Below are 72,089 nucleotides of genomic sequence, written 5' to 3' on the forward strand. Positions count from 1 at the left end.
TTTATTCATCTTTTTATTTCTCCCCATGGTCTCTAAGTAATGACTTGTACTTTTTGCCTTTTCTACTACATATTTTTTAATCCTAACTCTGAATAAGATAATATTCCAATCATCTCTTTCTTCTGCTTAGACCCTATTTGGGGCTTTTGTTAACAGTAGAAGTTTATAGTTTATGATATAGCTCTCTCTTCCAGTTGAATCAATGGTTTCTTTAGACCACAACTAGGTCATGCCTAAATTTTTGGTAGTAAATTGACTATATGCACTTGAAATATACTTCTGACACAATTTTATCCATTAAAAAATAAGTTCCCATCAAATTCACTTTATATTTTAGCACAATTTTGCTACTTTATTTGACTATTTCATTACCTTCCTCCCACCCACCATCTGCACTTTGCCTCGTAAACGGTGGAGCTTAAACTGGTAAGTCTCACTGACAGTTTACCTCTTCCACATGCAGAACTGAAATATACCTGGTGGAAATACTTGAAGACATTCATAAGCTAAGTCATTAAACTGACTTTTTTAAAAATAATGAGAGGTATCCATTCCCAGTCCTCTTATCAACAACATTTTTCAGAGAACAAGTCAATAACAATTTAATGTAATTTTTTGATCAATTTTATGTAAGTCTTCTATTATAAGAAGAGGAAATTAGATGTAATTCTTTAAGTTCACATAATATTTGATATTATAATTTTGCCTGGAATATTAATTGCCTTTCTTTGGGACTTTCAGGGATTGTATTTGGTAATCCAAGGGTCCTAGCTGATTTCAAAAGTTAATTTTGCAAACTAAATAATTAGTAGATTCCCATTTAAATAATCAATTAAAAGACACATTGTCTTTTAATATATACAGCTCAACAGAGATCAAAAATTAAAGAAAATATTTCTGAAAAGTACTATATTGAGAAACATTAAGTATGACACAACAGAATGTGATCAACTGTAAATGTATCAAATATGGTATTAAAATAACAAAGTATGCAAGGCTATATTTCTGCAATAAAATGTCCAGTGAGTGTGAATCATAAATATCAGGAAAGAAAAAATAATGACCAATACCAAAATATAAGAAAGCAACTCTTATCTCACAAGGCCCTCCACAGGCATTCATCACACACATATTTCCATTTACTACACTTACGAACACACCAGAAAAAAAAATACAGCATCACCATGATTGCTTTGATTCCTAAATAGTAGTTTTATGATAAAAAATAAAAATCAGTTTGTTGATGATTTTTTAGTTTGAGCTTATTTTAAAAATGGATAATAACACAAAGAGATTGAAAGATATACCATGTTCTTGAATCAGAAAGAAGAATCAACATTGTTAAAATGACCATACTACCCAAGGCAATCTACAGATTCAATGCAACCCCTATCAAATTAGCAGTGGCATTTTTCACAGAACTAGAACAAAAAATTTTTAAATTTGTATGGAAACACAAAACACCCCAAATGGCCAAAACAATCTTGAGAAAAAAGAATGGAGCTAGAGGAATCACACTCCCTGACTTCAGACTATACTACAAAGCTACAGACATCAAAACAGTATGGTACTGGCATAAAAACAGACATATAGAGCAATGAAACTGGAGAGAAAGCCCAGAAATAAACCCATGCACTTATGGTCAATTAATCTATGACAAAGGAGGCAAGAATATACAATGGAGAAAAGACAGTTACTTCAATAGGTGGTGCTGGGATAACTGAACAACTACATGTAAAAGAATGAAATTAGAACATTTTCTAATGCAATATACAAAAAAAAAATACAATATACAAAAAAAAAGACTTAAATGGAAGACCAGATACTATAAAACTCCTAAAGGAAAGCATAAGAAGGACACTCTTTGACATAATAACAGCAATACTTTTTTGGATTCATCTCCTAGAGTAATGAAAATAAAAACAAAAATAAACAACTGGGACCTAATTAAACTCAAAAGCTTTGCACCACAAAGGAAACCATAAACAAAACGAAAAGACAACCTACAGACTGGAAGAAAACATTTGCAAATGATGAAACCAAGAAGGGATTAATTTCAAAAATATACAAATACCTTATATAATTTAATATCATATAAACAAACAACCCAATCAAAAAATGGGCAGAAGACCTATATAGAATTTCAACAAAGAAGACATACAGATAGCCAACAGGCACATGAAAAGATGCTCAATATTGCTAATTACTAGAGAAATGCAAATCAAAGCTACAGGGAGGTATCACCTCATACCAGTCAGAATGGCCATCATTAAAAAGTCTACAAATAATAAATGCTGGAAAGGGTGGGGATAAAAAGAAACCCTCCTATGCTACTGGTGGAAATGTAAATTGGTGCAGCCACCATGGAGAACAGTATGGAGGTTTCTTAAAAATCTAAAAATAGAGTTACCATATGATCCTGCAATCCCACTCCTGCACATATACCCAGAGAAGATACATGAACCCCAATATTCACAGTAGCACTATTTACAATAGCTAAGACATGGAAGGAACCTAAATGTCCATTGACAGGTGAATGAAGATATGGTGTATATGTATATATGTATATATTGATATATATATATATATATATATATATATATATATATATATATAATGGAATATTACTCAACCATAAGAAAGAATGGAAAGGTTTCCGGGAAGATGGCAGAAGAGTAAGAGACCACCTTCCTCCCCACAGATACACCAGAAATACATCTACACGTGGAACAACTCCTACAGAACACCTACTGAACGCTGGCAGAAGACCTCAGACCTCCCAAAAGGCAAGAAACCCCCCACATACCTGGGAAGGGCAAAAGAAAAAAGAATAAACAGAGACAAAAGGATAGGGACAGGAACTGCACCAGTCGGGGGGAGCTGTGAAGGAGGAAAGGTTTCCACACACTCGGAAGCCCCTTCACGGGTGGAGACTGCAGGTGGCGGAGGGGGAAAGTTTCAGAGCTATGGAGGAGAGCACAGCCACAGGGGTGCGGAGGGCAAAGCAGAGAGATTCCTGCACAGAGAATCAGGGCCGACCGGCACTCAACAGCCCGAGAGGCATGTCTGCTCAACCACCGAGGTGGCTGGGCTGGGAGTTGAGGTTTGGGCTTCGGTCGGAGTGCCGGGAGAGGACTGGGGTTGGTGGTGTGAACAAAGCCTGCGGGGGGTTAGTGCGCCACGGCTAGCCAGGAGAGAGTCTGGGGAAAAGTCTGGACCTGCCGAAGAGGCAAGAGACTTTTTCTTACCTCTTTGTTTCCTGGTGCGCGAGGAGAGGGGATTAAGAGCGCTGCTTAAAGGAGCTCCAGAGACCGGCGCGAGCCGCGGCTAAAAGCGTGGACCCCAGAGACGGAAATGAGACGCTAAGGCTGCTGCTGCTGCCACCAAAAAGCCTGTGTGTGAGCAGAGGTCACTATCCACACCCCCTTCCGGGGAGCCTGTGCAGCCCGCCACTGCCAGGGTCCCGGGATCCAGGGTCAACTCCTCCGGGAGAACGCACGGCACGCCTCAGGCTGGTGCAACTTCACACTGGCCTCTGCCGCCGCAGGCTCGCCCCGCACTCCATGCCCCTCCCTCCCCCCAGGCTTGAGTGAGCCAGACCCCCGAATCAGTGGCTCCTTTAACCCCGTACTGTCTGAGCGAAGAACAGATGCCCTCTGGCGACCTACACGCAGATGCAGGGCCATATCCAAAGCTGAGCCACTGAGAGCTGTGAGAACAATGAAGAAAAAGGGATATCTCTCCCAGCAGCCTCAGAAGCAGCAGATTAAAGCTCCACAATCAACTTGATGTACCTGCATCTGTGGAATACATGAATAGACAACGAAACATCCCAAATTAAGGAGATGGACTTTGAGAGCAAGATTTATTATTTTTTTCCCCTTTTCCTCTTTTTGAGAGTGTGTATGTGTATCCTTCTGTGTGAGATTTTGTCTGTACAGCTTTGCTTCCACCATTTGTCCTAGGGTTTTTTCCATCCATTTTTAAAAATTTTTTTTCTTAATACTTATTTTTTATTTTAATAATTTTATTTTACTTTATCTTCTTTCTTTCCCTTCTTCCCTCTTTAGACAATGAATCATCCCAAATTGAGGAGGTGGACTTTGGGAGCAAGATTTATGATTTTTTCCCCTTTTCCTCTTTTTGTGAGTGTGTATGCGTATGCTTCTGTATGAGAATTTGCCTGTATAGCTTTCCTTCCACCATTTGTCTTCGGGTTCTATCCGTCAGTTTTGCTTTTTGTTTTTTAATTTTTTTTCTTTTTTATCTCTTAATAATTATTTTTTTGTTTTAATAACTTTATTATATTTTATCTTACTTTATTTTATTTTACTTTATCTTTTCCTTTCCTTTCTTCCCTCCTTCCTTCCTTCCTCCCTCCCTCCCTCCTTTCTTTCTTTCTTTCTTTCTCTCACTCTACTTCTAATAAATCTTTCTTTCTATTTTTTCTCCCTTTTATTCTGAGCTGAGTGGATGAAAGGCTCTTGGTTCAGCCCCCAGGGGTCAGTGCTGTGCCTCTGAGGAGGGAGAGCCAACTTCAGGAAACTGGTCAACAAGAGACCTCCCAGCTCCACGTAATATCAAACGGTGAAAATCTCCCAGAGATCTCCATCTCAACACCAGCACCCAGCTTCACTCAACAACCAGCAAGCTACAGTGCTGGACATCCTATGCCAAACAACTAGCAAGACAGGAACACAAACCCACCCATTAGCAGAGAGACTACCTAAAATCAAAATAAGTCAAAAGACACCCCAAAACACACGACCAGATGTGGACCTGCCAACCAGAAAGACAAGATCCAGCCTCATCCACCAGAGCACAGGCACTAGTCCCCTCCACCAGGAAGCCTACACAACCAACTGAACCAACCTTAGCCACTGGGGACAGACACCAAAAACAATGGGAACTAAGAATGTGCAGGCTGTGAAAAGGAGACCCCAAACACAGTAAGATAAGCAAAATGAGAAACAGAAAAACACACAGCAGATGAAGGAGCAAGATAAAAACCGACCAGACCTAACAAATGAAGAGGAAATAGGCAGTCTACCTGAAAAAGAATTCAGAATAATGATAGTGAAGATGACACAAAATCTTGGAAATAGAATAGACAAAATGCAAGAAACATTTAACAAGGACCTAGAAGAACTAAAGATGAAACAAACAATGATGAACAACACAATAAATGAAATTAAAAATATTCTAGATGGGATCAATAGCAGAATAACTGAGGCAGAAGAATGGATAAGTGACCTGGAAGATAAAATACTGGAAATAACTACTGCAGAGCAGAATAAAGAGAAAAGAATGAAAAGAACTGAGGACAGTCTCAGAGACCTCTGGGACAACATCAAATGCACCAACATTCGAATTATAGGGGTTCCAGAAGAAGAAGAGAAAAAGAAAGGGACTGAGAAAATATTTCAAGAGATTATAGTTGAAAACTTCCCTAATATGGGAAAGGAAACAGTTAATCAAGTCCAGGAAGCACAGAGAGTCCCATACAGGATAAATCCAAGGAGAAATACACCAAGACACATATTAATCAAACTGTCAAAAACTAAATACAAAGAAAACATATTAAAATCAGCAAAGGAAAAACAACAAATAACACACAAGGGAATCCCCATAAGGGTAACAGCTGATCTTTCAGCAGAAACTCTGCAAGCCAGAAGGGACTGGCGGGACATATTTAAAGTGATGAAGGAAAAAACCTGCAACCAAGATTACTCTATCCAGCAAGGATCTCATTCACATTTGATGGAGAAAATAAAACCTTTACAGACAAGCAAAAGCTGAGAGAGTTCAGCACCACCAAACCAGCTTTACAAAAACTGCTAAAGGAACTACTCTAGGCAAGAAACACAGAGAAGGAAAAGACCTACAATAACAAACCCAAAACAATTTAGAAAATGGGAATAGGAACATACATATTGATAATTACCTTAAATTTAAATGGATTAAATGCTCCCACCAAAAGACACAGACTGGTTGAATGGATACAAAAACAAGACCCATATATTTCATGTCTACAAGAGACCCACTACAGACCTAGACACACATACAGACTGAAAGTGAGGGGATGGAAAAAGATATTTCATGCAAATGGAAACCAAAAGAAAGCTGGAGTAGCAATTCTCATATCAGACAAAATAGGCTTTAAAATAAAGACTATTAGAAGAGACAAAGTAGGACACTACATAATGATCAAGGGATTGATCCAAAAAGAAGATATAACAATTGTAAATATTAATGCACCCAACAATGGAGCACCTCAATACATAAGGCAAATACTAGCAGCCATAAAAGGGGAAATCGACAGTAACACATTCATACTAGGGAATTTAACACCCCACTTTCACCAATGGACAGATCATCCGAAATGAAAATAAATAAGGAAACACAAGCTTTAAATGATACATTAAACAAGATGGACTTAAATGATATTTATAGGACACTCCATCCAAAAACAACAGAATACACATTTTTCTCAAGTGCTCATGGAACATTCTCCAGGATAGATCAAATATCGGGTCTCAAATCAAGCCTTGGTAAATTTAAGAAAATTGAAATTGTATCAAGTATCTTTTCCGACCACAGCGTTATGAGACGAGATATCAATTACAGGAAAAATCTGTAAAAAAATACAAACACATGGAGGCTAAACAATACAATACTTAATAATGAAGTGATCACTGAAGAAATCAAAGAGAAAATAAAAAAATACATAGAAACAAATGACAAACAAATGGAGAAACGACAACCCAAAATCTATGGGAGGCAGCAAAAGCACTTCTAAGAGGGAAGTTTATAGCGATACAAGCCCACCTTAAGAAGCAGGAAACATCTCGAATAAACAACCTAACCTTGAACCTAAAGCAATTAGAGAAAGAAGAACAAAAAAAACCCAAAGTTAGCAGAAGGAAAGAAATCATAAATATCACATCAGAAATAAATGAAAAAGAAATGAAGGAAATGATAGCAAGGATCAATAAAACTAAAAGCTGGTTCTTTGAGAAGATAAACAAAATAGATAAACCATTAGCCAGACTCATCAAGAAAAAAAGGGAGAAGACTCAAATCAATAGAATTAGAAATGAAAAAGGAGAAGTAACAACTGACACTGCAGAAATACAAAAGATCATGAGAGATTACTACAAGCAACTCTATGCCAATAAAATGGACAACCTGGAAGAAATGGACAAATTCTTAGAAATGCACAACCTGCCAAGACTGAATCAGGAAGAAATAGAAAATATGAACAGACCAATCACAAGCACTGAAATTGAAACTGTGATTAAAAATCTTCCAACAAACAAAAGCCCAGGACCAGATGGCTTCACAGGCGAATTCTATCAAACATTTAGAGAAAAGCTAACACCTATCCTTCTCAAACTCTTCCAAAATATTGCAGAGGGAGGAACACTCCCAAATTCATTCTACAAGGCCACCATCACCCTGATACCAAAACCAGACAAGGATGTCACAAAGAAAGAAAACTACAGGCCAATATCACTGATGAACATACATGCAAAAATTCTTAATAAAATGCTAGCAAAAAGAATCCAACAGCACATTAAATGGATCATACACCATGATCAAGTGGGGATTATTCCAGTAATGCAAGGATTCTTCAATACATGCAAATCAATCAACGTGATACACCATATTAACAAATTGAAGGAGAAAAACCATATGATCATCTCAATAGATGCAGAGAATGCTTTTGACAAAATTCAACACCCATTTATGATAAAAACCCAGCAGAATGTAGGCATAGAGGGAACTTCCCTCAACATAATAAAGGCCATATATGACAAACCCACTGCCAACATCATCCTCAATGGTGAAAAACTGAAAGCATTTCCACTAAGATCAGGAACAAGAAAAGGTTGCCCACTCTCACCACTCTTATTCAACATAGTTTTGGAAGTTTTAGCCATAGCAATCAGAGAAGAAAAGGAAATAAAAGGAATCCAAATCAGAAAAGAAGAAGTAAAGCTGTCACTGTTTGCAGATGACATGATACTATACGTAGAGAATCCTAAACATGCTAGTAGAAAACTACTAGAGCTAATCAATGAATTTGGTAAGGTAGCAGGATACAAAATTAATGCACAGAAATCTGTGGCATTCCTATACCCTAATGATAAAAAATCTGAAAGTGAAATCAAGAAAACACTCCCATTTACCATTGCAACAAAAAGAATAAAATATCTAGGAATAAACCTACCTAAGGAGACAAAAGACCTGTATGCAGAAAATTATGAGACACTGATGTAAGAAAATAAGGATGATACAAATAGACGGAGAAATATACCATGTTCTTGGATTGGAAGAATCAACATTGTGAAAATGACTCTACTACCCAAAGCAATCTACAGATTCAGTGCAATCCCTATCAAACTACCACTGGCCTTTTTCACAGAACTAGAACAAAAACTTTCACAATTTTTATGGAAACACAAAAGCCCCCAAATTGCCAAAGCAATCTTGAGAACAAAAAACGGAGCTGGAGGAATCAGGCTCCCTGACTTCAGATTATACTACAAAGCTACAGTAATGAAGACAGTATGGCACTGGCACAAAAACAGAAAGATAGATCAATGGAACAGGACAGAAAGCACAGAGATAAACCCATACACCTATGACCACCTTACCTTTGATAAAGGAGGCAGGAATGTACAGTGGAGAAAGGACAGCCTCTTCAATAAGTGGTGCTGGGAAAACTGGACAGGTACATGTAAAAGGATGAGATTAGATCACTCCCTAATTCCATACACAAAAATCAGCTCAAAATGGATTAAAGACCTAAATGTAAGGCCAGAAACTATAAAACTCTTAGAGGAAAACATAGGGAGAACACTCGGTGACATAAATCACAGCAAGATCCTTTTTGACCTATCTCCTAGAAAAATGGAAATAAAAACAAAAATAAACAAATGGGACCTAATGAAACTTCAAAGCTTTTGCACAGCAAAGGAATCCATAAACAAGACCAAAAGATAATCCTCAGAATGGGAGAAAATATTTGCAAATGAAGCAACTGACAAAGGATTAATCTCCAAAATTTATAAGCAGCTCATGCAGCTCAATAACAAAAAACCAAACAACCCAATCCAAAAATGGGCAGAAGACCTAAATAGACATTTCTCCAAAGAAGATATACAGAGCGGCAACAAACCATGAAAGAATGCTCAACATCATTAATCATTAGAGAAATGCAAATCAAAACTATAATGAGATATCATCTCACACCAGTCAGAATGGCCATCATCAAAAAATCTAGAAACAATAAATGCTGGAGAGGGTGTGAAGAAAAGGGAACTCTCTTGCACTGTTTGTGGGAATGTAAATTGATACAGCCACTGTGGAGGACAGTATGGAGGTTCCTTTAAAAACTACAAATAGAACTACCATATGACCCAGAAATTCCACTACTGAGCATACACCCTGAGAAAACCATAATTCAAAAAGAGTCATGTACCAAAATGTTCATTGCAGCTCTATTTACAATTGCCCGGAGATGGAAACAACCTAAGTGCCCATCATCGGATGAATGGATAAAGAAGATGTGGCACATATATACAATGGAATATTAGTCAGCCATAAAAAGAAATGAAATTGAGCTATTTGCAATGAGGTGGATAGACCTAGATTCTGCCATACAGAGTGAAGTAAGTCAGAAAGAGAAAGACAAATATTGTATGCTAACACATATATATATAATTTTTAAAAAATGTCATAAAGGACCTAGGGGTAAGACAGGAATAAAGACACAGACCTACTAGAGAATGGACTTGAGGATATGGGGAGGGGGAAGGCTAAACTTGACAAAGCGAGAGAGAGGCATGGACATATATACACTACCAGTCGTAAGGTAGATTGCTAGCGGTAAGCAGCTGCATAGCACAGGGAGATCAGCTCGGTGCTTTGTGACTGTCTGGAGGGGTGGGATAGGGAGGGTGGGAGGGTGGAAGACGCAAGAGGGAAGAGATATGGGAACATATGTGTATGTATAACTGATTCACTTTGTTGTAAAGCAGAAACTAACACACCATTGTAAAGCAATTATAGTGCAACAAAGATGTAAAAAAAAAACAAGAAAAAGAATGGAATAATGCCATTTGCAGCAACATAGATGGACCTAGCGATTATCATATTAAGTGAAGTAAGTCGGACTAAAACAAATATCATATGATATCACTTACATGTGGAACCTCAAAAAAATGATATAAATGAACTTATTTTCAAAACAGAAACAGACTTACAGACATAGAAAACAAACATGGTTACCAAAGGGGATAGCAGAGGCTTGTGGGGGAGCGGTAAACTAGGAGTTTGGGATTAACATATACACATTACTATATATGAAATAAATAAACCACAAGGACCTACTGTATGACACAGGGGCCTATATTCTTTATCTTGTAATAACCTATAATGGAAAAGAATATGAAAGAGAATATATATATACATATGTATATATAAAAAACGGAATCACTTTGCTATACACTGGAAACTAACAAAAGATTGTAAAGTAACTATACTTCAACAAAAAATATTGTTAAATGACCAAAAAAAAGTGTGATGGCAACTCTTAAAAAACATGGATAAAAATATTTAACCTCCATTGAGTATTGGCTTTGTGTCAGGGACTCTTTTTAAGTACCTTGTGTGGATTATATTATTGAATTATCACAACAACCTTAAAAGGTATATAGTCAAAATATTGTGTTAATAACAGAGAATGATTATTACCATACTACAGATGTAAAAATGAAGGTCCAATTACATAACTTACACAAGGAAAAATAACTAAGAAGTAATGCAGTTGGGAATACAACACAGGTAGACAGGTTTAACTTTATGTTCTTAAGCACACAAAATACTGCTTTACATTCTTTTTATGTTTGTTAAAATGCCTTTCAAAACTCATTCTAAATTCTAGAAAAAGGTGACAAGTCTTTCTTAACTTCATTTGCTTCCCAGGAAGACATTCAACTCTTAATTTTTTCTTACTCTGTAAGAAAATGAGAAATACCATAGGCCACATATATATGTCTGAAAATATCTTCTTTCCCCCTATCTAATTGCTATTTTATCTAGGTATAGAATTCCAAGTTCAAAATTGTTTTCCTTCAAAACTTCAATGCATTGTTTCATTCTCTTCTACTTTCTAGTGTGACTAATGAGAACTCTGATGCCAAAATAATTTATATTCCTTTGTAAATGATATATTGCTTATCTTGGCATACATTTAAGATATTCTCTTCATTCCTGATGTTTGACTTTAATCCTTGCTTTGTTGTTGATTCCAACCTGCAAACTTAGGTCTTGCTTTAATTCTAAGATCAGTTCTTCCAGAAATTGTTCTTTTATTACTTATTTGATTGTTACCCCCTCTTTGTTTTAGCTGTTTTCTCTTTGTTTTAGCTGAATTCCAAGTAAATGTTGGAACACTTGCACTGATTTTCTAACTTTTTCTCTCATAGTTTCCATCTCTGACATTTTGTTCCATTTTATCTGTGCCTCAACTTTTTTTCTTCTAACTCTTTTAAATATTTTTTTTTAGTTTGCAATTATAAATTTAAATTTATAACACATCTTTTTATTTTGTATTTGCTCTTTTTCTATAGCTGCCTGCTCTTGTTTTATGGACTGTATTATTTCTCAAATATTTCTTTTTTATGAGGACAGAAATATTTGTTCTTTAGATTTTATGTGATTCCACCAAGATCAATTATTCCATTTGTTTCTTTTTTTTTTAAAGATCTTTTGATGCGGACAAAAGTCTTTATTGAATTTGTTACAATATTGCTTCTGTTTTATGTTTTGGCTTTTTGGCCCCAAGGCATGTGGGATCTTACCTTCCTGACCAGGGATTGAACCTGGACCCCCTGCACTGGAAGGTGAAATCTTAATCACTGGACTGCTAGGGAAGTCCCTCTTCCATTTGTTTCTACTGGTTCCACAGAAAAGGGAAAAATGGTCTTCCTCAAATATGTACTGATCCTTAGTTGTTTATTTATATATGTGAATGGTTGACTAGGTAGCATAGATTTCCTCTGTGTTTACATATGTCTGTTTCCCCAACAGTTTTCTCCTCCAAGCGATAGAGGTCACTAGCGGCTCTATGTGTGCAGGGAGAGTATATAATGGGCAGACTGTCTTTGCTTTACAGTTTGTGGGTGTAAAGTGAGCAAGAACTCTAACTCCCTTTTACAAAATTAGGAAAGCTTTACTGTGAGATTCCAGTATCCATGTCAAGAGAACTAGATATTTTCAGGCAGATTGATTTATTTTTTTTTATAATTTAGATCTCTGATTTTAACCCAAGATTAAATTTCACAGCTTCACATATGGAGGGCCTGACTGGTTTGAGTGTACCAAAATAATCATTTTAACAGTCACCCAACTTTCCACTCCTTGTACCTACTTTTCCTGAATTTGTAGCCTTTTTATTACCCTACCATCTGTTCTGTGTAGCATGTTTATACTGGGAAGTAGCTCTTGATGTAGTTTATCTATCAATAAGATTTATCTGTCTTCCACAATCCCAAACTTTACATACTCCAAATGTGTTCATGCCTACTGCTCTCACCCTTGGTGCTGTTATGAATTTATTCTATTTTGTACTCCTTTACTGACATTTCCAATGAGGCATCGGGAAAAAGGGAAGAAAAACACATATGCTCAGTAAAAATCAATAAACTTTATTTTTCAAAAAAATCAATTCCCAGTTATCTACCTATTTTTTTAGAAGACCTGTATTACTGTAGGGTCTGCCAAGTACTGATTATGAATGCTAGTAAGTTCATTAAAAGCTGACACATCTCAAGGATAAAGACAAAGGCAACCAAGTTGATAACTGTTTTGTTATGCTACCTTGTGCATGTATATGTAATTATATACTCCTGTAAAGAAGCCAAGAGAAATATCTCTATATTTGGACTACACATTTTATTAAATATGAGCCAAATGTAACTGTTTATCCATATTTACAGGCTAGGTACATTGCTACCACTGACAATCCTGCTTTGGAAACCATCTTGTCTCTTTTGCTCATTGTAGCTGATATCCATGCACTCATTCATTCAACAAATGCTTATTCAGTGCCTGTAATGTGCCATCATTATATTAGGTGATAAGGATACAACAGTGACAAGAGAGATCTCTGATCTTATGGAATTTGCAGACCATGATAGAGATACACAATACACATGTAAGCAAACAAATAAATAATGATAAATTTTATGAAGGTACATGAACAAAACAAGTTATACATGAAGAAAGCAAATAGGTTCCTGAGATAGAAAATACAGACTGTTATAAGAATAAAAATGACCCAATTTCTTACCACCCACGGTAGTAGAAAGTGAGGAATTGGAAAATATTACTAAAATGACCTTTCCCAGTCTAGAAGTTGTTCACCAAGCTTTATGTACCAAGCTTTGTGTACCAGGTTGCAACTCAACATATGCCTAGATGCTAATATTATATCCAGTTATTTATCTTGAAGCCAATGTTAAATCTATATATCTCTCATCAAAATAAATATATGATCAGTAGTGAATAAAACAATTTTCACTTACCAAAAATGGGCCAGAGCAAATGATAGAGAGAGAAACATTCTGCAAATATATATTAATACAGAGACACAAATGAGCTTTAAAATGACGCATTGTGAGCTTACCCTGAGAAACTGGGCATCTGCCAGTCATAGTAATAATACCCCGCATATCAAATGGCATATCTAAGGGTCAGAGAAAAGTTTCCATTAAAGCAGTCAATATTTGATTATTACTTTCGCTTTTATCCCTTAATTTTTCAAAGGTTTTCTTAAGCATGCTCTCATCAATCAGACTTAAGGTGTCTTGCTAGAATGTGTAAAGATATCAGGCTGATCATAAATTACAATTCTATAACACTGTCTCGTTTTAAAACATTCTCAGCTTAAATGCAAATTCAGCACAAATTCATTTTTCCTTCCCCCTCTTCCCCTCTCCCCTCCCCCCTCCCCATCCAAACACACATACACTCATTGGCCTTAACTCTTTAGCTCTAAAACCATGGCCATTTTATAAGAGCACACCAGGAATTTTATGTGTTCTACAACTATGAAGTAAAGAGATTTTGATCCTTTCCTTACCTATATTTTCTTTCATAATTTCTACATAAATCTTGTCTGTGAAAAAAGGGTCAATTTGTTTCTTCATAACAAGATCTACTCAGAAGAAAAATCTCTGGGAATGTAAAGCTTTTAAGTAACTTTGTGATCAGCGTTTTAAAATACTCACATTTTTTTACCATGAAAGAAGCAAGGAGAGAGGGGAAGGTGACGTAAAACTGAACTTTTCAATTTTTAAGTTTAATCTGGAGACAAATTCTTGAACTGTGCTAGAGTTCTGATGTATGTGTATATGGTTATCTTTTGAATTTCACATTATTATTAAAATGCCTTAAATGGTTGCATTAAAGTTTGACTCTTGTACATGAATTTTGTTAATGTAAACAAGCTACTTGATTTAGATCTCTTATTTTCCAGTTGGCATGACATACTAATTTGTTAAAGTGCAATATATATTTATCCTATATGTGTGCTAAATATTATCCATTGAGGGCATACTAAAAATCCTGTGATAATTATATTTTGTCTATACACATACAATTTACGTTGTTTAAATAGAAAAGATGTGTATATTCATTAGAGCATCATGCCTAATGGTGAAAATTTCTACTTGCTGTAGTTTCATTTAAACAAGCTTTAAAAAAACTTTTAATTTTTGTAATAATCACCGTAAAAACTAAAATAAAAATAAAAATTGTGTCATATAACATAAAAAAAGTTCATACTTAAAACTATGTTCGAAGTCTTTTAAAATCTCTGAGCTATTCTGCCTAGTAAATCTGCATCTGGGAATCTTTCCTTTACATAAAATTCTCATAATGCTTAGTAAATACTAAATCAATTTACATCTGAAAGAAATTTTAAGTACCAAAACTATATGTAATGTCAACATGACAGTTGAAGAAAATTGTGTTCTAGTGTATCTTAAAAATTAGAGACTATGATACCTAGGGATTACAATACAATTGTAGCTTAGTTCATTTTCGTTGTGGAAGACTTGTAAGAAATACTTATTTATAAACTGAAACCTGGTTTTCAAGACATAGTTATGAATATAAGATTACTTGATTTACCATCCTTGGTTAAATGTAATTAATTCTAGTAATACTTCTGGTGAGATGATTTCTATGAGTGACCCTATTTGTTTTACCAAGACTGGACTTGAGGGTTTTCACAGAGCTGTTCCTACAATAATTATATCATAACACAAGCTGCAGGAGTCTGACATGCCTAGACTTCCTAGAAGGTGGGATCTAGTGATGGTAGGTAATATTGATAGCTTTTCTTTCTGCCCCAGTCTTCCTCAGATACTGGTTTATTTATATTTTTAATTCCCATAAGAAAGTTTCATAGTATACATTATGCACCATTAGAAATTGCAGAAAGTCAATCAAAATACTAGAACATGAGGCAATGAATAAAACTGCTTAAAAACACTAGCTTTAGAATTAGACTGATCCGGTTTTTCATCCTATTCAAGAATTCCTTAACTCTGAGAACTTAGGCAAATTGCTTAACCTCTCTGTTTTTTCACTTGCTTCATCTCTAAAAATGGCTATTATAATTGTCATATGTTAGTTGGACAATTAGATAAAATAACAAATGTAAAATGCTTAAAATAATCCCTGCTGCATAGTAAATCCTTCATGAATAATAGATACTACTGTTATGAATTGAATATTATTAGTTAATTCATAAAAACATATCAGTCTGTAGTATGGCAATAGTTAAAAATGTGGATTATTGAATCAGAGAGACTTCTCTGCCAGTTACTAGCACTATAAACTTGGGCAACTCACTGAAAATTTCTGTGCCTCAGTTTCTGTGTATACAAAATGGAAATAATAATACTAATTATCTCGTAGGGTTGGTGTGAGAATTTAAATGAGGTAATTCATATAAACTGTTAACATAGCAGCTAGGACATAGTAAACACTCAATAATTTGTTCTTGTGTTGTTTTTTTTTTAATTCTTACTATCTTTCAGACTCTACGTAGCCAAGTAACATGGAAAAACTCTTATTGTGATGAATCAAACTGTTAACATTTTTAAGAAAAATAATTGTGTGTACCTTATAGAGATTATTTGCTATGAAAAGTCTTCCATATAAAGTATAATGAGTGGAAAAAGAATGAACAAAGAACAAGATCAAAGAGCACCAATATTTACCCTCTTTTAACATCTTTGTTAGTAGAGTCCTTGGGATAAATTTTAATAGTTCAATTTTACCTATAAGCCTAAATGATTTTAATATTACTTCCTTAAAAATGTACAAATGCATATATCCAGTTGTATCACTAAACTTTGCAACATACGCACAAAATACCATAGCATCATAGTGTCTGATAAGGTCTCACAGTTTTTCCACCAGACATGCCCTTTTTTATTTCTGGTTCAATTTTATTCTTTTTAACATCTTTATTAGAGTATAATTGCTTTACAATGTTGTGTTAGTTTTTGCTGTAAAACAAAGTGAATCAGTTAAATGTATGCATATATCCCCATATCCCCTCCCTCTTGCACCCTTTTATTTACACCTATCTAACAAAAGTTCATCCATTCTTCAAGACTCAGATCAAAAGCCGGTTACTGTAGCCTTCCCAGATTCCTTCACAAAAATGTCATTTCTATAAATTGTCATAGCTCTTTCATTATTCATATTTTAATCACTCATAATACTCTACCTCTTACCATATGTTTGCATGTATGTGTGTGTTACTCTTATTTCCCATATAAATTATAAAAATCTCAGGGAAGGCATAGACTGTACATTTTTACTTCTGCTCCACAAATCATCTAAGCCAGTCTTGGACATAATGGGCACTTAAAAATACCTCATATAATTATAAAATGTTAGACCTAGAAAATATCATAAGTAATATATAATTCAAGGAACTAAAAATCCAATTATGACACTACAGAAAATAAAGAACAAAACCATCACCTTTTTTAATGCTCATGAACACAGATACTCTATTCAACTTGAAGTCCTCCTTTTGTATCATAGAATCCATTTTCACTCTCTGTGAAAAATGGTATTTTGGTTTGAAAAATGCCTATATACTTTGTCTTCTCCGTTTTTAAATTCAGTCTTCAAAAATGCTTCCTTTCTCACTATCATTGTGGACTAAAATTATAAAAATTAGTATTTCCTACAGACATTTTTCATTTTCAGATGCTCTCATCAAGAATTATAGAAAGAAATCTTCATAAACAGGCTTGAGCTTCAGCTTCAAAAGCTGGTGTTTTTCTCCATAACAAGGTGATCCAACACAAGCCAAAAGTGTATGAAAAATATCTGGTTCTAGACGTGATGGAATAGCTAGAATCACATTTGCCCTACTAACATAAACAACTAGAAAACTAGAATATATATATATATGTATATATACACACATATATGTATATGAAACCACCATTTTTAGAAATCAGTCAAAGGGCAGCACAGGACTAGGATCCTAGAGACAAGGGAAAGAAAACAAATGATACCTCAGTTCTACACTGAGACGCATTTTTCAAACAACGGCATATAGAAAGAAAACTTAAGCAGTGTGTGGCAGAGGTTCACTGAATTGAGGAGACAGAAATCAGAGTTTGACAGATTGCTGAGGCTGGAACTTGCAGGGCCCTGTATTAGAAAGGTGGCAGATTCACAGAAAAGAGCTTCAGAAATCTGCATAGGGGTCCACTTGTGTCTATTGCTGAATATTCAGCCATACATGCATAGAGTAAAACCATGTGAGGTGAGGCAAATAATAACTGAGAAGCTGTAAACTGAGAAGCTTATACAGATTGAGGAAATTTTCAAATTTTGACCAGCAAGATTGGATAGTCCTAATTGAATAGCCAGGGCATTCAGTAGGGACCAAAGGAATGTCATGCTCTAGTAGGAGGCCTAAGCTAGCAGTAAATGCTATGTTAGAAGCACTCTAAAAAAAAGCTTAAAAGAGAAAAACTCAAAAGGATCAAGCTGTTGAACAACTAACTTAATTGCCTGCCACAAAAAGTCAAACATTTTTTAAGAGAAGATAACAAAAGCTAGCAATCAAAAAAGTGAAATTACAATGTCCAACATCCCATCCAAATTAATAGACATGGGAAGAAGATGAAGAATATGACCCATAGCAGGAGAAAGACCAGTTAATAACAACAGAACCTGAAGTTGCACACATGATGGGATAACAAATAGGAATTTTTCAATAACTATTATAAATATCATCAAGGATCAAAGAAAAACATAAACACAATTAGAGAAATGGAAAGCAGGAAAATAACCAAATGAGACTTTTAGGGGTGAAAAATATAATATCTGAAATAAAGATATGCTTTTAAATGCTTTTAAAGATATACTTTTAAATTTAAACCCATTTTTAATGGGTTTAAATCAGTTAAGACACTACAGAAGAAAAGTTCAGTAAATCTGAAGACATAGCAATAAAAGTTGTTCAAATTGAAGCATAGAAAGAAAAAAAAAACTTAAAACACTGAACTGAGCCTTAGTGACACACAGAAAAATATACAACAACCCAACTTACACGTAATTGGAATTTGCTTTGACATTTTGTAGTGAATATCTATCCTGAGGGACAAAGGTCCAAATAATGCTAGCCTATTGATTGAAATCTGCAATCCAGAAGATAGTGAATGATATCATCAAAGCACTGAATGATAGACAACTGTCAAACAAGAATTCTATATCCAGTGAAAATAGCCTTCAAATATGAAGGCAAAATACCTTTTCAGACAAAAATTCGCTGAGAGAATTTTTAGTCATCAAATGTTTACTATTGAAATGTTAAAACAAGTTCTTTAAGCAGAAGGAAATGATACCCAACAGAAACTTGTTTTCTACAGTAAGAAATGAATAAGGGCCATACAAATTGTAGATACACAGGTAAATGTAAAAGACTTTTTCTCATATTTTGATTTCTTTAGAAGATAATTGATTGTTTAAAAGTAATATCCAAATATTGTGCTGTTTGTAATAAATGCTGAGGTGAGAAGCATACTTTTATAAAGATCTCATATTATACATTAAGTGGTGTAATAGTATTTGAAGGTAAATTGTGAAAATGTAAAAGTACATATCATAAACCAGGGAGGAAAATATATGGGACATGTAGAAAAAAAGATGATGGTAGTTTTAAGCCCAACTATATTAGTAATTGCATTAAAGATGAATAGTCTAAATATTTCAATTAAAAGATGGATGTAGTAAGAATGGATTAAAAAAAGACCCAACAGGGGCTTCCCTGGTGGCGCAGTGGTTGAGAGTCCGCCTGCGGATGCAGGGGACACGGGTTCGTGCCCCGGTCCAGGAGGATCCCACATGCAGCGGAGCGGCTGGGCCCGTGAGCCATGGCCGCTGAGCCTGCGCATCCGGAGCCTGTGCTCCACAGCGGGAGAGGCCACAACAGTGAGAGGCCCGCGTACCGCAAAAAAAAAAAAAAAAAAAAAGACCCAACAATATGACCTAAGACATGCACTTTAAAGATAAAATCACAGATAGCTTCAATGTAAAAGAATAAAGAAAGATAACACCATGTAAACACTATTCATAACATAAACAGAGTGGTTTTATTAATATCAGACAAACTAGACTTTGGGACAAAAAATATTGCCAGGAGAAAGAAGGATATTTCCTAAAAATAATAAGTCAATTCCCACAGAAGATATGATAATCCTAAATGTGCACGCACCTAATTATAGAACTTTAAATATATGATAGAACAGAATGGAGAAATAGAAAAAGCCCAAATTGTGGTTGGAAATTTCAGAATTATTTTCTTTGTAATCAATAGAACAAGTACATAGAAAATCAGGATGGATATAGAAGGCTTGAACAACACAATAAACCCACTTAACCAAATGGAAATTTTATAGAATACTTACCCAATTAAGAGAAGAACACAGATTTGTTTTAAGTTCACATGAAATAGCCATAAATGGAGCCATAAAAAAAACCCTCAATTACAAAGTAGTGAAATCATAAAGACAATGTTCTCTGACCACAATAGAATTAAATTCTAAATCAATAACAGAAAGATATCCTCAGTCATGCATAGCTCCAGTGGCAGAAAACTAAAGCCTCATGGGCTTCAGGTGTCAGAGGACAGAGTTAGATGCCAGCAGAGTAGTTGGAAATTGGAAGTCAATCCCTAAAAGCAAGGAAGTCAGGGAGAGGAAGCTAAAACTCTGCCCAAATCATTAACTGACTGCAAAATTATTCATGTACGGTGGAGAACTTGGAAGAGCGAGGCTAAAAAGTGCAATCCTAGGAGGTCTTAAGAATGGAGCAGAAATATCGGCTGCTGTATACTGTAAGTGCGACAAAGTTTGCAGTTTGAGAGCAGGCAAAACCCAAACAAAGAAAAACAAATGCAATCATAAAACAACTCAATATCCATTCATGATAAAAAAAATTCTCAAGAAAATAGGAAGAGAAGGGAACTTCCTCAACCTGATGAAGGACAGCTCTGAAAAACTCTATGGCTAATACCTGACTTCTTTCCCTCTAAATAAGAAATAGGGTAAGGCTATCCACTCTCAAAACAAAATATGTACAAAACATCATTGAAAGGAATTAAAGAAAACCTAAGTAGAAAGATATGTGATGTATATGTGTTGAAAGATTCAATATTGATAAGATGTCAATTATCTAAGATTAGACATAAAGATCAATGAAACAGCTCTGAGAATCCAGAAATTGATCCATACTTAAAAGGTCAGTTGACCTTTTTTGCCAAAGGTGCCAAGGTAATTCACTGAGGAAATCCTAGTCTTTTCAACTACAGATGTCAATACAATTCAGATATACATTTAGGGAAAAAAAATGAACATCAACTTTTACCTCATACCATATATGAAAATTAACTTGAAATGGATCATAGGCCTAAACATACAAGGCACAGCTATAAATCTATAAGTCTTTGAGAACAGAAGTAGGCAAAACTACAGTGCATGGACCATATTTGATCTATACTCTTTTTTAAGCATGGCACTTGAGCTAAGGATATTTTTTACATTTTTGTATGAGAGGAAGAGAGGAGAAGGAAAATATGCAGCAGTGACCATATGTAATCTCAAAGCCTAAGATATTTGTTATCTGACCCTTTAAGGAAAAAGTTTTCTGGACACATTATAGAAGGCAACAAAGGAGGAATTCTTTGCAACTTAGAGACAGGCAAAGTGCTCTTGTATAGTATACAAAAAGCACAAATTATAAAAGAAAACATCAATAAATTGTAATTCATAAAAATTAAAATCTTCAATTCTGAAATACTGTCTAGAAAATGAAAAAGCATGCCATAGATTGGGAAAAAAGATTTACAATTCACTTATCTGTCATGGGATTTATAACTAGAATATATAAGTATTTCTTATAAATAATAAAAAGAGAGAACACAATAAATAAATTGGGAAGTTTTCAGAAGACTTCACAGTAGAAGATAGTATGTACATGAACAATAAACCCATTAGAAGGAAACTCTGTACATTGCTGTTGGGAATGTAAAATGGTATAACTTTGGATAACAGTTTAACAGGATGATATGAAGTTAAACACACACTTAACATAAGACACAGCTAAGTTAAAGGAAAGCTCATGTCAACACAAAGACTTGTAAGTGAATGTTCATAGCAGCTTCATTCCTAATAGCTAAAACCTGGAAACAATCCAAATATCCATTGACAGGTAAATGGATAAAGAAATTGTCATAGAACTACAAATCAGAATATAAGCCATTATAAAGAAGACCAAACTACTAATGTAAATGTGTATGAATCTAAAAATATGCTTAGTGAAATGAGTTAGATACAAAATAGTAAATACTGTATGATTTCATTTTTATGAAATTCTAGATAAAACAACACTAACCTACAGTTACAGAAAGAAGGTCACTGGATGCCTATGGCCAGGTTTGGAGAGACATGACTAGAAAGGGAATTTTTGAGTTATGAAAACGTTTTATATTTTGATTATTATGATGGCTACACAGGCATACACATATGTCAAACCTCATCAAACTGGCACTTAAAATGTACATTATTGTATATAAATTGTACCTCAATAAAGTTATTTTATTAGATGCATATGAGCAATACAAGTGAGGTAATATGGGTGACATAAAGACAAAATTTCAGGGCCTTGTTTTAGGCCTACTTTCAAAAGCAATATAGGAAATTCTCAAAGGAAATTCCATTAGCAAAGAATAAGTGAACAGGCTGCCAGGAATATCCTCATGGAAGTTTCTCAGGAAGAAGCCTAGGGGAGGTTGCCAGTTCCCAGAGATAGCAGACACTGTTGATCACCTACCTAATAGCTAGCATTCCCTTCTTACTTGCTGCTAGAACCATAATTTAATACCTAATAGCTAGCATTCCCTTCTTACTTGCTGCTAGAACCATAATTTAATACCCCTCCACCATGTGATTCAGGGATAAGTCTTAAGTATTTTAATCTAATTACAATGATCTCTTAACTCTGGCCAATGTTTGATTTATAGGTGAGCATGTGATCCCCTTTTGGCTGATCAGACATAAACAGAGATCTGTTGGATGCTTTTCGTAAAGAAATCTTTCTTCTTAAAAAGAGATCCAAGGAAGAAAATTATTCCATTGGACATTATCCTTTCTGGGGCAGCCATGTTGTGACAATGAGGGAAAATAGCTTGAAGACAAAGCTAGCACACTGAAGATATCAGAACCGAAAAATGGAAAGGACCAATGTCCTTGAGGCTGTCACTGAGCCAATGTAATGACCTACACAGGCTATATCTACTACGAATTTCTTTTACTGAAGGAAGTAAATTTATTGTTAGTTCACTTTTGTCTAGGTTTTCTGTTACTTAAAGCTGAAGGCACTCTGATAATTGCACTGCTATTGCAGCCTTGGGAAGGAACTCGCTAAAGAATAACTAGGTAGCTCAGTGGCTGGACATTTTCCATACAGTAAATAGCAACTCAAAACAAAATTATTGATTCACATCAATTAAGAATGGAAGGTAAACTACTAACACCTAGAGTAGATTTGAACATAAATTGGCTCCATTTGACAAAAACAGCTTAAAGGAAAAGAAAAATAATTCTTCAAATCTATGTGCACTCATGCAGTCTGAAATGGAAAATGGAGATAATTACTCAAACAATTCACTTTTGCTTGAATTACCTGGTCCAATTATGAAAAACCTGTGTTGTATATGATATGTTGTGAAAGCAAGAACATGAGTACATATGAAATGCATAAATTAATGAAATAATTTTATTATATAATACATGCAAATATGATTTTTAATTATAAAATTCTACCTTTAACTTTATGAGTTATTTAGTTGGGCTTCATTATTCACTTGATTTTGCATGTGTAGACACATGTAAAGTTTCAACTTTATAAGTAATATAAACAATATGGGCTGCTTCTAGCACTTATGAAAATTTAGCTATGCTAAATAATAGCAATCCTCACTATTTTTCATATACCCCTTAGGTACATATACAGTAACATTATTCTACCTACTTTGCAAATGGAGAAATAGAGAAGGTTACCAAAAAAAAGATCAACTCACTCACTCTGAAGTATTTGATAGAAATGACCAGATGGAATTCAAAACAGAATTAGAATTCAGGCACAGACTGATCTTTTGTCCTTTTAACAAGTATACCAAATCTCATTTCTTTCCAGAAAAGAAATAAAATGACACCATGCGATGTATTGAAAAGCAGGGTTAGTTAATCTGCAACTGTGAAAAAACACAGCAGGTTGTTTCCTAACACGTATCTCCTAAGAAAAGAAATGAGGCCAGATAAGCAAAAGGGCATTGTGCTTCTTCAGTGGTAGGAAATGAACTGGCTGAGTATCAGTCTTTGAACACTGAAGTGTCCCCTGAACAATACCTTTAAAAAGAATAAGAAGAAAGAAAAAAAAAAAGGTATTCCAAAGCAGTGGGCTACATAAGCAGCCGAGAGAAGGAAGAGTCACAATTCATAATTAAACAATTGTGTGTGACTTATTTACGTGGGACCTGAGGCAAACTAATTTCATTTGCAGAAATGGATAAAGATGTTACAAAGCCACATTACACGGTTATTTGGAGGAAGAAATAAAAGAAATGCAATGAAAAGTAATGCTTTACTAAAAGAAAATCAAAAGTGAAGAATTCAAAGCCTAAACTCTTTGTGGTAAGGATAAGACAGACAGAGAATTTAGAGCTCTACCTGAGAAGACAGCACATGTAAATTGTATAACCCCTCTAAGGTTCTAAATATAATTCCCCAAACAAAACACAATCCAAGATCCACATGCACAGTCACAGAGTACATCTTTCTAGCATGTTTATACAGAGCATAGTTGGGGTTCATCTAAATGACCTTCCTCTCACATAAAAACTTCCATAAGTCAGGGCGCGGCTCTGTCCTGGATGACAGCTAGTGAAAGTAATTCACTCTATAGATTTCTGGTACTAACGGGATACTATGTTACTTCTCCCCTCCTCTCTGTCCGCATATAGGAGTCCCATTTGAATAGATGCTTCTAGATGCATTCAACTTTTAAAGAAGCTTGGATACCATAGAAAGTGCACTTAAAATTAAACCATCAATGTTCGAGCTTCAGCTTTTTCGTGACTTACGTGCCTGCCCTCAAGTGAGTAAATTAACCTCACTAAGTATTAGTTTTCTCTAGCTACAAAAATTGTATAACAGTACCTCTAAGCTAAAGTTGTGAGAATTCAATGAGATAATGTACGTAAAAACACTTCGAAAATGGTAATATACTATATAGATGTAGGACACTATTGCCCCCCACCCCACAAGCCCGAAAGAGTAACTCCAATTAGAGGTAAGAATTCAAAGCTCTGAAAGTAGCCAGCAAGACAAAGGTTTGAGGCACTTCTTATATTATACTATGTATGGGACAACCACATATTTCATCAGGCCTAACAACCTCTGTCCTGTACCACAGATTTTTGAAGAACATGATTATATGAATTAAAAAATGACTTTTAACTCTCTATCCTATTTGTATTGAAAATAACCTAAACTAAATATATCTTACAGAGAAGTTATTCAAATGAGTTTCAGATACCCACCCTCATGCATGAAAAATGCATAGGTCTGTGTGAGTGTGTGTCTGTGTATGTATTAGCACTGGAACATTGGTGCTGCTATACTATTTCCATGATGCCTGAAGCAGTTATTAAACATATTAGAAATGTGCAAGAAACGGCATAGGACTATCTTCTATTCTTAGTTAAAATACATTTTTCCAGGAATTAACACAGCATTGTAAATTAACTATACTTCAATGAAACAAATAAAAATATTTTTCCAGATTTTATTAGTTTTATATTATTTAGTGATTAAATGTGGTTTTGTCTCTATTAGCTTTCAATTAGAATCCCATAGTCACAAATTGGCTCCATTACTGATAAACAGCCCCTGAAATCATCACAGTCTGGTTTTTACAAAGCTTTGTTAAGATGTAATTCACATACTTTTGAACTACAATTCAGTGAGTTTTAGTATATTCACAGAGTTGTGCAATCATCACTACAATTTAATTTTAGAACATTTTCATCACCCTCCCAAAAGAAACCCCGTACCTATTAGCAGACATTCTCCATTCCCTCACAGCACCCCATCCCTAAGCAGCCAACAACCTAATATTGGTTTCTATAACTCTGCCTGCTCTGGACATTTCATATAAATGGAATCCTTCAATATGTGTTCCGTTGTGATTGGCTTCTGTCACTTAGCATAATGTTTTCAGGGGTCTTTGGTGTTGTTTCGTATATCACTACTTCATTCCTTTTTATTGCCCAATAACATTCCATAAAAAGGATACACCATATTTTGTTTATCCATTTATCAGTTGAAGGTTATTTGAGTAGTTTCTACTTTGGGGCTATTATGAGTAATGCTGCAATGAACATTTGTGTGCACATTTTCGTGCGGACATATGTTTTCATTTCTCTTGGGTATATACCTAGAAAGGGAATTGCTGGATCATATGATAATTTTATGTAAATTTTTTGAGGAACTGCCAAACTGTTTCCCACAGTGACTGCACCATTTCACATTCCCACCAGCAATGTGTATGAGGGTTCCTATTTTTCCATATCCTCATGGACATTTGTTGTTGTCTTCCTTTTTTATTATAAGCATCCTAGTGGGTGTGAAGTAGTATCTTATTGTGATTTGGATTTGTGATTGACTGCATTTCCCTGATCTTTTCTTGTGCTTATTAGCCACTTGTATATCTTCAGAGAAATATCTATTCAGATCCTTTGCCCATTTTTTCAATTGGGTTATTTGTCTTTTTTACCTTTTAGTTGTAAGATTTCTTTATATATTCTGGATACGAGACTTTTTTCAAATATATGATTTACAAATATTTTCTCCCATTTTGTGGGTTTTCCTTTCATTTTCTTGATGGTGTCTTTTGCACAAAAGTATTTAATTTTGATGAAGTTCAATTTATCTATTTTTTTATGCTGTTGCTTGTGCTTAATTATCACATCTAAGAAATCAATGATTGGTGGGGGCTGGGAGCTGAGGCTCGGGCTTCAGTCGGATCGCAGGGAGAGGACTGGGTTTAGCGGCGTGAACACAGCCTGAAGGGGTTAGTTGGCCGGGAGGGACTCCGGGAAAAAGTCTCACCTGCTGAAGAGGCAAGAGACTTTTTCTTCCCTCTTTGTTTCCTGGTGCGCAAGGAGAGGGGATTAAGAGCGCTGCTTAAAGGAGCTCCAGAGATGGGCGCGAGTGGCGGCTAACAGCGCAGATCCCAGAGACGGGCATGAGACGCTAAGGCTGCTGCTGCAGCCACCAAGAAGCCTGTGTGCCAGCACAGGTCACTATCCACACCTCCCCTCCCGGGAGCCTGTACAGCCCGCCACTGCCAGGGTCCCGTGATCCAGGGACAACTTCCCAGGGAGAACGCATGGCGCGCCTCAGGCTGGTGCAACGTCATGCTGGCCTCTGCCGCCGCAGGCTCGCCCCGCATCCATACCCCTCCCTCCCCCCGGCCTGAGTGAGGCAGAGCCCCCGAATCAGCTGTTCCTTTAATCCCGTCCTGTCTGAGCGAAGAAAAGACGCCCTCAGGCGACCTACACACAGAGGCAGGGTCAAACCAAAGCTGAATCCCAGAAGCTGTGCGAACAAAGCACAGAAAGGGAAATCTCTCCCAGCAGCCTCAGGAGCAGAAGATTTAATCTCCACAATCAACTTGAGGTACCCTGCATCTGTGGAATACCTGAATAGACAGCGAATCATCCCAAATAGAGAAGGTGGACTTTGAGAGCAAGATTTATTGTTTTTTCTCCTTTTCCTCTATTTGTGAGTGTGTATGTGTATGCTTCTGTGTGATATTTTGTCTGTATAGCTTTGCTTACACCGTTTGTCCTAGGGTTCTGTCCATCCATATTTGTCTGTTTGTTTTACTTTAAAAAAAACTTTTTTCTTCATAATTATTTTTTTTTAACACCTTTATTGGGGTATAATTGCTTTACAATGGTGTGTTAGTTTCTGCTTTATAACAAAGTGAATCAGTTATACATATACATATGTTCCCATATCTCTTCCCTCTTGCGTCTCTCTCCCTCCCACCCTCCCTATCCCACCCCTCCAGGCTGTCACAAAGCAACGGGCTGATATCCCTGTGCCATGCGGCTGCTTCCCACTAGCTATCTACCTTACGTTTGTTAGTGTGTATATGTCCATGACTCTCTCTTGCCCTGTCACAGCTCACCCTTCCCCCTCCCCATATCCTCAAGTCCATTCTCCAGTAGGTCTGGGTCTTTATTCCTGTCTTACCCCTAGGTTCTTCATGACATTTTTTTCCCCTTAAATTCCATATATATGTGTTAGCATACGGTATTTGTCTTTTACTTTCTGACTTACTTCACTCTGTATGACAGACTCTAGGTCTATCCACCTCATTACAAATAGCTCAATTTCGTTTCTTTATACGGCTGAGTAATACTCCATTGTATATATGTGCCACATCTTCTTTATCCATTCATCCGATGATGGGCACTTAGGTTGTTTCCATCTCCGGGCTATTGTAAATAGAGCTGCGATGAACATTTTGGTACATGACTCTTTTTGAATTTTGGTTTTCTCACAGTATATGCCCAGTAGTGGGATTGCTGGGTCATATGGTAGTTCTATTTGTAGTTTTTTAAGGAACCTCCATACTGTTCTCCATAGTGGCTGAACCAATTCACATTCCCACCAGCAGTGCAAGAGTGTTCCCTTTTCTCCACTGCTGCTTTAAATCTCCAGAAGTTCAAATCAAGTCTTGGTAAATTTAAGAAAATTGAAATTGTATCAAGTATCTTTTCTGACCACAACGCTATGAGACTAGATATCAATTACAGGAAAAGATCTGTAAAAAATACAAACACATGGAGGCTAAACAATACACTACTTAATAAGGAAGCGATCACTGAAGAAATCAAAGAGGAAATAAAAAAATACCTAGAAACAAATGACAATGGAGACACGACGACCCAAAACCTATGGGATGCAGCAAAAGCAGTTCTAAGAGGGAAGTTTATAGCAATAAAACCCTACCTTAAGAAACAGGAAACATCTCGAATAAACAACCTAACCTTGCACCTAAAGCAATTAGAGAAAGAAGAACAAAAAAACCCCACAGTTAGCAGAAGGAAAGAAATCATAAAAATCAGATCAGAAATAAATGAAAAAGAAATGAAGGAAACAATAGCAAAGATTGATAAAACTAAAAGCTGGTTCTTTGAGAAGATAAACAAAATTGATAAACCACTAGCCAGACTCATCAGAAAAAAGAGGGAGAAGACTCAAATCAATAGAATTAGAAATGAAAAAGGAGAAGTAACAACTGACACTGCAGAAATACAAAAGATCATGAGAGATTACTACAAGCAACTCTATGCCAATAAAATGGACAACATGGAAGAAATGGACAAATTCTTAGAAATACACAACCCACCAAGACTGAATCACGAAGAAATAGAAAATATGAAGAGACCAATCACAAGCACTGAAATTGAAACTGTGATTAAAAATCTTCCAACAAACAAAAGCCCAGGACCAGATGGCTTCACATGCGAATTCTATCAGACATTTAGAGAAGAGCTAACACCTATCCTTCTCAAACTCTTCCAAAATATAGTAGAGGAAGGAACATTCCCAAATTCCTTCTACGAGGCCACCATCACCTTGATACCAAAACCAGACAAGGATGTCACAAAGAAAGAAAACTACAGGCCAATGTCACTGATGAACGTCGATGCAAAAATCCTCAACAAAATACTAGCAAACAGAATCCAGCAACACATTAAAAGGATCATACACCATGACCAAGTGGGGTTTATTCCAGGAATGCAAGGATTCTACACTCTACGCAAATCTATCAATGTGATAAACCATATTAAAAAATTGAAGGAGAAAAAACATGATCATTTCAATAGATGCAGAGAAAGCTTTTGACAAAATTCAACACCCATTTATGATAAAAACCCTGCAGAAGGTAGGCATAGAGGCAACTTTCCTCAACATAATAAAGGCCATATATGACAAGCCCACAGCCAACATCATCCTCAATGGCGAAAAACTGAAAGCATTTCCACTAAGATCAGGAAAAAGACAAGGTTGCCCACTCTCACCACTCTTATTCAACATAGCTTTGGAAGTTTTAGCCACAGCAATCAGAGAAGAAAAGGAAATAAAAGGAATCCAAATCAGTAAAGAAGAAGTAAAGCTGTCACTGTTTGCAGATGGCATGATACTCTACATAGAGAATCCTAAAGATGCTACCAGAAAACTACTAGAGCTAATCAGTGAATTTGGTAAAGGAGCAGGATACAAAATTAATGCACAGAAATCTCTGGCATTCCTACAAACTAATGATGAAAAATCTGAAAGTGAAAGTAAGGGAACACTTCCATTTACCATTGCAACAAAAAGAATAAAATATCTAGGAATAAACCTACCTATGGAGACAAAAGACCTGAATGCAGAAACTTATATGACACTGATGAAAGAAATTAAAGATGATACAAATAGATGGAGAAATATACCATGTTCTTGGACTGGAAGAGTCAACATTGTGAAAATGACTCTACTACCCAAAGCAATCTACAGATTCAATGCAATCCCTATCAAACTACCAATGGCATTTTTCACAGAACTAGAACAAAAAATTTCACAATTTGTATAGAAACACAAGACCCCAAATAGCCAAAGCAATCTTGAGAACAAAAAACGGAGCTGGAGGGATCAGGCTCCCTGACTTCAGACTACACTACAAAGCTACAGTAATCAAGACAGTATGGTACTGGCACAAAAACAGAAATATAGATCAATGGAACAGGATAGAAAGGACAGAGCTAAACCCACACACATATGGTCACCTTGACTTTGATAAGGGAGGCAAAAATATACAGTGGATAAAAGACAGCCTCTTCAATAAGTGGTGCTGGGAATACTGGACAGGTACATGTAAAAGGATGAGATTAGATCACTCCCTAATGCCATACACAAAAATAAGCTCAAAATGGGTTAAAGAACTAAATGTAAGGCCAGAAACTATAAAACTCTTAGAGGAAAACATAGGCAGAACACTCTATGACATACATCACAGCAAGATCCTTTTTGACTCACCTCCTAGAGAAATGGAAATAAAAACAAAAATAAACAAATGGGACCTAATGAAACTTCAAAGCTTTTGCACAGCAAAGGAAACCATAAACAAGACCAAAAGACAACCCTCAGAATGGGAGAAAATATTTGCAAATGAAGCAGCTGACAAAGGATTAATCTGCAAAATTTATAAGAGGCACATGCAGCTCAATAACAAAAAACAAACAACCCAATACACAAATGGGCAGAACACCTAAACAGACATTTCTCCAAAGAAGATACACAGATTGCCAACAAACACATGAAAGAATGTTCAACATCATTAATCATTAGAGAAATGCAAATCAAAACTACTATGAGATATCATCTCAAACCAGTCAGAATGGCCAGCATCTAAAAATCTAGAAACAATAAATGCTGGAGAGGGTGTGGAGAAAAGGGAACCCTCTTGCACTGTTGGTGGGAATGTAAATTGATACAGCCACTATGGAGAACAGTATGGAGGTTCCTTGAAACACTAAAAATAGAACTACCATACGACCCAGCAATCCCGCTACTGGGCATATACCCTGAGCAAACCATAATTCAAAAAGAATCATGTACCAATATGTTCATTGCAGCTGTATTTACAATAGCCAGGATATGGAAGCAACCTAAGTGTCCATCAACAGATGAATGGATAAAGAAGATGTGGCACATATATACAATGGAATATTACTCAGCCATAAAAAGAAACGAAATTGAGCTATTTGTAATGAGGTGGATAGACCTAGAGTCTGTCATACAGAGTGAAGTAAGTCAGAAATAGAAAAACAAATACCGTATGCTAACACATATATATGGAATTTAAGGAAAAAAAAAGTTCATGCAGAACGTAGGGGTAAGACGGGAATAAAGACACAGACCTACTAGAGAATGGACTTGAGGATATGGGGAGGGGGAAGCGTAAGCTGTGACAAAGTGAGAGAGTGGCATGGACATATATACACTACCAAATGTAAAATAGATAGTGGGAGCTGCCACATAACCCTGGGAGTTCTGCTCGGTGGTTTGTGACCACCTAGAGGGATGGGATAGAGAGGGTGGGAAGGAGGGAGACGCAAGAGGGAAGAGATATGGGAACTTATGTATATGTATAACTGGTTCACTTTGTTATAAAGTAGAAACTAACACACCATTGTAAAGCAATTATACTCCAATAAACATGTTAAAATAAAAAAGAAATCAATGATTAATCCAGTATCACAGCTGCCACTCATTTCTCTTTAACTTCCTTTTTTTTAATATCACGGCTTTATTGATATAATTAATATACCACAAATTAACAACATAAAGTGTACAATTCAGTTTTTTTTTAGCTTCCTTCCTTTGCCTATTTTTTAACTGGGTTGTTTGTCCTTTTGCTCTTGGGTTATGATTACTTTGTATTAATATATCCTGGCTACTAGGCCTTTATCAGATAGATGATTTATAAATATTTCTCCTATTTTGTATGTTGTCTTTTAACTTTCTTGATAAATCCTTTATTTGCCAAAGTTTTTAATTTTGATAAGTCCAAATTCTTATCTAAATAACTAAATCAATCATGGATGGACTCTGGGTATAGTCCATCCTGGGGTAATATTTTTTTCCACCTGTGGAACTGTGAAATCAGGAAATGAGCTATCTCTTCCAAAATATAATGGTAAGACAGGCATAGGATCAACACTCCCATTCCTAAAGGGATAAATAGGAATCAAATGGACCACACGTTCCAAGCAAGTCCAAAACTCAGCAGGGAAAATTCCATTAGATCTCAAGACTTGAGAATAATTCTCTGTGGCTCAAAACTCTGTCCTTTGCATCCATGGCTCTGCCCTTGGAGTAATTTTTCCTTTGTTTTGTCCCATCTCTGTCCCTTTCAGTCCAGGCCGGCAGCATTTTTGCTGGTAAAAAAAAATTTCCCCAAACTTATTTGTCCCATCAAATTTATAAGGGTCCAAGACATTAGACAAAGGGGTTCTCCACAGATACTTCCTGGATAACCACATCTCTGTTCCCAGCTTCTGATGAGATGGTTGATTGAATCTGTAAGACACATGTCTAATCTCTTAGCAAGTTGTCCAGCCACACACTTGGCCCTGATTACAGAGCATACTATCTGGACAGGCAGATATCATCAGGTGCTGGTGCCCTTGTACTTAATTTATCTTTTTTCTTTCATTTTCTATAAGCCGCAAGGAGAAACCAGACTGAACTTTCCACACTTTGCTTATAAATCTCCTTGACTAAATATCCAAGATTAGTGTTTACAAGTTCCACTTTCCTCCCAATGATAGAACATAACTCAGTCAAGCCTCTGCCACTTTATACCAAGAATCACGTCTCCACCAGTGTCCAAAAACATGTTTATCATTTACATCTAAGGCGTCACCAGAAGTATATTTAACGTTCGTATTTCTACCAACCATCAAGGCAACCTATGATTTTTCTATGAAGCATCTCAAAATTCTTCTGGTTTCTACTCATGACTCAATTCCAAAACCAACTCCACATTTTCAGGCATATTTTACAACAGCACCCCCTCTCCATGATACTATAATCTGTATTCGATTCCTAGGTCTGCCATAACTAATTAACACTAACTGGGTGGTTCAGAACAACAGAAATTAGTTCTCTCATAGTTCTGGAGTCTAAAAATCTGAAACCAAGGTGTTGGGAGGGCCATGCTCTCCCCAAAGGTTCTGTGGAAGAGTCCTTCCTTGTCTCTTCCAGCTTCTGGGAGTCCTGACAATCTTTACCATTCCTGGACTTGTAGATGTACCTCCAATCTATGTAGTAATCATCACATGGCATTCTCCTTTTTTTATCTCTATGTCTCTTTACCTCTTCTTAAAGGATACCAGTCATATTGGATTAAAAGCCAACCCTAATCTAATATGACCTCATCTTAATTAATTACATTTGCAATGGCCCTATTTCCAAACAATGTCACATTCTGAGTGAGGTACTGGGAGCACCTCAGACTTAAATGTATCTTGTTGGTGGACACAATTCAAACCATAATAAATATTGGTTGGGTTTTTTTTTTCTTTAGTAGATTCCATGGGATTTTCTACTTAGAGGATTATGTTATCTGCACATAGAAACGGTTTTACTTCTTTGCCAATTTTGAAGGCTTTTATTTCTCTTTATTGCCTAATTGCTCTAGTTAGGGAAAGGAAGGAAGGAAGGAAGGAAGGAAGGAAGGAAAAAAGGAAGGAAGGAAGGATGGAAAGAAGACAAGGAGGGAGGAAAAATTCTTTAAAAGAATAAAAAGTCTCCTACTCTTTGCAAATTGGCTCTGTTCTGTGACACTTTAGAACTTAGCCAGGCCATTTACAATTCTGCCTGTCCTTCACTTCCTGTTAACATTGAGCCTAGAGTTCAGCCAGAAGTGAAAGTTTAGAGTCTTCTCAGTTCTTTTCCAATCAAATATTTTGTCCTGGGCATGCACATGACTTTCTTAATTCCCCAGAATACACAGGTACCTTTGAATACCTGGATTTCCCAAAGAAACTCTCTCTCCAGCTTTTCCTCCCAGACTTTGAACACTTTATCTGTTGCCTCAGCTATAATCTTTTGCCCCATGTGGCTACAGGTTGTTCTTGTGGCTTACAGTATTTTTAAGAAGCCTACCATTTTGGTACCCTGAGTGAGTTCCAAGTTGGAAAAAACAAAAGCCTTGTATCAGTCCTTCAGGTAGCCCCCAGACAGGTTAGAACAAATACAATTCTTTCAGAATAATGTCTGCTCTTATCCTTCTGAAAACAGGGACCAGGTTTCCAGATTGAGAATGTGACTACTGCTGTGCAGGGAAAGAATATGGGGTAAGGGCAAATAAAATGCCACAAAACTTTTCTATCATTTTAATTTGCCTTTTTCTTAATTCAGCATTTACTTGGTTGTTTTAAACTTTGTTCTCCATAGTTCCAACAAAGTTTATTCTGACAGTTTTTGTTTAATTTTTTGATAATTCTGTGGAGGAATGGGTCTTTGGAGATACCTACTCTGCCATTTTCACTGATGTCTAAAGTAAGACATTTTGATAACAGAAAAGAGGGATATAATCTCATAATAAATTAAATTTTTGTCCTTAACATTTAACAAATGCTGGAGATAAAAGATAAGTAATTTGGGCTTCCCTGGTGACGCAGTGGTTGAGAATCTGCCTGCTAATGCAGAGGACACAGGTTCGAGCCCTGGTCTGGAAGGATCCCACATGCCGCGGAGCAACTAGGCCCGTGAGCCACAACTACCGAGCCTGTGCGTCTGGAGCCTGTGCTCAGCAACAAGAGAGGCCGCAGTAGTGAGAGGCCCAAGCACAAAGAGTGGCCCCCGCTTGCCACAACTAGAGAAAGCCCTCGCACAGAAACGAAGACCCAACACAGCAAAAATAAATTAATTAATTAAACTCCTACCCCCAACATCTTCTTTAAAAAAAAAAAGATAAGTAATTTTAATGAGTATAAATTAAGTTATTTTAAGCTTTACTTAGAGCTCAGTACATGGGCCTCATTTATCATTTATCACTGCCAACAGGAGGAAATATCATGGCCTATGAATGAGTGTCCTGCATTGGAGGTCAGTAGATAAATATTTATAATATTCTTATTTGTGCTTACATCCATCCCATATCCTTTCAAGAATTAAAAAATGCTGAAGATAAAATATAACAACTTTAAATGGAGTAAAATACTAAAAATATAGTAATCTAGGAAGAGGAATATAAGAAAACATTTTAACAGATAATCTACCAGCTGGATAATGAGCTGTACAATAATAGGTAATAAAAAAATGATACTCTAAAAAACTGAGAATTGAAATGCAGCTGATAAGAGTCAAAGAGGTCACACTAGTTGGGGGGCGGGGAAGTGATACCAAAAGAGGTTAGAACTCTTCACACATGGGATGGACATATTGATAATCTATCATTGAGGAGGCTTTTGATACAAGTCTGCCATGGATGGTGGGAATGGTCTAGGCTTGTAAAGGCAGAAGTCTTTTTTAGGTAGCAAATCTGATTCCATTGCTCTAATTGTTTATTTAAAATTAAATCAAAACATCTCTTTGAAAATATTCTTTTAAGTACATCTTACTATAACAGAGTCCAGTTTTCTAATCTCATATTAGTATAACACCCAAGGAGAATTACAAAATGGAAATACTGGGCAAAATGGGGAAAAAGTAAAAGAGACCTTTCTGGACTTCATTTCTAGAGTTTATTCTAAGGTCATTAAAAAGTTATATAAAAAAAAAGTTATATATGAAAATTTGGTTTCGGGGACTTCCCTGTGGCACAGTGGTTAAGAATCCACCTGCCAACGCAGGGAACTTGGGTTCGAGCCCTGGTCTGGGAAGATCCCACATGCCTTGGAGCAACTAAGCCCATGCACCACAACTACTGAGCCTGCGCTCTAGAGCCCACGTGCCGCAACAAATGAAGCCCGTGCGTGCCTAGAGCCCGTGCTCCGCAGCAAGAGAAGCCACCGCAATGAGAAGCCTGCACACCGCAATGAAGAGTGGTCCCCGCTCGCTGCAACCAGAGAAAGCCCACGCACAGCAACGAAGACCCAACACAGCCAAAAATAAATAAATAAGTAAATTAAAAAAAAAAAAAGAAAAAAAATTTGGTTTCATTTTTAGGTAAGTAAAGACGTGTGTATGTTGTTGATATTCATATTCTTTGCAGTTCTGTTTTATAGATAGAACAAAAGGGGTTTTTTAGTTCAGGATATATCACAATATTTAACGTAGGCTCCAAAATTCAGGACAAATTGAATGTGATCAGAAAGTTTGTTTTGTTTTGTTTTGTTTTTTACAAGTGAGAAGAGCAATATCTAAAATACACTAGAGCTTCTGTAGAAACTAAAGAGCCAAAGGGGCCTAATTGATTTTTTTTCTAAATTGTGAATAAGCTATAAAAATCCCCTTTGTGCAGAGAGAGAGTCCACACATTATATTTAAGTTCTAAATCCGACTGCAAATCAGGATATTCAAAGAATTACTGACACACCTTAAACTATCTGGGCAGCAATGTACATTGTTAATACTCATTCCTTTCATTTGCTTCACCTATAGATGACTCAGTTTCACTGCCTTCTTCCTATTACTTCTGTCTATATTATTTTCATCCTAACTTACATTTAAGCACTTTTCCCTTTTTATCAGTTTTGATAGTCATTCTTATTCAGAGAAATCTTGTTCCCTTTCCTTTTTCATTTCATAGAGCTCTGGTTTATATCAATATGATGAAATAGAGCTCAATCTTTTTGGTTTCAATTATAAAAGTAGTCATGGCTATCTTATTAAAACACTGCTTCTCTACTACAGGGTAAGAAATTTTATGAGAAAATGGTGATGAAAAGGTCAAGATCTCAGGCAAAGTAACTATACTGCATTATGCCAAATACATATCAAATTCTGGTCCTCTGACATTCTATTTTTTTACATGGCAAATGCTTTTAGCATTTCATTGGTAGTAGAGTCTATTCATGCAACATATATTACACTCAAAATATTTTGGTTTTGTTGTTTTTTGTCCTGGCCTTACATTTCTTTGTTTCTTTATTATTCATTCCAATCTATATGTATTCAGTGAAAACTTAAAACTTGGCTACTTTTTGCTTGTCTCTCCTTTTCTACTCCTCTCTAGGATAAACTGCTTTTATTATAAATTGACCAAAACCAGGATGATCACTTCTGTGACTATTTCCTTATAAAAGATTGGAGTGATTCTTTTTGACTGATATTCTACATTTTAATTCATTCACCATTGTTTACTTCTTTATACTGATGCTAAGCACTCTTTCAAACTTTTAATAGTTTTCTCCTCCATTAAGCAAGTTCTTCCTCTGATGGTATGTTTGGTACTCCATGACTTGAAGGGCAAATTTCACTTAACTTCTTTTTATTTATTTATATGTTTGCTACTCTAAAATTGGATTCCATTCACCATTTGCGTCCTTATTAATCATCTGGAGCAATAATTAAATTTTTTTTCTGTAGCATACGTACTGCATTTGCAGGCTTCAGAACCTTACATTGATTGACTTTAGGAACGTCACATCTTGAGCTAAAAATGGATGAAACCAGAAAGTATTAGTATTAGCATTAATACTAATTAGCATATGACTTTCAGCTAAATTTGTTTAGGCAGCAGCACTTACATTAAATCCTTGTCCAGAAGGAACCAAAAGGACCCTGACCTTTATGTGACCTCCACCAATGTGTGAGTGTTTGTGTGGATCCTTTGTGCCTTACCAATTATTTAGTACACACTGAACACAGTAAATAAAGGTTACTATCTGGAACATCTATTGCCCAAATTGGCATAGACTTGAAACCTAATGCCTCTGGCAATATCCATAAAAATAAGGTAATCGATATAAAAAGTATGTCAAATACCCAACTCTTTAGAGACATCCATACATTCAGAAGTGGGGTGACAAGACCCTATTAATCAACAGTATATTTCCCTTTCCATCAAAAGGCATGATGTGAAGACACAAGAAACAGTCTGAGTGTGATCAGCTTGACACACCTTTGTGTGTGCATGCAATCTGATCCTCATATTTGACTCCAAACCTTTTCTAAGAACAAAATAACTCATACATTGACTGCTACACACTTTGCCTGTCTGCTGCTATTTCTCAAACAATTGTACTCTTGCTTCACTTTGGTAAGCTGTACTTTAGTAAATCCATGCAAAAGTATGTTCTCCTAGCCTCTCTCACCTTCTGTTGCCAGTTTCAGCTGCAAGCTACCCCTCTGAAATTCATCACTGTCACGACTAGCCCTGCGGAATTTCAAGAAACCTTGTAAAGCTTCTGTGCCCATTGCAAAGCATTTTGGAAATCCTCAGCTGCAAATGAAGTCAAAGTGCAAAATTGTTTCTACAGTGAAACCTTGCAATGTGTTGAACTTGTGTACTTTTGAAGAGATCACCTTCACATACTCTTTTTTTTCCCCTTCTGTCTTCCTAAAAGATGCAGGATCCTCCTAGCTTGAGCAGATTCAGGTCACCTCTAAGCCTGATCGTTTCCTGATTATTCACAAATAAATCATCGTCAAAATAAAGGAAAAAGTCACACAATCCTCCTACAGCATTAAATTTGTAATCACACAAGACAGGTCATGAAATTCAGGATCACGGTTCCCACGGTAACCCTGCTCTTCTCCGATTGTGTATGCCTTACACCACTGTCTCTACATTGAAAATGTTTTTCTTACATTGTATTCCAACTCTTAGTATCAGCATCTTGCAAAAGCTGCCTGATTAAGTACTCACCTTACCATATGAACAAAGATTATTAAGTTTTAAAATCAAACTAAAATTAAATTAATCAATATAGCTAATGGGAATTCTAGCTAGAACAGAAAATAAGATTCATGTGATAAGCAATTCTATAAATCTAACTTGTATTTCTTAATTTAGCCACTAGTTGTCTACTCTTTGAAGAATCGTCTCCTGAGGGGGGAGCAAACTCATAACCCAATGGGAAATGAAACTGGATTATCTTTTATGCTTGAAGTATTTTGTGACATCAGAAAATAACATTAAATGTTTAGAATTTTTCCAGAACAGACAATGTGTGTGGCATTTTTCAATTTTAGTTTTGGTTGTAAACAATCACACTTTGTCCAATTGTCTTAACTAAACTGTTAAATATAAGGTACATTCTTTATTCATATAGGAGTATGACTATATAATGTCAAAAGATTAGTACTTTCTCTTTAGTATGATATTTCTGGTTGTTAGAGATTCAATAGCAAATTAACAGACTTTCAGATTTCTGGATAATTGCCTGAAATAACATTTCAGTTTTGCTTAATCTCCTAAACCTTATTCAATATCCTGGACTCAGCCTATTTTTGCTTTGATTAATTTATGCAACCTATATTTGTCCAAGAACTGAACCAAAATCCCTGGATTTCTGGCCTCACTCTTTTATAATGACTTTTCCTTTGTTACTTATAACTTCTCTATAAGACACCTTGGCTCATCAGCATGGCTCAGATAAGCAATCACCACATTTCGATTCTTCTTCCATTGTGTGTATGGATTTGTCCCTTTCTCCATAGCCACCACTCTCCTTCATACTTTTACCACCTACTAATTAAATTACTATAAGATATCCATAAGCAGAAGTTTTTTTCTGTCTAGAGACAATTAAAATCCACCCTGAGTATGATTGCCTGAAAAAGTATAAGCTGTCCAATTAAATTTGAATTTCAGATAAACAGTAAATAAGTTTTGTGTAAGTCCCAAATATCACATGGGATGTATTTATACTAAAAATTATTCATTATATGAGATTCAAATTTGCAATGGAGTCATGTATTTATATTTGCTAAACCTAGCAATTCAATGAGCCAGAATTTAATCCCAAATTGCACCACAAATAGTAAAGATTTTTCCTTTCCACAGAAATCCAGAGGGTAGTAATGAATTCAGGGTGAGTAGAGGAGGCAGGAGTCTCTGAAGTGCTGTGAAAACTATCCAATCTCTTATGACCTTTGCATCTGCCAAGGAAGTACTGATAGCACCACAAAGCCAAGCTGTCCATAAAGGTAGGGGAAGTATGTAATTATCTACCTTTTTTGCAATTTGAGGAGCTTTTAGAAATCTTACCTACTTAATATTTACCCAATCTCCTCTCCATGCATCCTCTTTGAAAATGCAAATATTTCTGGAAGAGTTAACATTTTCTATACCTGAAAGAATATATTTCTGAGAGGAATAACATAATATATATTTTTAGAGAATATATTTTATCGTGTGCTTTCCATTAGAACAAAAGTGTAGGGTAGCGGTAAAGCATGAGACACTGGGGTGGGAGGGCTGCTGTGAAAGTTAGGAAAGGGTGGAGAAAGGGATGATTGAGTTGTGCCAGACACAAACTGCACCGGCTCACAAAGATGCCTAAGCTGTGGTCTTGTAATAAGCCAAGTCAAAAAACACATAGCCTTGTTTTAGGAGCAGCTGTACCTCAAGCAATAAAGGGTGCAGACTCTCGAACCACCCTACCTAGGACTGAATCTCCAATCTGCCTCTTTTGTAAAATGAGCATATTAGTACCTAGCTCACAGAGTTTTCTGCACTCAGGCATACATGAGATGATAAATGTAAGACAGTTAGAAGAGTGCTTGGCACATAGGAAGTGCTATACGTGTTGGTAGTCGTGTTGGTATTGTCATTACCAAATACATTTTTTAAACTCATTGCATTTATTCTGTGTATATATTTTTTCTAATTACAGATATCATGAGGGTACACATCTAATTTATTTAGCAGACTAAAAAAGACCTTGAAACCACTTTGTTTCACAAAAAGTATTAGGGCAAAGAAGGTATATATATGTATAACTGAATCACTTTGCTGTACAGTAGAAATTAATTCAACATTGTAAATCAACTATACTTCAATAAAATAAATTTTTTTAAGTATTAGGGCAAATATTTATCATCTTCAGAGCATTTCATCCCCCAACACAATCCCCAGAGCTCAACAGAGGCAGATTGGTGAAATGGACACACATACTGGGCGTAGTCTCTCAAACTGGTCTTTTTCGATAGTCTTAAAAGACAATATGTCAGCATGACCATTATTAAAACTATAATGAAAAGTCCTTAAAGGAATTCATTTGAAAGCATGTCCTTCAGATATATAGAGGAGATCATCAAAAGACAATTCCTTATCTATGTGCTAGTTTCCTCAGCAAACAAAGGTACAAACTCTGGCTCCCTTTGATGTCAGAACCTTGCTTCCCTATTATCCAATATATTCTAGCCCTGTCCATACTACCCAACATAGCTTCCCCCAGTCATTATATTCTCCTCAACTGTCTTCACTGTTAAACTTGCAGGGGCATATGCCTCCAGGAGACACAGTCAAAGTCACCACACGAACATGGATATATATGAAAATTAAAAGCAAAGACAAGAAAGGAAAGACAAATATATCATTATATGTTCTTTTGATTATAGCCTTTATAGTAAACAGCTCACAGTTTATATTCATGCCTGTATAAGATGATGCTTAATGCATTAAAAGAAGAAAGAGAGAAACAGGGTATCAGGTTTTTAAATTTTAAAATGCTTGATTTATATTCATATCACTTTCTTTCTTTTGGGGTCATTTTGAGGTTTTGATTTTTAGGAGAAAAGTTCAGATATTAAAGCATAATTACAATAGGCACCACTGATTTTTTTTTCTCAGAAAAGAAAGATTATGTCAGAAAAGAGTAATTCTTTTGACAAATAATAAAGAATTCGGATGGGGCTTCCCTGGTGGCGCAGTGGTTGAGAGTCCACCTGCCGATGCAGGGGACGTGGGTTCGTGCCCCGGTCTGGGAGGATCCCACATGCCGCGGAGCGGTTGGGCCTGTAAGCCATGGCCACTGAGCCTGCGTGTCCGGGGCCTGTGCTCCGCAATGGGAGAGGCCACAGCAGTGAGAGGCCCGCGTACCGCAAAAAAAAAAAAAAAAAAAAAAAAAAAAGAATTCGGATGAACATTGCTAGCTGCTCCGAGTGTAGCTGTACTATACAGAGGGTACACCAAACAGTATGTTCTTTAAAAATCACCATGCTTCTAGTTGCATTGTCATTGATATGGCAACAGTCCATGAAGAGTTCACAGAAAAATATAAATTTAATATCTTAACCTCCCACTATCTCAGGACTAGGGCCCTGGGAATGACAGCTGTAATATTTCAGGAAAAATACTCATCATATTTTACTTCCTAATTCCCTCATGCTTCTATATAGAATCTCATGTTTGGGATAGAACTGTCTCTGGTTAAATCCAGAGTTGAGAAGCAGGATTCAAATTTATTTTCTGCTCAATTCATGTCTTCTTATACATCTTTGGTCTTCTTATATAGCTTCACCATATTTCGTCTGTTTACTGATCCATAAAGAAGTCATAACAGTACCTATTCCTCAGTTGTATTTGGAGGTTAATTTCCTTGTGCAAAAAAACAAAAGACTATTATTTCCATCTCCACTAGTCCCAAACTGTACAATGACAATTTTTGGTAAGCTGGCAATTCTCCAATTCAGTCATGATAATATGTCTCCCAAGTTGGAACTAAAGAGTTATGAAAATTGAAAAGGCTTCAAAATGACAACACATACCATGCTCACATGAAACATAATTTTGTCCTATTTTATAACCTACCTACCTTTTACCTCAGCCTTATTATCTTTCCAGTCCCCAAAGACTGGATTTTCTGTATCCTATCTCCATGTTGCACTAGTCATTCTCTGCAACCCTCCAAAATACTAGGCCTGTTGTAAATGTGCTATGCAATTCCACAGTGTATATTACCTACAGTTTGTCACCTCTCCCAGGTCTCTGCATCCTCACCACTTAAGTATGGTTTCCACCTGCGGCTCCTTCTATAATAGGATCTCGAATACCCCAACAATAAAGATTATCCAAAAATTTTCAGGTTAAAGGGTATAGAAATCTCCTATCCCTTAAACCCTGTTCAGTAATAAAAAGCCAATTTGTATGCAGTTTGTTGAAAGTCAAAGATGTATTTATTGAAAAACTACTATCTGAAAACTATGTTGCCTGAAAGGCACACACAAAGCTTGCGAGAGAATAAGAGTGGTAGAGAATCACAATTGCTCAGGCTATCAAATGATTATAAGTTTCATGTGCATTGTAATGAAATTATACGAATATATTCACATGTATATCGTGTATTTCAAGGTATTAAAGAACTTTTGAAAAATATGTATATTCTGCTCCAGAACTGTTGCCTAAAGGAAAGGAAGTGAGTTTCTTAAGACGATCTGGGATCTTACTGCTTTTCCAGACTTTTAACCAATCTTCTTGCTTAATTTAAAAATCAAACCCAGAAAATCTGCCTCTAGGGGTACCTGCTGTCTTTAGTTTCTGAGCCTTTCTATTGTATTACAGGAATTCACATCTCCCTGTGCAGATATTTGAGTTTTATCTCTTTCTATTCTGTTCATAAATTACTACTCATCCGTTTGCCTTCCATCTCCCAAAATGTGTGGATATACTAGTCTTCTGGGTTTCCTTTCCCATTCTCTTTGTCCTTGTGGTTTTATAACTTTTTAGTTGCTTTTACTATCCATGTTTTTATGGGCTTCAAGAAGTGGCTCAGATAAACACTCGTATAAACTCACGTGTTTATCTAGAAGTCTCACTGAAGTACTTTAGTTATGGGAGTAACATGGTCAGATATACATTCCATAAAGGATAACTCAGGCTGTAGGGAGGACAGAATGGTTTTGAAGAAGGCAAGACTGGAAACAAGTAGAAGAGCTTGAAGAGAGATAAGTACAGACTGAACTTAGTGAGGATGTAGAGGAGGTGCCACATCCAAAAAGTGCTAAGGAGGTAGGATTATTAGGAAGTGCTTTCAAATTGAATATAAAAGCCTGTATTTCCATTACAGGTGGACCTGATGGAAAGGGTAAGGATGTAGAGACCTGGGAGACATGGCAAAGGGAAAACAAGCTTGGGTAAAGAAACACATGATTTCCATGTTGGACATGTTGATTTAAGGGACCAATGGGATATACGGGAGACACCCAGTAGACAGTTGGCCATACCAAACTGAAATTCTGGGGAGAGGTCTAGGGTGAAAATATAGATTTTAGAGCCATCCAAATAGATATGCTGTAACTTATCAAAAATACAATTTCTCCATATTAATATTAAAAATACATTATTAAATAGAGATAATGATATTTTTTTCTCTATTTCAGTGACTTTAGATCTCCCTGAAATGGGAATACATGTATACAAAACATCATTTTAGGAAAGCAGTCTCAGGTGCACATAAAATCATTATGCATATCACACACAGTTTTGTATATGAATAACATCCATCTAATAATACTGTCATATTTTATAATCAGGTGAATCAAATGGAATCTGGCTCTCACCACGTTGGTCACCAGGGCTGATTCTGATCATGTAACTAGCTAAGCAGGTGTCTATCTCCTTCCTCACTTCACTAGATGTCTCTCCCAAAGATATGTGCTCACTCAAATAAATAATCAGGTCGAAATTTAGTTAAGATTATATGTTAATCTTCTTATGGTAGCAAAATAATTGCATAGCCCTACTAGTCTTTGCTCTAATATTGTTTAGAAAGATTATAAAAAAGACATATCTTTTATGTTGCATAAATTCTGACTTCTCCCATGCTTATGAAAATATTTTTTTTCCTTGAGGGAGAAACAATAAAACAAGTTCCACATTTTTCAAGGGGGTGGATTCCTCAGTTTTACTTATTATTATCATGAAGCACTTTCATGTGCTCAAAGGAATTTTCTTTTTTTTTTTTTTTAACACTTTTAGTGGAGTATAATTGCTTTACAATGCTGTGCTAGCTTCTGCTATATAACAAAGTGAATCAGCTATATGTACACATATATCCCCATATCCCCTCCCTCTTGCGATTCCCTCCCACCCTCCCACCCCTCTAGGTGGTCACAAAGCACCAAGCTGATCTCTCTGTGCTATGCAGCTGCTTCCCACTAGCTATCTATTTTACATTTAGTAGTGTATATATGTCCATGTCACTCTCTCACTTCATCCCAGCTTACCCTTCCCCCTCCCCGTGTCCTCAAGTCCATTCTCTACATCTGCATCTTTATTCCTGTCCTGCCCCTAGGTTTTTCAGAACCTTTTTTTTCTTTTTTTAAGATTCCATATATATGTGTTAGCATATGGTATTTGTTTTTCTCTTTCTGACTTACTTCACTCTGTATGACAGACTCTAGGTCCATCCACCTCACTACAAATAACTCAGTTTTGTTTCTTTTTATGGCTGAGTAATATTCCACTGTATGTATGTGCCACATCTTCTTTATCCATTCATCTGTCGATGGACACTTAGGTTGCTTCTATGTCCTGCTATTGTAAATAGAGCTGCAATGAACATTGTGGTACATGACTCTTTTTGAATTATGGTTTTCTCAGGGTATATGCCCAGTAGTGGGATTGCTGGGTCGTATGGTAGTTCTATTTTTAGTATTTAAAGGAACCTCCGTACTGTTCTCCATAGTGGTTGTATCAATTTACATTCCCACCAACAGTGCAAGAGGGTTCCCTTTAATTTGTTATCTTTTTAGGCTTGTATCAAAGTCTTAGATTCTTGTCTCCCTGTTAACTTTGCATAATGAAAAATGACGGTGCTATTATTTCTACAGGTTTAGGATCAAAGTTCTCTCCTGATGATCATTACTTTCTTGTATATTTTGGCCTCAAAAACATCGTTTCCCCAAATTCCAGCATACTAAGACATGATAATAAGGGTTTATTCATATATAAGATCCCCAAAAGTGTTTTTTTATCAGAATTACACATTTTTATCCCTATTACACCACACTGGGAGGCACGTCTTTTTCTTTCATTCCCTTCTTTCCTCTTCCTTTTTTCCTCACAATCTGTTTGTAATGTTCTATTTGTCCAGTTAATGGAGATTTTAATTAAACAAGAGCACAATTTCAGCAATGATTTCCAATTAAAATTATGAATTCCAAACTACTCATGATCAACTAATTCCATAAGCTGATTTATTTTAAAACAAATGATTAAAATCATACATAACTCTACTTGTTTGAAATGAATTTGATGGCATATACAATTCTTGACATCAACGTGCTTATTCTTCCAATGCCTTATTCATTAAAGAACAATAGAATGTTCTTTTGTTGCTGATTGGCACGGAATTATTATCTTTTCAAGTGTCAAACTAAGGTCATAGTTATGAGTGTACATAGCTAATGTGTTTTGTGTAAGTGCACACTTTGATGTATTTGCTGTATAGATTTTCTGTAAGCTCATATATGCAGATCCTAATTAATCCAGAGAGTTGTGGATAGGAGAGCTTACAGTATTCTAGATCACAAATCATAGAAGAGTCACAGGTGATATGAGGTAAAAGAATCTGAAACAAAAAGACATATATGTACATATAACTGAATCACTTTGCTGTACACTTAAAACTAACACAACATTGTAAATCGACTATACTTCAATTTAAAAAAAAAAAAAAGAAGAAGAAGAGTCCCAGGTGAGAAAACACAGCCCAGAAGGCTGAAATTCTGAGGCTGAAGTCCTACTCTCATGCATACAAAACTAAATCTTTCTCCTTATTTATTTTTATTTACTGGGGTGTAATGCTCTAGAGAAAAATGAAATAAAATTAAAATCACTTCTGAGCCCAGTGTCAATCATTACAGCACTAAGCTTAAAAGAAATTTTTATCCACAATAAGATTTGCCATTTGTCTGTTTTACAAAACCAAACATTCCTCTCTTGTTTCTCTAACACCAAATAGACAAGCACAGGTTGAAAGAGTAGGATTAGTATTTCTGCTGTAAGGCCTTATTACTGAACCTCAGTTTTCACTAAAATGTATGCCTGGGCTGGAATGCAACATCATAATTATCTTCATACCTTTGCACATAAGGCAGGAGGATGTGAAGGGACTGAAAGGCCCTTTTTACAGTGCAATGCTTTCCTTTTATCAGGATACAACTGATCAAATAGTGTTTAATCCCTTTCCTGAAGGAACACTACCAGTGTTCACTGGGGAATTTTGTCTTATTTTTACTGGTCCTTATACTTGAAAAGTCAAATACAAGAACTATGAATGGAAACTGAATAAAAACATATAGATATAAGAAAAATTCTTAAAATAATAGCTAAATCTATATGCAGAGCTGGCCCTAGACAAAACTTCAGCATATAAGAAAAAAATGGTGAGTGTCCTTGACCCAATGCTCAGCTCATGGTAATCTCTTGCTAAAATTTCCCCCAGAAACTTTATTTTTCTTCTTCCAGCTTTTTTCCCTACTCACAGATACGTTTACACCATCCTCCAGGTATCTCCACAGTATCTTTACTCTGCATGCCCCCACCACTCTCTAATAAAATTGACTCCCACCAGATAATTTCCTATATTCTTTCTTGGAAAACCTATTTTCAATAGATTATTTTGTTGGAAAGGACCTGACCAATTAATTCTCACCTAAGGTTTAACAACACTTCATAGCTTAATACGTTATTCCTCCCAAAGCTAAATATTAGCAACTTAATAGGAACCATCAAAATTTCAAGTCAAAAGAGTGATTAATGATTATTGTAGGTACCAGTAGGGAGCTATTTGGGGATGCAATACCATTATTGTAAGGAACACAATATCCTTACAATCCCTCTATCGACACTCATGGACAGCAATATATTCCAGAGGGCCTTTAAAACACTAAACACACAGCTTAGGATATAATAAAAAATTGGGCTAACACTGCATAGATTGTATTCAAATAATGAAATATATCATATGTTCCTTCTACTTCGCTTTGGGGTCAGCAGTGGTAGTCTTTAAGTGGTTCTGTTCCTCAATTCTTCCCCCTACGTTCTGAAAGTATTGTGATCAGTAATCCTGTTAATAGCTGGTTCTGTAGTTAATAGGTTTCTTTTTTTGGGGATATGTGAAAAAGTTTGCAAACATCATGGTTTGAGAGATGCTCTCAAATTTGCAGTGACTAAAATTTCCACTGACCCCACTGATACTCGAAAACTGCTAGTTTCACACCATTCTAATTAACACTAATACCGTTTCCTGAGTAAACTGATTGTACTTCCAACTTAATCAGGCTCTGGCAATAGGAATGGTAAACATAAAAGGTAATGTCTAGAGCTGATTTTTTTTTTTCCCTTCTTTTTGCGGTACGCTGGCCTCTCACTATTGTGGCCTCTCCCGTCGCAGAGCACAGGCTCCAGACGCGCAGGCTCAGCGGCCATGGCTCACGGGCCCAGCCGCTCCGCGGCATGTGGGATCCTCCCAGACCAGGGCACGAACCCGCGTCCCCCGCATCGGCAGGCAGACTCCCAACCACTGCACCACCAGGGAAGCCCTAGAGCTGATTTTTAAAGAGCCTCTTTCTTTTTCTTGGGATCTGCCTGCATGAGACAGAGATTGTTTGCTCTTCTGTTGTTTTTTTAAAATCAGATCTAAGAGGCTCCTTATATTACACCATTATTCCCTTGCTTGTGCTGGCTGTTCCTTCCAACTTCAAGTCCTCCTCTCTCCCAACTACTTAGTCAATTCAGCCTGTTGAGGCACCCTATAAACCTGAAGATGACTGCTGCCTTGCACTGGCATCTTTCACAGCGTACTGTGTTCTAAGATAAACTAAATGCCATTTGTTTTAATGCTTACTATATGCTCTATCTCATTTCTTTCTTACAGAAACCTGTGAGTTACATATTAACCTCATTTTACACAGATAAGACTCAAAGAGGTTAAGTCATCACCCAAGGTCATAGGCCTTAGTAACAAGCAGGGCTTAGATTAAAACCCTGGATCTGGATCGTCTGATTCTGTCTGACTATACATACCATTTACACAAATGGACTTTCTCCTGCCACTTGAATCTCTGTATTGCTTGCCCCATCTGTGCAAATGTATCCATCTTTCTCAAATGTTCTCATTCATTTAAATTACCCAAGTTCTGGCCCAGCTGGATTCAGAGATAACCTAATGAGGCAGTTGTCTTTCCTCATTGCCCCAAGTGACTTGTAGAGTGTTTGGAAGAAGCACAGACTAAACAGAGCGACCTCAAGAGTTCCTGTGACAAGAGCCCTCACTCATTTGTTCCTCTGCTGAGGCAGGGATTTAAAGTGGTATCAATAAAGGCAACTGGTACTCTAATGTTCCAGCAGCCTCGGAGGCCGGTAGGAACAGAGTCTGGAAGGCAGTGAAGCATTTCCCTGGCACTATCAAATAGGTAGATGTGGTGTTACATGGGCCGAACACATGGACAAGAATTTTAACTTTTTATGCACGTGGTTTAGCATCATATGGGTAGGTTCCTACACTGGACAAACTGATGTGCAAGGAAAAAAATAAAGATCCATTTATTCAAAGTTGAAAGGTAATATCTCAGAATGTTCATATTAATAAACTAAAGCAAAAATCTTCCTTATCACTAGCAATAAGTATAAAGTGTTCCCATGATCAAGGCTTTCTTCTGCTTTTTCTCTTGCCTGGTACTCCATATCTAATTTCTGAAGATTACGCTGAATTCAACAATTATCATTCTCAGAATATGCTGCCCTCTATTTTTAGAGCACTTTCCCAGGAAACCTGTACAACATTGCTCTTGTGTAAGTGATGACTAACTCATTCATTTGAATGAGGACCACTCAGCAGCATCGTCTTCATGACCATCTAAAAGTAATTTTTCACCAAGGTTGGCTCTACCGTGTCATTATGGAGTATCCCATATGCAGACCGTCTGTCCAAATATAGAGGATTTTAACTTTCTCCACCACTGAAAATCTTCTATATCACACACTCTTCATAGAAAATATGTTAAACTGAGAAAAGAGAGGTAGTAGGAAACCCAAGAAGCATGAAGTCATAACAGATCATTCTCATAGTCTGTTGGTCTCTGTAACTTGCCTCCAGGCCTCTAGGATTGTCATTTGATGCCAGAGACCCAACATCCTCTTGTAGACCCTTATTGGAAGAGCATTATATCTGCTTTTTTTTTGAACATCAACTCAAAAGTGGGGTCACTGGGGTCACTGGTCCTTTGATGCTCATAGAAGGAGGCAAGAGGCTAAGAGTCCTGGGATATGAGGAAAGTGTTTTTTCAAGAAAGTTTCTCCCTATTCTGACATCCATGGTGAACATTGTTTATTTTGTCCCCTGATTTGACTTGTTACTTTTCCTTTTGGATTCCCTGGTTCTGGGTTTTTGGATAGTGTCTCTTATTGGCTAGTTCTTGATCCTGACCTATTCTTTTCCATCAAAACGTCAGAACCTGGCCTGAGTGTTAGATTTTCTCCTTTCATGGTAATATCTTAAATGTAGGTAAGGTATATTATTCTGCATCAAGAATGGAAACAGAAGAAAAAAATGAATGGTTGGAGGATATGGGTAGGTGTGGGGGCAGATTAAGGGGAGCCAAAGGAAATTACCATTGCTTATGCTCTCGACATGGCAGCCATTTTGGAGAGAGAAAAACAAGAGAGAATTCTTTTTGTTTATTTTTAATTAATGTAATGGCCAAAATTTATAAGCACCTTAATAACAGGATTTGCCTTCAACTATTTCAGTAATCATCATTGGATTTGCCTGTGTGCACCTGTCTTCACATACTATCTTTTCAACTCAAGGTGGAAATATTATAAGATCTTTTCTTCCTAGAGATATCTTTTCCTCAGTAGATTTATATGAATAATAAACAAGAGATACATGCTTTCTTACTGGAGATAATTTTAGCATCAATTTATGCAAATATTATTGCCAATGCTCATGTATGTAACCAGGTATCTAATCATCTGGTCAGAGAATTCTTTTTCTGAAAGTAAAAATTTAATACATTTATTGAGTGTTTATTTATATGTTGTTATTTATATGACAGACAATGTGTGCCAGACACCCTTGTTTCACCACATACACCAGTCAGATGTAGGTAATTTTTAGAGGCCATTTATGTTCATTACACAGAGTCAGCTATATCTGCATGGCTCAGGAGAAAGGAAGAGAGTGGCATATTGACTCTATCTTAATATATACTTTTATAATGATTGTACTGTAAATATCCCAGGAGAATCATTATTAAAGTAGTATAGCTGCCACCTTTTACCATGTACAGAGTAAGATAATTAGTTTGGAAAATAAAAATTTTAAAAAGCTGATGCTCAGAGATGTTAAATGACTTGGACAAGGTCATACACCCTGCACGAGGTCGTGAGAAAAGATTGACTGAATGAAAGTTAGGGAAGTTACTTACATGCTTCTCACACATTCTAAAACACAAGACTAGAATGTCTTGAAACTGCTGTCATCACACTAGTAATTTAGTTACCTTTTGCTAACTCCTTTGTTTTTTGGGAAACATATGTTTTTGAAACTTTGGACAAATGAATTAAGAGGTTATTTTTATTAAATGCAAACAAATTAATGAGGTTTTCTAAATGAAAACCAATGTAATATGTTATTATTTTATTTAATTTAATCATAACTCAGTTTTAGTATGATATTTAATGGGAATGATTAAACATAATAGCAGAACCATCTATCATAGGCTGCCTCAGAAAATATTTAGTTGTTGTGGAGATCTGTAGAGGCAATTAAAATGCCCCACAAACAGATGGAAAGAGGGAAAGGTGCAGCCAAAAGATAAAGTACCATTAATAAGATCCCTAGTGTGATAAATATTAAGGGGAAGATGGTTCTAACAAATCCTGATAGAAATTTTAAAAATACATTGAAACTCAAGAAAATTAATCACATTACATTGGTGAGATAGTCACTAGGCCCTGATATTCTGCCCCACCTTTTTTAACTCTACCAAAATCAAAAGCCAGACAATATTGACTTTTAATAAATAAGGTATGTTTCAAAAAAAAAAAAAAAAAAAAAAAGGTATGTTTCATGAATCTACTTTGCTATTATTCAAAAGCATTACATATGAGGTCATTAAGACCCCATGAAAAATCTGCAAACATTCTTACTTATTGGGCTGAAAGAGTGTTGTCCACCTGCTGCAAACGCTTTCATATAAATCCAAATATTACTAAATTTCTTGAAATAAAAATAAATTAAGGGAGCTTTCTGAGTAAGTTGGAGGAGAGTAAGCTAAAGTAAAATTGAAAAACAAAGAGAAATGAAAACTAGTTATGTAGCTCTTATATTATGAATACTATCATAACCCAAGGTAACATATGCCATTATATATAAATTGTAATAACCATTGCTACGATGGAGAAGAGACTGCAGAATAAAATAAAACCCATCTAAATACAGGCTACATATATATGGCACCAAATATTCTAAATTTCATTACAGGTAATGAAGTAAACAGTAATGTAGGGATTCACTATATGCTTCGAGAATTTAATTTGCAGTTTTTCAGTTTAATTCAACAATGACTAGGTATTGAGTATCATTAAGATAAAGAAGATTTGAGCTAGATATTGTGATGGACACTACTAAGAATGAATAAATTAGTCTCTGCTTTCAAAGATCTCTTAGAATTAGACTGGGTTAAGTTGAAATATAAGACATGCACATAAATAATTACATTACTAAACAAACCAGGATAAACAGCCAAGAATAGCTACGAACTACTTTTGCAAATTAGTAAATAAATAAAATGTGTTGAAAGTCTATATATTAAAATGTATTTTTGAGTTGGTCAGTTATTGCTGCATAATAAGCAACCATGAAAATCCTACTGGCATTTATTTATTTCACATGGTTGTGAATCAGTTAGGGACTAGCTAATCTAGTATAGTACAGGCTATTCAGCTTTACGGGAATTGGCTGGGATTTCTTAAACATCTTTCAGTTGACTAATGGTTATCTACCCTAGGCTAAGCCTAGCTGTGGCAGCTTAGCTGAGGCAGCTCCTCTCTATATGTCTTTCATCCTCCTCCTGGGTCTAGCAGGGTAACTAGGTATGTTCTTCTCATGGCAGTTCTATGAGAACAAAGAGAGCAAGCCTAACTCTGGAAACACGAATCAAGTCCCTCTCTCTATCACATTTCCTAAAATCACATGGGCCAAAGCATGTCACAGCCAAGCCCAGAATGACAGTAGGAAGGCACTGCACAGTTCATGGCAAACGATGTGATTATATAATCTTATCACTGGTGATAGAAGAAAGATTTAGAATAATACAATCTACCACAAATATAAAGTTTTAAAATCAAGTTGTATAGGTGAAGGCACTGGCAGGCATATCATTGGAACAGAACTTACAGGCCAGATTAAGACATGGGAATATCAATTTAATTTATGATAAAGGGCATTATTCAAAACCAAAGTGGGTAAAGTGCAGGTTACTAAACAATAAACAAAAGATGTTGGGAACTTTAGCTCACAGTTTATAAAGAAATCAGGTTAGATCCTTACCCACATACAATACATCCAAATAAATTCCACATGGCTTAAAAAATGAAATATGAAAAATGCAATCATAGCATCTAGAAGAAAATGTAGGTAAAAATGAAATCAATCTTGAAAAGGGAAGGACCTTCTAATTCTCAAAGGAAAAGAAATCAATAGATTTCAAAACATAAATAAAATGAACACTAATAGCAACAAAATTAAAGGGCAAACAGAAAATAGACAAAAGCTCATAATCTTTATACATTGAGCTTTTTTAAAAAAGTTCATAATAAACTACTAACACTCAAACTAAAAATGGACAAAAAAACAATAACAAAAAGCAATTCATGAGTGACATGAGGGAAGTTGGTAGAGTAGGATATTTCAGGAATTCATCCTTCCACGGAAATAACAAATGAACTGTCAGGAACTATCTAAAGCAACTATTTTGGAACTCTGAATTGAATATAACACTTGCAGCATCCAGGGGAGAGCTTGATGAAAGCTTGATGAAGAGGATGGTAAATGTCAGTCAATTTTGGCTGTTATAGTTACTAGCTACTATCCTCCATCCACCAACCCCATGGCAGGCAGCTATGTAGACTATATCCCATGTTTCTGATACAACTTGCTAGAGTCAGATGGACAGTAAACATTTGTTCCCCAGGGATACATATTTTGCAATTTGATTGCTGATTGCTGCTTTTTATCACTGAGGGACTGGCATAGAGATCAGTCACTGTTTCAACACCAAAGGGCTAACGTGCCTTCCTAGCCACAAGGGGATTTAAAGACATAAGACTCCTCTTCCACCCTATTGAGAGCCAGATATTTAAGGAAATCTTGTCAGGTCACTGGCTGATTGCAGAAAAAAAAAAAAAAAGTGAAAGAGAAACTTCAGTGGCCACCCACAACAAGGATACACAATTTACAAAACTAGTTCATAAAATCATCAAAGGATGGTTCCAGCCCTCAAACAGCAAAAAAGCAACAATCAGGGAGGAATGAGAGAATTAGATTTCCGGAGTTACCACAACATAATACTCAGAATGTTCAAATCTCAACAAAAATTTACAAAGCATACGCAGGAATTTTAAAGAATAGCCTATTCACAGGGAAAAAATAATTTGACAGAAACTATCAACCAGGAAGTCCAGACATTGGAAATATTAGTCAAAGAAGTTAAATCAACTATATTAAATATATTTGATAAAGGAAATCATGAAAAAAGAACTAAAGGAAATCAGGAACACAAATGTCTGAACAAACTAAGACATTAGGAGCAGAGTTTTTTTTTTTTTTTTTTTTTTTTTGTGGTATGCAGGCCTCTCACTGTTGTGGCCTCTCCCATTGTGGAGCACAGGCTCCGGATGCGCAGGCTCAGCGGCCATGGCTCACGGGCCCAGCTGCTTCGCGGCATGTGGGATCTTCCCAGACTGGGGCACAAACCCATGTCCCCTGCATTGGCAGGCAGACTCTCAACCACTGTGCCACCAGGGAAGCCCACAGAGTATCTTTATAGTATTGAAATTAAGTTGGTATTATTTGAACTAGAATGCTCTAAATTTAAGATGTAAATTGTAATCCCCAAAGTAACCAATAAGAAAATAATTTAAAAACATACAAAAAAGGAAAAAATAAAGAGATCAAAATGGTACACTATGAAAAGTAAATTTTATAAGGTCAGTAACAGAGGAAGTGAAGAACAAAAATATATGACATGCAGAAAAGAATAGCTAAATTGCAGAAATAAATCCTTCTTTAATACATTTAAATGTATTAAATTCTCCTATTAAAACACAGAGATTGGCAGATTGGATTAGAAGGATAGAAAATAATATTCCATTCAAATAGTAACCAAAAGAGAACTGTTCAGACAAAATAGACATTAAGTCAGAAAAGATTACAAAACAAAAGAACAGGTCAATACAACAAGATATCTAAAAATTATAAACATGCACAACCTAACAAAGAAGCTCCAAAATATATGAAGAAAGATTGATAGAATTGAAGGGGAAAATAGAAAATTCTACAATTGTTTGAAATTTTAATACCCCACTTTCAATAATGGATAGAACAACCATACATAAAATCAATAAGGATATAGAAAACTTTAACTACACTATTAGCCAATTAGAACTAACAGAGAGAGACCATTTCACCTAATAACAGCAGATACACATTTTCCTTAAGTTTACATGAAAAATTCTCCAGGGTAGACAATACTTAGGCCACATAAATTTAAAATGTTTGGTGTCTTAATAAATGTCTTAATAAATTTAAAATGTTTGAAATCATACAAAGTATCTTTTCTGATAACAATGCAAAGAAACTAGAAATCAACAGCAGAAAGAAACAAAAATATCCACAAATATGTGGAAATTAAACAACACACTTATAAACAACCAATGAGTAAAAAAAGAAATCATAAAGGAAATTAGAAAATACCTTGAGACAAATGAAAATGAAAACAGAACATATCAAAACTTATAAGCTGCAGTGAAAGCAGTACTATAAGAGAAATCTATAGTTTTAAATGCATACATTAAAAAAAGAAGAAAGAGTTCAAATCAAGGACCTAACTATGCATCTTAAAGAACTAGAAAAAGACCAAACTAAACCCAAAGGTAGTAGAAGGAAAGAAATAATAAAGGTTAAGTGGAGATAAATAAAATAGAGAATAGAAAAACAATAAAATATTCAACAAAACCAAAGGTGGTTCTTTGAAAAGACTAACAAAACTGACAAAACTTTAGCTACATTTAGTATGAAAAAAAAAGAAAACTGAAATTACTAAAAGCATAAATGAAAATGGGGATATTACTAACAAAATTACAAAAATAAAATGGTTGTGAGAGAATACTAAGAACAATTGTATACCAACAAACTAGATAACCTTGATGGAATGGAACAATTCCTAGAAACACACAAACTATGAAAACTGACTCAAGAACAAATAGAGGGACTTCCCTGGAGGTCCAGTGGTTAAGACTCTGGGCTTCCATTGCAGGGGGCATGGGTTTGATCCTTGGTCGGGGAACAAATATCCCGTATGCCACAAGGCACGTCCAAAAAAAATTAAAATAAATAAATTAATTAAGTAAGTAACACAGTACTTTAAAAAAAGAAAAAATAGAAACTCTGACTAGACCTATAACAAATAAGGAGTTTGAATCCATAATCAAAAACCTCTAATACAGAAAAGCCTAGGACCAGATGACCTCACTGTTGAATTCTATGAAAGCTTTAAAAAGGATATAACACCAATTTTTCTCAAATTCTTCCAAAAAATTGAAGAGAAGGGAACACTTCCTAATTCAATCCATGGGGACAACATTATCCTGATACCAAAATCAGACACAGTACAAGAAAAGAAAACCATAGACTAATATCCCACGTGGATATTGATGTAATACTTTTCAACTAAATATTAGCAAATCAATTAAGCAGCATGTTAAAAGGATTATATATCATGATAAAATGAGAATTATTGCTGAAATGCAAGGATAATTCAATATACAAAAATACTACATTAAGAGAATTAAAGAAAAGAATCACATGATTATCTCAATTGATGCAAAGAAAGCATTTGACAGAATACAACACCTATTTGTGATTAAAAAAATAATAAACTAGGACTATAACTTCCTCAGCATAATAAAGGATACATATGAAAAACACAAAGCTATCACCATAATACTCAAAGCTGAAAGAAAACAAGCTTTTCCTCTGACATCACGAGCAAGACAAAGATCTTTCGCCACTTCTATTCAACATAGTAATGGAATTTCCAGCCAAGAAAAGAAATAAAAGACATTCAAATTGGAAAGGAAAAAGTAAAATTCTCTGTTTATAGATAACATGATCTTATATGTAGAAAATCCCTAAAGATTACACACACACACACACACAAAGTTAGAACTAATAAATTTAGCAAAGTTACAAAGTTACAAAGATACAAAATCAAAAGACAAATACAAGTTGTATTTCTTATACTAACAATGAAAAATCTGTAAAGGAAATTTTAAAAATTATTTATAATAGGATCAGTAGGAATAAAATATTTCTGAATAAATTTAAACAAAGAGGTGAAAGAGTTTTTCATTGAAAATTACAAAATATTGCTGAAAGAAATTAAAAATGACCCAAATAAAAAGAAAGACAACCTGGGGGTGGTGGCCAAGATGGCTGAGTAGGAAGGCCTGAGCTCAATTCCTCCCACAGGTAGACCAAAATTATAGCTATTAACAGAGCATCTGTCTATGAAAACGACCAGCAAAAAAGATTTTCTGCAACTAAAGATATAAAGAAGGAATCATAGTGAGACGAGTAAAAATGATGGAGATGCAGTATGGTCAAGACCCACACCCCGAGGTAGGCAACTCACAAATGGGAGAATAATCACAACTGCAGTTTCTCCCCCAAAAGTGAGGAATCTGAGCCCTATATTGGGCTCTCCAGCCCAGGGGTCCTGCACTGGGAAGATGAGCCCCCAGAATGTCTGGCTTTGAAGGCCAGAGGGACATGAAGACAAGAGAGTCAGAGGGCTATAGGAAACAAAGAGTCCACTCTTAGAATGGCAAGAAAATCTCACACTCTCCGAGTTGCAGTGCAGAGGCAGTAATTTGAAAGGAGCCTAGTCAGACCCACTTGCTGCTCTTGTAGAGCCTCCTAGAGAGGCAGAAGGCAACTGGGAAACCCCTGTGGACACAGACACTTCTACTACTAGAGCAGCCATTTGGGGGGGGTTTGTTCTACCAGGAGGACACTGGTGCTGGCAAGCACCATACTGGATTCCTCCCTCTAGCATATTAGCACCAGGGCTTACCTGCCCAACAGCGGCCAGCAACAGTACCAAGGTGCCTGGGCCCAAGTAGGCAGCTGCCTGGGGACCTGGCCCCACCTACCTGTGGGCCAGCACCAGGCTTGAGACCCCCACCAGCCCAGCAGCCAGTGAGGTGTTGTGACCCAGCCTTGCCCACCAGTGTGTCAGCATAATCCCCAAACCCCAAGTCCTGCAGCCAGCCACCCCCAGAACCCAGTCCCATAAAACACGGCGCCAGAACCAGCTCTGAGCCTTGGCCCATGGGCCATGCAGCCAGCTACATGGGGAACCAGTTCCACCCTCCAGTGGTTGGGCGCCAACTCCAAGTCCCCCTGAGCTACACAAACAGCCATCCAACAAGTCTACCATGCCTTCTAGTGGGCCTGCAGCCACTGCATGAGGCAAAATCTTGCAGCCAACCAGGCCAGGGCCAGTCCTGCCTACCAGCATGCCCACATTAGTCAGCCCCACCACAACAGAAGGGCACACACAACCCACATAGGGAGAACCCCTAGAATACAAAATTCTGGTGACCAGAGGGGAACATGTTTCTAGGCCTCATAGGACATCTCCTACTTAGGACCACTTCTCCAAGATTGGGAAATGGATCCTACCTATCACATAGAAATAAACACAGAGAATTGGGCAAAATGAGGAGACAGAAGAAAATGTTCCAAAGAAAGGAATAAGACATAATATCAGAAAAAGAACTAAGAGTGGAGATAAGAAACCTAACATGCACATGGACTGGAATAATTAATATTGTTAAAATGACCATACTACCTAAGGCAATCTACAGATTCAGTGCAATCCCTATCCAAATATCAATACCAAGGGCATTTTTCACAGTATTAGAACAACAAATAATTCTAAAATGTGTATGGAAACACAAATGACTCTGAATAGCCAAAATAATCTTGAGAAAGAAGAACAAAACTGAAGGTATCATGTTAACTGATTTCAAACTATACAACAAAGCTATAGTAATCAAAACAGTTATGGTACTGGCACAAAAACAGACACATAGACCAATGAAACAGAAGAGAGAGCCCAGAAATAATCCACACTTATGAGGCCTGTTAATCTAAGATAAAGGAGGCAAGAATACAGAATAGGGAAATGACAGCCTCTTCAATAAATGGTGTTGGGAAAACTAAACAGCTACATGCAAAACAATCAAACTGGTCTACTTGTTCAGACCATATACAAAAATGAAATGGATTAAAGACCTATATGTAAGACCCCAAACCATAAAACTCCTAGAAGAACATAGGCAGTAAGTTCTTTAACATCAGTCTTAGCAATATTTTTTCCAATATGTTTCCCCAGGCAAGAGAAACAAAAGGAAAATAAACAAATGGAACTTCATCAAAGTAAAAAGCTTCTACAGAGAAAAGGAAACCATCCACCAAACAAAAAGAGAACCTACTGAATGGAAGGAGATATTTGTAAACAACATATCTCTGATAAGGGGTTAATACCCAAAATATAAAAAGAACTCACAACTCAACATCAAAAAAACAAACAACCACAATCGGGTTGAAAAATGGGAAGAGTAAACGAATAGATAGTTTTCCAAAGAAGACATGCAGATGGCTAACAGGCACATGAAAAAATGCTCAACATCACTAATCATCAGACAAATGCAAATCAAAACCATGTAAACTACCTCACACTTGTTAGAATGACTATCATCAAAAAGACAACAAATGACAAATGATGGTGAGGATGTGGAGAAAAGAAAACTTTGTGCACTGTTGGTGGCAATGTAGATTAGTGCAGCCACTATGGAAAACAGTAGGTTTCTCAAAAAAATCAAAAACAGAACTACCGTATGATCCAGCAATTCCGCTTCTGGGTATTTTTTCAAAAAAAAAAAACCAAAAACAATAATACAGAAAGTTATATGAACCTCATGTTCATTGCAGCATTATTTACAATAGCCAAGATATGGAAGCAACCTAAGTGTTCATTGATAGATGAATGGATAATGTAGACATGGTACGGACACACAGACACACACACACACACACACACACACAATGGAAGCCATAAAAAGAATGAAATCTAGCCATTTGCAACAACATGGATGGACCTACAGGGTATCATGTTAAGTGAAATAAGTCAGAGAAAGACAAATACTGGATGATTTCACTTATATGTGGAATCTAAAAACCAAAACAAACAAACAAACAAACATAATAAAACAGAAACAGACTCATAGATACAGAGAACGAACTGGTGATTTTCAAAGGGGAAGTCGGTGAAGGCACAAGTGAAATAGGTGAGGGAGATTAAGAGGTACAAACTTGCAGTTATAAAATAAATAATTCATGCAGGAAAAAAGATAACTCATGTTCACAAATTGGAAGACTTAATATTATTAAGATGAAATTCTTCTCAAAGTGATCTACAGAGCAGACCATTGTAAAGTGAGCAGCATTCTAAAGTAGACAAATGCCCTACTTTTTCAAAGTGAAAAATCAAACCACCAGAGAAAAATGGATGACTATGTTTCAATCACATAACAGCTATATATTCTTTTGAATTGCAGTTGCAGAGATGGGTTCCTATCTGTAGATTAGGATGGTCCTTTTACAGGCTATTGCTGTATTCCTTGTGTCTGGCTAAGGGACTACTTAGAGTCACCTTCTGCACAGAGATTAGGAGAGTTACATCATTCTGATTTGACTTTATATTAACTTCTGTTGGGAAGTAGGGACATGGACCTCCTAACTATACTGACAACATAAATGATCTTTTCTCTTTCATTCCCCATATCCATTCTTATATTTGTCAATGCTTAGACCAATCATCTACATAATTGACTCAGTACCCTCCTTCCTTTTAATCAGCTTGTTGTAGTCTTGAGTGTAAACACTGACTATTCCATTTTCTAGTTGCTCATCCTAATAAAGTCTGAGATATGAAAGTAATCTGTACAGCTAAAGATGGCAAAGGGGGCCTCCAGTGAATATGGTGGAGTAGATTCATGTTATTATAGCTTTGATAGGAAAATACAGAAAATCAAAAAGATATGGCTAAGCTCAACAAAGGGATCAATCATGCACCAGAAACAGAACTGAAATGTAATCAAGTGAGCAAAGCTGAAGTCACAGCACTTCAAGGCTCCAAGCCTGAAAGCAAGCACTGGTTTCCAGGAGTCAGAATAGTGAAGAGTGAGACTAAAATTGCTCTACTCATTATAAAGGACTGACAATGAGAAATACAAAATCTTTGGAAATGACCAATAGAAATACTAATTGGCAAATCTTGTGGGATACCGCTAAAATGGTATTTGGGACAAATTTATAGGAGTAAATGCATTTGTTAAAATAAAAAAAGTTGTAAAAAGGAAGCTATAAAATTAACAGAATATACCTATAGAAAAATGTAACAGAAGGAAGTAATGGAATAGAAAACAAATAGTACTGAGAATTAACAAAACCAAAATCTGGTTCCCTTAAAAAAATAAAAAGACTGGTAAGAGTTTCACAAAACTAATAAAGAAGGACAGAAGTCATGCATTAAAAAAAATTAGAAACCAAAAAGGGAATATAACTGCAGAGAAAACAGAGCTAAATAATCATAAGAATATATTATAAACAATATTATACCAATAAATTTAAAACCTTCAACAAAATGAATAATTGCTTAGAAAGTATAAATGACCAAAACTGACTGATAAAAACAGAAAGCCTGAATAAATCAATAACCATTAAATAAATTATATCAATAATAAAAAAATCACCAGGCAAAAAAATGACACTAGCCCCTAGTGATTTTAACAGGTGACTTTTATCAAAAATTCAAGGGAACAAGAATCTCTATTTTATGTGAAATATTCAGATAACAGAGAAGTAAAGAAAACCCTAAGTCACCACTCATTAGTAAAGTTGTATGGCAAAGGGAAGACATACACTACCATTGAGAATGTAAATAACTGCATGTACAAGTCTCCAACTTACGATGGTTCAACTTATGAGTTTTGACTTTAAGATAGTGCAAAAGTGATACGCATTCAGTAGGAACTGTACTTTGAATTTTGATCTTTTCCCAGGCTAGTGATATGCAGTGCAATAGTCTCTTGTGATGCTGGGTGGCAGCAGCTCCCAGTCAGCCCGGAGATCACAAGGGGAAACAACCGATACATTTACAGCCATTCTGAACCCATACAACCATTCCGTTTTTCACTTTCAGTATATTATTCAACAAATTATATGAGATATTCAATACTTTATTATAAAATAGGCTTCGCATTAGATGATTTTGCCCAACTGTAGGCTAATGTAAGTGTTCTGAGCACTTTTAAGGTAGGCAAGGCTAAGCTATGATGTTTGGTAGGTTAGGTGTATTAAGTGTATCTTCAACTTATGATATTTTCAACTAATGATGGATTTATCAGGATGTAACCCTATCATAATACGAGGAAGATCTGTACATTATTTGGATGGCAACTTGGCAATATCTAGCACATTTGATGATAGATATACCCTTTGATCCAACAATATCAGTACTAGGTATAAAACTAGAGAAACACCTCACACGTTTGTAAAATATATCCCTACAATACTTTTTTCTTTTGCCTGTAGAGCTGTTAGAAATACCTAAAAAATCAAAAGAATCTAAAATCCATCAACAAGAGAACAAAGTGTGGAATATTCAAACAATGGAACATAGTAATTAAAATGCAAGAAGTAGAGCTACTTGTATGGATTTAAGCTCAAAAACATAAGTTTGAGCAACAAAATTAGGTTGCAGAATGATAGAATGATACTATTTATATGCAATTTATACACAATTTTAAAACATGCAAATAAATCTTATAAATTGGTATAGATACATGCATATGTATGAAAGTATATAAAATGAAGGCTGTTGGTCACCTCGAGGGAATAAGTGAAAGTAATAGGAACAGGAAAAACATCTCTCATATTTTACTTCTTTTACAAAATATCTGGATAAAATACCAAAAAATGGTAAGGCTTAGTGGTAAGCACAAAAATATTGATTTAGTTGTCATCTATTCCTTTCTAACAGCTAGATACATCTCAGAACTTTTAAAAAAGAGGGTAAAACACACAAGAATCATTGATATGGACTGTATGTAAGTCAAAGCATGGCGCTTGACAATTAGATATACTGGGTATATTTGATGAATGAGTGAATGAATGAATGAACTAACCTATAAAACTCAGCCATATAAATTAAAATTATTCCTCTTATCTTACCTTTATCACCCACAGGTCTTAACTTTATGTCTTCCATCTTGCATAAACAATATCTTTAGGAGGCACTCTAATTGAAGAAATCTAGAAACAAAAGTAAGAAAGAAAAATGAATCCTTTGCCATTTCACACTGAGTAACTGGCATCTCTACCACAGCACCCTTCCTTTGGAATAGTGATTTCTTTTTTTTTAATTTCCTATTGGGTTGTTCTATAGATTCCTCTGATTCTGATTCAAACACAAGTATTATTGTCTGAAACACGTTCTAAACCTCTCTCCTGAAGTGTGAGAACAAAATTGGATGTTCTTTATTGAAGGACATTAATGCATCACAGGAAAGAAAATTAACTCATACAACAATGAACTATTTCTCTTTTGTCAATAAATTCTGTCATCTTATTTATTACTGCACTGCTAAAGAGCTGCAAGTTTAAAAAAAGATATAATTATCATACTTCAATGCTGATTTGTTTCTCAAGATGACAAAAAAAAAAGAGGGCTTCAAAATGGCTGCTATAACTGTAAATAAATCGAAAATATTCTTCTAAAGATGTTGAAAACCGTACCTCATAACAAATGTTATTGTCTTGTAAAGGTAGTCTTAAAACAATAGATCACAGATATTCAGAGATAAAAAAGGAACATAAAAAGTCTAAATCTCTTTGTGTATGTGTGTGTAATATATCTGCTTTTCTTTCTCTTTCCAGTTTGACAATCTTTTTTTCTTTTTCATTGAAGTGTAGATGATTTACAATGTTGCGTTAATTTCAGGTGTACAGCAAAGTGATTCAGTTATACGTGCATATATATCTATTTCTTTTTGGATTCTTTTCTCTTATAGGTTATTACAAAACACTGACTATAGTTCCCTATGCTATACGTCGGTCCTTCTTGGTGATCTATTTATATATAGTAGTGTGTATATGTTAATCCCAAATGCCTAATTTATCCCTCCCTGCCCTTCCCCTTTGGCAACCATAAGTTTGTTTTCTATATCTGTGGATCTGTTTCTGTTTTGTGTATAAGTTCATTAGTATCCTTTTTTTACATTCCACATATAAGTGATATATGATATTTGTCTTTGTCTGGCATACTTCACTTAGTATGATAATCTCTAAGTCCATCCATGTTGCTGCAAATGGCATTATTTCAATCTTTTCTTTTAAATTTTTATTGGGGTATAGTTGATTTACAATGTTGTGTTAGTTTCAGGTGTATAGCAAAGTGAATCAGTTATACATATACATATATCCACTCTTTTTTAGATTCTTTTCCCATATAGTCATTACAGAGTATTGAGTAGAGTTCCCTGTGCTATACAGCAGGTTCTTATTAGTTATCTATTTTATATGTAGTAGTGTGTATATGTCAATCCAAATATCCCAATTAATCCCACCCCTCCCCTTTCCCCCCGGTAACCATAAGTTTGTTTTCTACATCTGTGACTCTATTTCTGTCATTCTTTTTTATGTTAATCAAAGCTAAATACCTTCTTTTCCAAAGATAATATGGGGCCCAGTGAAGGAAAGTGACTTGCCTTACATCATCCATCCATTTAGTGGCAAAGTCTGGATCAGAATATTAGCCTCCTGATCCCTGGTTTAGTGCACTTTTCACAAATGTCTTATTCATAGTTATAACCATTTATTATTAGTTTTGAAAATTCAATGAGTGAAGAGGGCAGCCAGCAAGTATGCACTGTTGGAAGTACAGCACTGCATTTCAGACGTTTAACTTCAATATAATCTGGGACTCAATTCAATTCATGCAGCACACAGAATAGAGTTTGGGCATCAATTTAAACTAAAGTAACCAGCTAGCTCCCAGAATAGTAGAAACAAACCTGGGCAATTTTACAGGCCTTTCATCAAAGAAAAAGTTCATTGAGGCTTCAGGGAAGAATGGAAATTTTGACTCATTTCATAACTTCAGAAATCTAACCCATGGTTCATTTGGTTGTATCTGCTCTCTATTTCTTTTCTGTAGCAAATTTACTTTAAGAATGTAAAGGAACTTTTACTGGTCTCAAGCCTAGAAACACAGACACACACACATGCACACACAAACACACATACACAGAGAGTTGTCATATCAATTGTCTGATCTTATGCTTGTAAGGATTAAGGAGATATATCTAAATAGTCATAGTACTAGAAAGCTATTTTTTATTGGCCTTTGCTTAGTGTGATAAGTGTATTATCATGCAAGGGCACAATTATTATATCCAAAAAGAGGTGATGGGGTGAATGTGAATCTTCACGGCAATAGCATTTGCCTAAGATAAAATGTGGAGAGGAAAAGTAATGGCTATCCCTTAACATCAGTGCATCAGAGCCTGGGTTGCTTTGTCTGACACTGAGATGAAATGAGCCAGCGAGTCATACAGTTATATCAATACAGGAGCTTTTGATTAGGGAAAACCAAGTAAGGCTCAGTGACCAAAACAGCAGCCACCTGCAGCCTATGGGGTCTAGGCACACGTCTAATGTAGAAATCCAAGAATCTTTCAAAAAAAAACTTCTCTAAAAATCTAGGAATCTCTACAGACTAAAAACAAACAAACAAACAAACAAAATAGGAATATGGAAATTTAAGATTATTTTACAAAACCCTCCATTTACATGCTCATTGATCACACACTCCTGGCTACAGAAATGCACTACTCAGTCTACCCTCTGAGTGACATCAACCTAGGGTGCAAGAGGTGCTTTAGTGAGTATAAATAATGACTTATTGGAAAGAGACTGAGTATGAGATTTTATACTAAGGTTTCCTCAATATGATGAGATTTTTTCTAGGTCCAAAATAAATATGAAATTAATTGGGAACTTCAAAAATTTAGAGAGTGTTTCACCAATGAAAGAATTATGAGGGCCTAAGTAAAGGTAAAATAGAAGCTGTGAAACTGAAATCTAGCAAACTGAGGTACATTTTTCAAAAGAAAATCCTCTGGTGCACATAAGTGCACAGAAATAAGGCACTTTCATGTTCAACTTTTAAATAGATGACCATGTCACAAGCAATCTGAGCCAAGACCCAGCCAGACATATTACACGTGGTAAGAAGCCTATAAGATGCAGTTAATTGTTTTACAGTGAATACTTCATTCTGAGATTATCAGTGCTTCTTTGTATGTTTCAATATCATCATGCAATCACAAGGTCAATGGAAACTCATTGATATATAACGGCATTGCTGAATAAATGTTTTGGCTGATTTTTTTTGGCAAGATATACAGGTGTGAAGGAAAAAAGAGCAAAAACAAAACTAACAGACTATTTAATTGATGCCTGTTCATCCATTCTCAGTTAACACAAAGGGATACATTACTACTTACATGCTTTTTAAAATCCTATCACTTTCAATAACTCACACTTGTTACTGCTTTGAGGCGCTTTTACCATTATTCACTCTCAACAAGAACTAGAACACTGTCCTAGATTTTCCTATCAATTATATGACTAACCACAAACTGGGTATTAGAGTTCAGTGTAGAAGATATTCTGGTTAATCAAACTTCCCCATATATGTTGTGTAATTACTGGCTGTAGGCCCCATCTGTCAGTAATGGAACCGTCATAACTGATGAGGTTATAGGTATTGTTTTTCTTCTGAAATGGCAAACTATCTTTAAAGTACCTGTCCACTAGATCTAACAACATGGTGCACACAGCAAATTCATTATTTCAGCATCGGGCTTGTATAAGAACCCCTTAGAGGTTTTAAGAACTCTATTAAGGACTGGCAAGTAAATCTTTGGTTAAACCAGACATAAGAAAGGTAGGTAAAGCCATTCTCTTTAAGAGGACTATTTGGTGTAGAACTGTGTGTGTAGTAATATAGTTATAACAAAAGTATTTTGTGTTCCCGACATTACTATTAACAAGCAACTCAAAGATGTGAATTGCTCCACATCTTTTCTAGGTAGGTGAAGATCTAGCACACAGGAATAATTTTTATTTCTCCTTTAGCTGGTCATCCCCCAACCAATTTCTTTAATAATGACTCCCAAACTTCCATTTTATTCTATATTTGCATAAAAATAAATCAGATACGAAGCTTAAAAAATAGGTCAGTGCAGTTCCCCTAAAAATTGTACTTTTATATGAATGGTGAAACCAGTGTTTCCAGATCTCCTGATCTTCCTCAAGTAGAACAGAGGTTCACAACATGGGGATCCAGGGTAGGCTTCAGGAGGGCCATGTTTTCCTAGAAATTGTATGCAAAATTGTGAGTATGTGTGTGTTTGCATGTATGCGTACATATTTGCAGTTTTCTCAATAGTAGATTCATATATTTCATCAAGTTCCCAAAAAGATACATGAGGCCAAAAAAAAAAAAAAAGTGAAGAAGTATAAATAGTTCAGAGACCCAGCTGAGAACATGGTATGGTTTCCATATGGTTGTCATTTAGAACACATGCAGTTAAAAAGTTAGGGGCATGTGCTATAGAGTCAGAAAAACCTAGTACAAGGCCCTGCTTCACCACAATGTGATATTGGGCAAGTTACTTAGTCTCTCTGAGCCATAGCTTCCTATACTTTGTATACAAATAATAATTGTACCTGACTCATAAGTTGCTCTGAGGATTAAATGAGATAAAGTACACATAGTCCTATGGGCTGCACATGTTAAGTGTTGAATAAACAGTTGGTATGACTGGGGAGGCTTTAAAACAATATCACTGAGAAACATTCATATGTCTAAACTTTTCATAGTGGACATATTGTCATAAATTCAAATATCAAAATCAAAACTGCCAAACTTCTCCTTGGTTAATCTCCTTGGTTAATCTCCTTGGTTAATCTGGTCTTCTTCCCAGATTCTTCCTACACCTTTCATAAAGTCAGACTTAAATGAAGAATCAGATCCGATATAAGCCATATCTGAAATACATACATTTTCATTATGGATGATTCATTTGACAGAAAAACAACAATATACTGTGGTTTGTACATAAGTTATGCATAAACATGGTTTCAAAAGTTCAAAGAATTACATCATTACCTGTCCAATGAATCTTTTCTTCATATTATTTGCCCAGTTTTCTTTTAGATTATTAGACTTTTACTTTCTATTTTTTAATTAAGGCCTCCATCTATCAGGGATAGCAATCTCCTAAAAGTATTACAAATATTTTCTCAGTTGGTTTTCTTTTGACATTGTTCATGGTTTTTATTTTACTTTATTTTTGGAGGATATGAGTTTTGTTTACCTAGAAAAGTCAGTAAAAATTTCATTTATGACACCTGTAGTTCCTCTCTCACCTAAAGATTTTTTTGAAAACCACTAAACTTCCTTCTAATAGTACTATAATTTATTTCTTGACATTTATATCATCATTCCATCTTGAATTAATTTTGTATATGTGTGTGAGATAAGGATATATATTTATTTTTCTCCACATGGATAACAAATTATGCCAACACCATTATTTTGGAGAACCATCATTTCCATACAAAATTAAAAGACAATATTTGTCAAATATTAAGTTCCAATATACTCACGTTTGTTTCTGGATTTGATGATGCCCTCCAGTTTCTATTGTTAAAGAAAACCAGAGCCTGACAGTGGTTAAAGCAGTAAAAATAGATTTTATTCAAGACTATTGCAATAAGGGAAAAGAAACCTCAGTATAGAACTGGGTTCAGTTCCAAATACACAAAGGGCAAGTGAGGATTTATAGGAAGGAGCAGGTTGTGGGGTGGGAGGGGGCTTGATGGATACAAAATTACTAAGATGAGACATCAAGGATCAGGGAATTCTCGCTATACTGACCTAATAGGATATTTGGTGAAGGCAGCCCAGGGTGAAGAGATATCACCTTGGTTATGGTGGGAAATGAGGAAGTTGGTCAGCTATCAAGGGTGGCGGACTCTCTCTAAACTGACTTAGCAGGATTCTTTCTAAAACTGGGCAATGCAGGCCCAATGAGGAGGGACACTAAAGCCCAAATTCAAGCCCTCATTGAGAAGAGGGCTTAGAGGAGCCTGACTAAAGTTTGGTCAAGGAGAGCATCAAGGTAGACAGATAATATCTATCTACCATCTATCCATCTATTCTGATGGTTTTATTAATATCCAACAAAGCTAATCCCCATGAAGCATTCTTATTTTCATAGGTTTCTTAAATATTCTCAGGCACTAATTCTTCCATTTGAACTTAAACAATTCCATCTGATTTCAATTTAAAAAAACATTCAGAATACTGTGTGTGTGTGTGTGTGTGTGTGCGCGCACGCGCATGTGTGCCTACACGTGTTTTGGTATATTACATTTGTATGGGATATAACTGAAATTTTTAAACATTCTTTTTATACAGAAACACAGTATACCTTTCCATTTTGGGAGACTTATTTTAAATCCTTCAACAAGAAGTTATAGCTATCTTCACGTAGGTCCTATAGTTTCTTTATTAGATTTAATCTCAGGTATTTCATACTTTTGTAATTTTTATGAATATGATATATTTCCATTTGGTTTTCTAACTGCTTATTCCTAGTATAAACGAAAACTATTTATTTTCTGTGGTTACAGTTTATCCTTTTACTCTATAAAATTATCTTGTAAACACTTCTATGTTTTGTAATCTTTTGGATTTTCTAGGCATACAATTGCATGACATGGGACTTCCCTGGTGGCATAATGATTAAGAATCTGCCTGCCAGTGCAGGGATCACGGGTTCAATCCCTGGTCCAGGAAGATCCCACATGCCGCAGAGCAACTGGGCCTGTGCACCACAACTACTGAGCCCATGTGCCGCATCTACTGAAGCCCGCGTGCCTAGAGCCCGTGCCCCACAACAAGAGAAGCCACCACAGTGAGAAACCTGCACACCACAACTAAGAGTACCCCCGCTCGCCGCAACTAGAGAAAGCCCATGCACAGCAATGAAGACCCAACACAGCCAAAAAATAAATAACATTTTTTTAAAAATCATTTTAAAAGAACAATTGCATGAAATGCTTATATATGTCTCTTTATTTCCAAAATTTGTATCACTTGTTCACTGTCTCAGTGCATTAGCCAGATCTCCAAAATAATATTTACTACTGCTTAAAATGAGCATTCCTGACTTGATCCTAAATTTAATGGGAATTTAATGATTTTTTAGTATACCTCATTTTACAATAATTTTTCTATGGTTTATGATAAGTAGTTTTACCATGATAATGTGTTTCTAGTCCAAATATACCCAGAGATGGTCTTAGAAATGCTGGTTGAATTTTAGTAAATAGCATTTACACATTTACTGATTTAACTATATGGTCTTTCTCCTTCAGTTTTGGGGGGTAATGAATTATGTTCATAGATTTCCTCATGTTGAAGCATCTTTATTTCCCTAGAATAAATTGTTTGCAATTATGGTGTATTATTCCTTTAATGAACTGATTCAATTTGTTAGTATTTCATTTAGGATCTGGAATTACAAGAATAAGGAACATTGGTCTGTAGAACATTAGAAATAATTCCCATGCCATAGCTCAAATAAAAAAAAATCAGAAACTCTTTGGTGGGGCCTAGGCATGAGCATTTTTCAAAAGCTCTCCAAATAATTATATTGTCCACCCAGCATTGAGAACCACTGACCTACTTTTCTTTTCTTGTGTTTATCAGTTTTGATATTATGGTTATCTGCAAAAAATCAATCAGGGAAATTTTACCTTTTTGAAATAACAGGAATTATTTGTAAAATGGGAGCTTTCTACTTTTGAATTTTTTGTAAAAACGATTTGGACCTGTTGCCTTTTGAAGAGAAATTCAAATTGGTCAATTAATGAAACACCGGATGCCCAGCACCTAGAGAGCCTGGAACCCCCAGTAAGTTACAAACCCTCCTTTTTGGGAGAAGCTATTAAGCCAATGGGAGGTTGGATTGTGGAGTTGCCCTTGCAACTGCCTTTTGGGTAAAAGTGGTCCCCAGGTAGCCCAGCAACCCAAAAAGAGCTCCCTGTGGCATTCTTGGAGCACCCACTCGCTACCCAAATGGGATCACACTATGCTGTGGCTTACTATTTTCATTTAATAACATATCTTAGATATCATCCCATATCTGCATAAGCAGATCTAACTCATTTTTCTACTGCTGCATTACATTACTATACCATAATTTATTTAACTAAGTCCCTACTGATGGACATTTAAGTTTTTCAGTTTACTATTACTGCAGATAACACTGCAATAAACATCCCTGTGGGCATATGTGGCACACTTTTATGAGTGTATCATTTAGTTAAAATCTTAATAGTGGAATTGAGAAAGTCAAGTAGTTTTGAATTTTAATAGATATTGCAAAATTGCTTTCTAAAAATGCTGTCCCAATTTATACTACTATCATACATAGAGCAACTGCTTCCA

This window comes from Aethalodelphis obliquidens, unplaced genomic scaffold (genome assembly GCF_003676395.1).
Source record: "Aethalodelphis obliquidens isolate GAN/ISIS:26980383/991018 unplaced genomic scaffold, ASM367639v1 scaffold54, whole genome shotgun sequence".
Lineage (NCBI taxonomy): Eukaryota > Metazoa > Chordata > Mammalia > Artiodactyla > Delphinidae > Aethalodelphis > Aethalodelphis obliquidens.